General features: G+C 31.9%; 2 protein-coding genes across 6 annotated transcripts; one reads left to right on the plus strand and one right to left on the minus strand.

Annotated features, from left to right (window-relative positions):
• The first annotated feature begins 14633 nt into the window (after window positions 1-14633).
• LOC123218559 (cationic amino acid transporter 1-like) lies at window positions 14634-17374 on the plus strand. The gene is made up of 2 exons (XM_044640045.1): window positions 14634-14762; window positions 15436-17374. Exon 2 carries the CDS (start codon window positions 15501-15503, stop codon window positions 17238-17240), a length of 1740 nt encoding a protein of 579 aa, XP_044495980.1. The 5' UTR covers window positions 14634-14762; window positions 15436-15500; the 3' UTR covers window positions 17241-17374.
• A 37-nt stretch (window positions 17375-17411) lies between these two features.
• Window positions 17412-41289, minus strand: LOC123218557 (187-kDa microtubule-associated protein AIR9). 5 transcript variants are annotated; one of them, XM_044640040.1, is made up of 39 exons: window positions 40998-41289; window positions 40811-40836; window positions 39461-40305; window positions 38139-38210; window positions 37096-37161; window positions 36829-36900; window positions 36674-36739; window positions 36438-36500; window positions 36270-36335; window positions 34983-35082; window positions 34578-34679; window positions 33579-33811; window positions 33373-33487; window positions 32578-32698; window positions 32287-32462; window positions 31837-31972; window positions 31288-31388; window positions 31139-31186; window positions 30225-30409; window positions 29999-30116; window positions 28591-28718; window positions 28269-28437; window positions 27657-27775; window positions 27264-27432; window positions 26966-27050; window positions 26788-26861; window positions 26583-26702; window positions 25261-25456; window positions 25046-25167; window positions 24372-24579; window positions 23425-23507; window positions 21514-21652; window positions 20551-20729; window positions 19744-19899; window positions 19473-19604; window positions 18820-18878; window positions 18127-18159; window positions 17905-18036; window positions 17412-17829 (listed from the first exon to the last, which is right to left on the minus strand). In XM_044640040.1, exons 2-39 carry the CDS (start codon window positions 40815-40817, stop codon window positions 17653-17655), a joined length of 5172 nt encoding a protein of 1723 aa, XP_044495975.1. In that variant the 5' UTR covers window positions 40818-40836; window positions 40998-41289; the 3' UTR covers window positions 17412-17652. The 5 variants fall into 5 exon arrangements, with proteins under 5 accessions (XP_044495975.1, XP_044495978.1, XP_044495979.1 ...); XM_044640043.1 differs by having other exon boundaries at window positions 40771-40836; window positions 40998-41288; XM_044640044.1 differs by lacking the exon at window positions 40811-40836.
• Between the last annotated feature and the right edge of the window lie 30800 nt (window positions 41290-72089).

The raw sequence follows: 72089 nt of genomic DNA on the forward strand, positions 1-72089 counted from the left end.
TTTCCTAAGAATGGTCCAATAAAAACATTCAACAATATATTAACATAAATTTACCATAATCATTTACTTTAGTATACAATCTTTGGTTTTCAACTATTATTTAAAAAAAAAAAAACTTAAGATAAGGGGTATAGATCAACATTGACCTGAATTAGGATGAGTTATCTGTAATATCTCAGAAAAAAAAAGTTTTGGTTTTAAGTGTTGAAAAGACTAACTCTTCCTTGTGTTTATAAAGATGAAGTGAATGATAGTTTAGGTATTCAACTAACTTTGTGGTATAAATGTTTAATGTGTAAAAAGTGTGGTAGATTTGTATAGACATGCCCAAAATGTGGCAAAATTTTAAATATCCCTAATTTTAACCACTACTGTGCACGAAATCTGCTTATGCAGTCTAGTATCTAAACATGTAAACATTTTATTCTTTTTAAGACTTCTATATTCTTATGTAAATTGTGCAACATGATATAAAAATTAATTAAAGATTTTAACAAAAATATATGAAACCATTAATTTGGTTGGTCTCTAAACTGATTAAAACGATAGTTGATTAAGTCCTACAATATAAAATCGTTGTTAACTAAAAACAAAAATTATACAAGTAAAAATTATAAACTAAAGGGTGTAATTTTTTCATCTATTACTCAGCTCAGATGAGGTAGCTAATGGGTGTCTTGTGGCATGCTAGTAAGCCTGAAGTAAGAATGTCCAAAAGGTAATTCCAAATTATTTTTTGTACGAAATAATAAAAATATTCTCAATTTATAATATAAAAAGGGTGAATTGAAATACTTATAAACAATTGGATTTTGAGATGCTTTAAGTTAATAAACTGATGGATTGAATGTTCTAAGGGGAGAGTATTGTGCATGATTTCTCATCAATAGCTAGATGCTTCGATTACCCTTTTAAAAATGGAATGTTTGTATTTAAATTATAACATTAAAAACTTCAAAATTAATTTTATTTGAATACATAGAATAATTTGCTTTTAATTATATCTTTGATACTTCTTTCCATTCGCTAAATTGTTTTTCAACATTAAACTCATTACTTCTTATCTCTTCACAGTCAATGAATTAGTAAATTTGAGTTTTTTTACATGTATTTTTAATATTTTGTTCATATTTTTAACGTATTTTATATTTTTTAATTTAAACAGTTGTTTTAGACATTATTTTTTGTTAAAATTTTTTCTTTAACAAAGCACAAATTATTGTTAGTTTGATTCCGTTACATTTTCAATTAACTATATATCAGAACGCTATAATTATGTAAAATTCAAAACCCAATATTTTCTTGCAAAATCTCTAACAATGGTCAGTCACATTCTCCAATGGATCTCGTCAAATTCCCATCTCTCAGGTGGATACCCCTGTGATTGAGTTTCTCATCTCTCAGCATATTTATACTCAAATCAAATCCTAGACCTCAATTCCATTTTCAATGAAGCCAATGATTCAATTGATCATGTGTTACACAATGAACAGTGTTGATTTAAGCCTTTGTTAATACCATCGATGTGAATTTGGTTGATTCAAGTGGGTAAACCCCATTTACATTGCAGCAAGTGAAGGACACAATCAAGTGATTGAGCTTGGTGCGTCTCTTGTAGAAGCCCAAACTAGTTTTTTGATAAAAATGGATCAACTCTGCTTTACTTTGCAACTAAAAGTGGTGATGCTTTTTAATTTGTTTGAAGGATGTATGTGTTCGAAATTCTTGCGACTATAATTTAAATCTCGGCTATATATTGAATTACATGAGATTTAATATTTTGTATTTAAAATGTTACATTGATTTTAATTAACCCATGAAAAGTGATATTAGGATTGATATTATCATATTTTTTTAAAAGTATTATTAAAGATATGTGGTATTCAACTTATATAAATACGATATGTATTTTTGTTATATCTAAATTTTATTATCAAATTTCTACAAATATATTTTTAATCATTTATTTATTTATTTTATCATACTCATCTAATTCCTAGGAAGTTTTATTTTTAATTTTTTAATTTTCGTGTATTTACTAATTTGGGTCATGGTTGAGACTATCTTAATATTATCACACAATCACTAGATGTTAGCGTTTACAATTGTTAATTCCAAGATAAATTAACCACATTGTTATTGTATTCAGAGGCCATATTATGGGTTGGAAATTAGATAGATTTAATTGATTAGATGAAATCATATCCATGTTGAAAATTGAAATGAAAGATACGAGTGAAGCCTTTTATATCCTAAGATCTATTTTAGAGACATGAATTTAAAGATGTTATATCTAGATTATGAAGATTATCTAAATAAAGTACTCAGATGTTTTAATATGGAAAATTGTAAACAATTAATATGTCCTAAAGATGAAAATGAAATTAAAGAAATGTAAAGGATTTCTAATGCACGAACAATTGGAAGTATGATGTATCAATAACTAGAACAAAACCAAACACATGTCATACAATTGGAGTGGTTTGTACATAGCAATCAAATCCTGAAAATACTGAATGTTAAAGTTGTGAAAAGGATTATAAAATATCTTAGAAAACGATACTAAATTTATGAAATTGTGTTTTAGATTAATTGATGTAGATCTTTTTTACTGTTAAGATAAAAATTTTGTAAATAATATATATAATTTTTTGTTATTATCAAGGAGTCCTGTTTAGATTGATTGAACAGATTAACCTGAAAGATGTGACATATATAATTAAAAATACACAAGTGCTAATATAATTATTACATTAAAAATACAACTTTAGGAACCCCAAAAACCCGAGGGATTTGAAATTCCTAGTATCAAAGATCATGTTTATTAATTGAAGAAGTAATTTTTTATGGCCTTAAGCAATATCCTAAAAATTGTTATACAAAATTTGATTCTTTTATGGTATCGAGTAAAAAGATTTAATTATGGTAATTGTGTATAGTTTAAGAAGTTTTGAATGATAATGATGTAGTTGTGTATGTACTTGTTGTGTATGGATGATATATTAGTTGTTGCATCTACCATTATGCAGATAAAGAATGTGAACAACAATTGAATTTTGAGTTTGATATGAAAATTGGGAGCTACTAAAAGATTTCTTGGGATTGAGATTATTAAAGGCAAACCTAATGGAAAGTTGTATCTTTCTCGTAAGGCTTTCGCTTGAGGGTATTAAGTAAGTTTGATATGAGAAAGGTCAAACCAATTTTTGCAGCCGTTTTAGCTTGCTTTAGACTTCTAGCAACTTATATCCTAAAGCAAATAAGGATATGAATCATATTTTGTATTCTAGTGCATTTGGAAACATTCTGTACATGATTGTATGTACCAAACTGGATATTGCACAAACAGTTAGTGTTGTGAGCATGTACTTAGCTAACCAGACAAACAACACTAGGAAATTGTCAAGTGGATCTTCAAATATTTGATAGGCACCACTTGTGCAGGTTTGGAGTATGAAAGATGCAATGACAGTTTGATAAGCTTCGCAGACTTATAATATGCAAGAAATCGTTATAAAAGAAGATCTTTGATAGGATGTATTCACTTTGAAAGAGTGTGCAATTAGTTGGAAGACCACTCTTTAATGCACCATTGCTTGGTATACCATAGAGGTAGAATATTCGGTCATTGCAGAGGCCTTCAAGGTGGCAATTTGGCTCAAAAGTTTGGTTAGTGAGATCACTTTTAAGTTTATTTTTATCATTGTTCATTACAATAGTCAAACCGCAATTCACTTAATCAAAGATCAAATGCACCATGGAAGAGCCATCAAACATATTAATATGAGGTGTGTATGCTAATGGAGATTTTTTCATATAAAAGATTGGTATTACAGAAAATCTAACTGACATGCTTCCCAAGCCTTTACTAATTAAGAAGTTCAAATATTGCTTAAACTTAATTGATATTCAGTGTTGAGATGTGCCTCTCAAGAGCTCTCATGAAAAATGTGAAGAATTATGTTGAAAACTGAATCCATACGCAATTAGCATAAAATCTTGACTCAGCTTATTTTCATATTATACATTCAACATTTTGTAATATTAATTAAATCTATGTTCGAATATGTTCTTTTTTTTTTTTATGAGTTACAAAACCTTAAACCATACTTAAGACAACCTACTGTAATGTTTAATTGAAATGAAAGGTAATAGTGTGCATGATAAATGTGTATAACAATTTAGCTAAGTTTAAGTGATGATCTGAGCCTTCCAAACCTAACTGTAATACAAGAAAAGTGTATTATATGTGTGTGTGTGTGTGTGATATTTTCGTCCGAGATAGAAAGGCCAAGATGAATTTTTGAATATATAAGAGATTGATTAAAAGTTGAGTTTATATATGGGGTAGTTGTATTAACCTTGAATCTAATAATTATAGAAGTAGAAAAGTAGGCTCGACAAAATTTAACATGACCTTTTAACATGATATAAAAAAATTTGAGTTAGAATTATAATTTTTGATATAAAAAATAGTTTGAGTCAAATTCAAGTTAACTTTTCAAAAAATCAGGTCTTGTTTAGGTTAACTGATAGCTAACTCAAATTAATTTGAACTAACTCAAAAATTTTAAACAAAATATTGTATAACATTATAACAGTAAAAAAATTTCTAATATCTTTTAGTTTTTTCATTTGATAAAAAGTGTTTCAATCCACAATATCTCTATTCCCTAATTTTAATCAACAAAAAAATAGATATTGCATCTACAAACACCAAATTTGTACCACCCAAAGATATTTATTTTAATTTAATAACTCTTTTTTTTTCAAACTTGTGAAAACCATTTATCATATATTTTTATGTGTGTTATAATTATTACTGATTTGAACTTATTATGTGTGATCTGTTATATTTATATATTTGTTAGTGGTTTTAATATTAATGACAATCACATTCATCATATGAATTGAAAATTAAATTTCTTAATATTTGACAAATAATTGTTAATCTCATTGATTATTAATTACATTATTTTGAAGTTAAAGTTGTAGAGTTATTTGAGTTCTTGATTGTGATATTATGTTTTTTTTATTCCTACAATTGATCATATAAAAGAAAAATACACAATCTATTAATATTAGCTTAAAATAGAGTAATTTTGTTTTGACAAAATGTTGTCTCATGTCATTTTTGTGTGTATTATTTTGTAAAAAATCATGTTATTTCTTGACATTTAACAAGGTGTGTTATTTCGTAACAAATTATATTATTACATATGATTTTGGGTTAATTCAAATAGGGTTAGGTTAACTTGAAAATATTTCAACTTAGTTTAGGGTTGAAAAATTTGACACAATTCTATTTTAGATCAGATAAGGGTTTAGGCTCTTCAACCCAAAATCTGAATTCACATAACACATACATAATCCTATGACATGAACAATTAAGGCTATATAAAAGTGAGGGGTATAGCTATTTTTGTATAGATCATTTAAAAATAATTATTTGTAATAAGTATTAATTTAAATAGTAATGATGATGTGTTACCATATGATTGAATGTTTCTTTATTTTTCATTAAAAATTACTCGATTATATGATAATATATTATTATTAATACTCAAATTGATAGTTATTATAAGTAAACATAATTTTATTGAAAATAATATAAAGGTCCAATTATAGATGACAAGAAGGCAGAGAGAGAGAGAGGCCAAATAACCTAATCCTTGTCCCAATTGTTGTAGGGAAAACTATGGCACACTTCTCCAGATATATACTCATACTTGGAATAAGTACCCAATGAGATGTATTAACTTAAAATTTCCCCTCACAAGCAGCAGATTTTTAAAGCATGAGTATAATTAACCCACGCACAAAAAAAAAAAATTTATAATCCATTAAAACAAATCTCATCAACATATTAAATAATTCAATTCCAATATCATAATTACTCCAAGTGTCTCCGTGTCTGAAAATCAAATATATAATAATAATCCCAACATAAATAACGTAATGATAACAGCCCATAAACACGAGTGACCAAAATGCCTTTTACTTATGTAACGTCCTAAATTAACTCGTTACTTTATATATCTACCTACGTAACTATAAAAGGAACACGATGAGTGAACAGACATTTATTAAGTAAGTGACTTTTAAGCATCTTGCACACAATATTAATAATAACCAAAATTCATGTGTTCCATTCCCGAATCATGATGTGGCATTCTCTGATGTTTCCCAAACATCCTAAATATCCATCCGAATATTTAGGCACCTAGCGTCCATTCTTTAATAGTTGTGTCATCCTAAATGACCTATGTCAAACGATATATGTCAACGTTCAGGACGCTTGGTAAAAGCATGAGATATCTCAAATATTATATATAAAGTGCATCCAATATATTTGTTGATCAAGCTTGAACTACGAATACCCTATAACAAGAGGAGTAAGAACCCGAGCCATTCTTATTATCGAACAAGCATCCCATATGCTAAAACATCCAGTGTTAGTGCATGCATGAGCATCCCAAAAGCATCCTCGTGTCGGTGCATAGTAATTATATAGGTATCTAGGTTTGATTTGAACTAAGCTCGGTTCAAGCGAGCCCAAAACAAACCTTATGGTAACAAGCTCAAGTCGGAGCCCGAGCTCTGTTTGATATGAAAATTGAGCTCGAGCCCGAGCCCGAATAATCACCTGAGTAGCTTGACGGAGCTCGCGAGCCAATTAAGCTCGCCCAAGCTTCTGAAAAGTAGTTTCTATTGAAAGAATCAGCTTTAATTTTAATTTCTTTTTTATTATATATATCCATCTTGACGACTTGGTTTTATGCCAGATTTACAAGAAAAACAAAACGTAGAGACCAATGGAGAGGGACAAAGATCAAGATTGTATGGAAGGGATGCACACATCAGACTTACAAGTTATCAAAATCAAAAACTACCCGTGGCTATGGAATTCACTGTTTGAACATGATGATCATAATTTCTTTGAGGAATGTTATCAGGAGACGACATGCAGCAAAACGATTTTGTTTCTCAATTAGCTTCTTCGAATATTCCTAAACCCAACATCTCTAACATCGTCTCTCCTTCTACCACAAACACTTTCCCTATTAAACGCTCAATGCCCTCGTCGTATCGAAATAATGAAGTTGTTGGTGGTGGTAACACGATAGCAGCCTCTTCTTCCGAGAAGAGATTTCACGACGATCTTTAATTGTGGCAGCACAACGATTGATGACAATAATAATAATTCTTTCGTTTCATTGCTGAATCAACTCCCACAGAGTGTGTCATTTGAAGTCCCCAACTCTCTTCTTGGGTCTTTGGGTGATGAAAGTTTGCAGCAACAATTTCAACTTCCTAGCATGAACTAAAATTCTGATCCTGCTCAACTTCTTCTGTTGACTCATCCTCTGGTAAATATAAATTGATATAGTAGGTTATAGCTGACCTAATCTCTTCTTCTTTTTCACCGATTTGATTAATAAACCAGCCATATCTGAATGTTTTGGAAATTGGAGTTTGGTCAATGACCTTTTTGGTGAGGATAAAAGGGTTTACTAGAGAGAGGCAACGCTGTGTTTAATGAAGAATAGGTGTATCCCATAATCCTTTCTCGAGTACACTTCTAAAGTTATTTAAATTTTATTAGGGATGTCAAGCAAGCTCGTGAGCTTGGCTCGTAAGCTCGGCTTATGCGTTCGGCTCACGAGCTTAGCTTGTGATAAGGCTTGGTGAGCCTAGACAAGCCAAGCTCGCTAGTAGTTTGGCTCGTGAATGAGCTCGAACGGAATAACAATTTTTCAAGCTTGTCAAGCTCAAGCTAAAGCTTGAGCTCGTTTTCTATTAGCCGAGCTGAGTTCGAACTTGGTTGAGTTCAAACTCGATTAAGTTCAAATCCAACCCTATAGGTATCAAGGTCACATAAACTAACCCTAATGTTTTCACTATCACATCGCACATAGGTTGATCACTAAAATAAAGATATGCATTGTTTCCTACTTTCGACTTGGAATAGTTTCGCTCGAGGTCTGTGTTGTTGTCCACACAGTTGAACACCCCTAAAATACTTAATTAACTCAATATGTTTTCATTAGGGCCAAAATATTCCCATTCTCCATATTCTGCTCTCTTATGGGTAAAACTGTCATTTTATATCTATGGACGGGTGTGGCTATCCCATACATGCGTGTCTCCAGAAATTCCAAAACACATGGTTGTATCCTTGCACTATAAGCGTGTGTTAACCTAAACTAACCCATACGATTGTGTGTTCCGTATCACACGGGCGTGTGTATGTTTCTAATTCAAAATGCTTGTTCACTTAACTCACATGGGAACTATTTACACCTAAAGACACACGTACATGCTTCTATCTTACATGGGCAATGTCATCTTTTGCTGTAGATTTCATTTTCATCTAAACCTAAATTCCTCCTATCAACTAATACCCAATATAGTTCTAGAATCATGCCAGTTCTTTTGTCATTATACCCAACATGTTTCTACACACTTTTAAGAGATGATAATGCATCAACCATTCAAAATACCTCATTCAACACACAAATATGTTTCAATACAAATTAAACATTTACATAACTAAAATCCTCAAACTTAGTCACTACGGATACTTTATAATGAGCTTCTTCTGTATTATAATGAATCCCTTAAAGTGAATACAAACAGTAAATAAATGAATCAACATCACAATATATCATATCACATATAATATAAAACAATGGTTTCTTAGCATGCCATCCATCAAATCAATGAACAATAGCATATGAGAGAATTGATTCTCTTGTCACATCAACATAATCACCACATCAAAACTTCATTAGGTTTTCTACCACATTCAAAATTTTCACCAATAGCCAAAACAAAAAAAAGAATTCACTGTACTTACCTTACTTTTGATGTTCGCAAACTCTTCAAGTGGCAAAGATGGATTTTTGACAATCTTTTGATCCTTTTGGGCTCTTTTGGCTTCAAAGTCTCCTTTGATTCTCCCTCAATTTTCTTTATTTTATTAAAATATGAAGAATGAACCTTAGCCCAATGCCATTGTATCCTTTTTATTTTCCCTAAAAAATGCCTCACTCAATCATGTGCCACCATACACATGAGTGTGTAAGTGATTACCCCTTAATGATAGTTTTTCGAAATCACTGCAAAACTACTGCCTATCCAAAATTCAAATTTGTTGACTGCACATAGGCGTGTACTCCCTCATATACGGTCATGTGTTTTTTCCAAATTTAACCATTTTCATGCATCTTATGAAAAATGGCCATTCTACCCTTACCAACACACACAGAGGCATGTGAACTTCCTCACAAGAACTTGTATAGATAAAATCACCTAAACACAATTCAATAAATACAATAAGAGGCAAATAACAAAAAAAATTTTGGACATACATATGGGTTTTACAAAAACCTTTATTCGTTTCCACCACATCCCTGATATAAAAATGGAGAATTCTTATCACCTTTCTGCAGAAAAAATTTTTCTCCCTTTCCCCTCCGCTTCTCTCAAGAAAAATTATCCTCCCCTTCCCCTCCTCATTCTTGCTAGAAAAATAATAGAATAACTATTATGTGTTAGGATGCATTTGTAATAATTTAAAACTTTTAAGGGCATTTCAATATCAAAAGATTTATGTATATATAAGAAAAGAAATAAATCGAGAAGAGACAGATCGAAGATATATCTATTCATATATTTGATTTAGGGATTTTAATTATCCTATTTTCATTTTTGTCCTTGTTACTATCGAAAAATCATCTTCTCATTCAAGAAAAGATGGGCCAAAAATCCAATTAATTGGTTGAATTGCCATCTAGCTCCGGTCCAATGACTTTTAAGTAGAAAAAGTTTTAATTGAAAAAAAATTGCAGCAACAGAATTTTGAATTAATCGAAAGAAATGATTACTAAATAGAATAATCTATGCTAGCTTTTCCAAGTTTCAAAAGATTCTTGATCTTTGTAGAAAGAAAGGGTAAAAGACTAATAAAATAATTTGTTTTACTCGGTTCAGTCTAATCATATAATTTTAATATTATATCCACCATTTTTATAATAAATGGAATATTATAAAAATAATCATTCCCATTATCACTTGTGTATCATATTTTTCCAAGAGGCGGCTTCGGTGCATCCAAAATATTGGATTAGTTAAAAGTTTGTATATATTCTTCCAATAATGTCATTAATTTTTATATATCAATTTAAAGGTGAAAAACAAAATAATTGAGTCAATAAATCGTTGATCAATAAAGAGAGGAAATTTTCTAGATAAATGGACTAATTCTTTTCTTATAGTGGCTGCATAAGAGAGCATCTTTTTTCTAAAAGAACTACTTGTTACAACTAAACAAAAAATTAATTTCAATGAATTTTTTATTAAAATTAAAGGATAAGTTATAACAATAAGAAATAAAACTTACACTAAACTTGATTATAAAAAAATCATTATCAACAAATATGTTCAGAGATTGAAAGAAAGTTTATCTTTTAATGCATAACCCAATGCAATTCATTAATCTTTTTTGTAAAATGATATATGGCTAATAATCTTTCTGAAATTAATCTTCTTATGAACTTAATTGATTATAGAAAGTTAACTTATTTTTACAAGGTAGAAATCTACTTAAATGATTTTCATATACTGAGTTGGGAAGGCATTCAAATAATAGCCAAGTAGAATATACAGACATTTTTCCATGTCATTTATTTTCATTATATTATTAATAATTTGTGCTTCTAAATGTAAAGATTGTCATTCATGTATGTTGTATGGTAGTCTTTTACTCACATTGTCTCCTTGATAAGTGATCAATCAATAATTGTAATAACTCGGTGTGGTTTGACCAATAGATAAACATAGAACACCTCCTATCATTTGGCATTTAAAATCATTTACCCAAAATAGAGAAAAGAATGACTTTCTTTGTTAGTTTGAATTATGACTTTAATCATTTTGAAAGTTAACGCTTGAATTTGAATTTTGAATTTTGAATTTGTAACCAATAACATCATAACTCAAGAATTTTATGGGTATGAAAAATTACACATACATAGATATCAAATATCTTCCTACACTTAAGATTAACTTAAGATTAGTCACATGCCACTATCTTACCGAGATATCCCTTCGCTTTTTAATCTCTTTTGGGGCATTTGTTTTTTTGTAAACTTTGCATTTATGACATTGAATCATTCACCTAAAGTTATTAATATCATAATCATAGACAAACTTTTGATCAATGGATTAAATTAAACCACGTTAAAAAATTGTTATCTGTCCAACTCTTTCTCCACACTTAAAATGGCTTTTGGCTTGGGGTAATCAAATTTATCTTTTATTTTTTATATTAATTTATTTGATTTGTCAAAAACTAAAATATTATGATAATTTTTTATTAGATAGATAATATATGGGTAATTTGATTATCTCTCTAAATCTTAATTTTTAATTATAGTTTTATTTGTACTTATTAATTTTTAAGACAAAATATCTTCACTCTCAATTAAAATAATAACACGAAGAATATTTTAAAAAATATATATATATATATATATATTTGGAAACCAAATGACAATTTAAAAAATAATTTAATTAATTAATTTCATGATTGGACAACATAAAAAAAGTGCTAATATATTATTTACATGAATAATATTTTATAAAACATACAAAAAAAATACTTTAATATTAGACTTAGCTTAAACAAACACAATACTATTTATATCTAGTAATCTTTTATAAGCATTTAAGTAAAATAATATTTTAATATTCTTTTATTATTTTTAATCAAATACAATGATTATTTATACATGCCAATATTACTAAATAGACACGTCAATTGGGCCGGGCCAAATGGAGGCTTGGCCCGAAGCACGAAAAAAAGTTCGGGCACGATAAAGCTCGGTCTAGCACTATAGAGTGTCGGGCCAAGCCCATAGGCCTATCGGGCCAGACTTAGGACTTTAATATTGGGCCCATGGGCTGGCCCGGTCAACCCGGCACTGTTTATAAAATAAATTTTTTCTTTTTTTTCTAGGCGGCATAAGCAAAAGGTAGCTGTCTTGCGACAGAAGCAGATTTATGCTTCTGCCACTTGGCAGAAGGGCAGATTGGCCTCTGCATAATTTTTTTAATTAATTTATTTTTTAAATAAATCTATTTTATTTTTCTTTATTTTCACTTTTATTTATAAATCTTTTAATCTCTCAATTTCAATTATTTCATTATATTTTTAATCTCATTTCCTCTCATTAACTCTTTTTTGAAAAATATCTAAATTCGTAAATAATAATTTTTTATATTTACAATTTCATTTTAATTTTAATATTATCATTACAAAATATTATAAAATATTTAAATTCACAAATAATAATTATTTATCTTTGAAGAATTCAGATATTTAAATATAGAAGATGAGTAGATAAATGTTATATAGTAGATATATTTTATTTATGTTTTATAATTTATACCGTATGTAAATTAATTTATTTATATTATGTTATCAATTTATAATATTTTTTATCATATAACCACGGTATTCCTCCGCCACAAGTGAGGGATTATAAATAAAATATTCGGGATGTTGTTATTGGTTTTAATAATTGAAAAGAATTTATGTTAAAAAATTTTAATTAAAAATTTTTAAAAAAAATTAATTAAATGGGCTGGACCAGCCCGATTAAAGCCCAATCCGACCCGATTAAAGCCCGACCTGGTCCAATTAAGGCCCGTTATTATATGGGTCGGGCCTTGGGCCTTTATATTTCAATGGGCCGACCTGACCCGAAGGCCCATTACTGTTTGGGCCCACCCAGCCCATTAACCCAATGGGCTGAGCCGGAGCCAGCCCGACCCGGCCCATTGACATCTCTATTACTAAATATACTAATAATTTATATTTAGTAATCTTGTAGATAATTTGTCTTTGTGATAATATTTTATTTTTAGTAATAAAAAATTATTCAAACCAAACATACCTTGACTTTAATCACTGTCGTGAATATCAAAGCTCATTATTGGATCCTTAATGTCATTACCGTAACTCATCTTGGATAAGGATCTAAATTGTGTGTGTTAGTTAATAACAAAAAAATGTAGTGTAAACCTACATAATTCCTTAAAATTAAGATGCAACAATAAGAATTATCTAAGGTTTTCCATATATTTAAGCCAAGGCCTTTTTGTTCATGCTTTAAAAGGAGCAACATGTATATAATTCGGTTCAAACTGTATAATTAAATAAAACCATTTAAAAATTACAGTTTGGTTTAGTTTATAAATTAGTTTAATTTGAGTTAATAAATTTTTAAAAAATAATTTTTAGTTTGGATTATAGTTTGAATGATTTTTAGACCTAACCAAACTTTTAGAAGACATGTATATAATTATATTGGACAAAATTTTTTAATAAACAACTTATTTTTTCATATTTATTTTGTTATTTTATTACATATATGTTATATTTAAATTTCATAGTTATTTTACATATTTATATTATTAACCAAAAAACTATAATTCATTTAATTTTATTAAATAATATATATTTAAAAATGAATTATTTTAATAGATTAAATCGTAATCCAAAAAGGCCCAAACTTTATTTTTTTAATTTGGTTTGAACATTTTTCAAACCTTTTTTTTTTCTAGTTTGGTTTGAAAAACTCTCAAATTATACCAAAACAGATCATGCATATCTATGCATAGCTGGAAAATCTCTAAAGCAAAGATGGTAATTCTTCACATGAAGATAAGATTAAGACCTAGGAAATGAAATATAAAAAGATAATTCATTTACCAAATTGCCTTTACTATTTTAGGTACTTCCTGGTAAGGCTAGCTGGCAATGGCTTCACTTTTGTTAGGTATCGTGGTTATGAATAACTAGAAATAAAGAAATATTGTACGTACACACATTTGAATATATAAATGGATATAAATCAAATATATTATTATATTATTAGATATTATTTTACTATTAATTCAAAATCACTTAATTATATTATGATACATTATTTATATATTAATTTATATACTAAAAAGTACATTTATATAGTTTTATTGCTAGAAGTAAACTAAACCAATCATACTAAATGAAATAAATCTTAGGTTTACTGGTAAATCATATAATCATTATATCAATTAAATTAAGAGTTTAATCTTAGTATATCATTAGTAAAATTGGAGCCTATACTATCATAACAGACCATGAAGGCGCTGAGATCTCCTACTACAAATTCTCATAACAAACAAATTATTCTTCATTCTGCATACAATATAAATCCTAAGACTGGATATATCTAATTTAATATAATAAATTTACCATCCGAGAAGTTGACTGGTCTCTGGAAAGCATGAAAGTGAAGAAGATGTAATATTATATTTAGTAATGTTTATGTCTCCTTGACCACAAAGACTTGAACTTTACCGGTTGAATTAAAACAAAGGCTTTGCACCAATGGTTCTACAAAAAGTGTGGAAACGTATTTGGGATTCCTTTTAAAAGGCTTTAAAGTAAATAGATATGGCATATAATTTATATATTTTATAAAATATTTTGTATTTTGTTATAGGTTACACAGTATTTCTCAAAATTCGATATTAATGTTATCATTTTAAGTAATAATACAAAATACCAACAGTGTAACCCTAATTCTTTCAACTATAAAACAAAACTCAATAAAATATCAGACTATAGCATTGTATATAAATATGAGGGCTTAGCTTGGCCAAGCTGTTTCTCATTCATCCCCATTCTTCGTTGGTTATTAGTTCTGATGGTATCTATCTCTCTTTCTTTCTATTTCTCTCTTTTTGTTATCTTTATATTAATGTTCCCCAAATTGTATATATTTTACTAGTGTTTCATTCTACGATTTCGGAATATTGAAAGACAAAGCTTCGAATTTACCAGTTTCTTGTATTCAATGTTAATATAAAAAATAAAATATAGTTTTTTTTTCTTTCATAGAAAACTTATTCAACAACTATTAATTTGGTACTACATTCCCTATGTATGTATAAACGTGCAATGCATAATGAAAGTATTTCTTTTGTCGTTACTTTCTCTCCACATTTTTATTTAATTTTTTCTGAATATTTGTTTGCCATATATAAAAAAATGCATTTTCATATGTCAATTGGTATCTCTCTCTCTTTTTTTTCTATAATTGAGATAATAATGGTAATATATAGAGGGTTTAAATTTTAATTTTTGGATAAAAATTAGTAAGAGTGATTGTGGATAAAAATGATAACGATTAACTCAGGATCAAAGATCCACGTCAACAATCTTTATCCTAAATTGCCTCATAGATTTTACCAACTTAATTTGAGTCAAAGGCATATTTTATGCTATAAATTCCATCTGGATCAAATAATTTCCTCTAAGAGGATGGCATCCATACTTATTTCTTCGTAGAGTTCACTGATACTTTTCTGCAAATTCACCAGAATTTAATGCAAGTCTCGTCGTCCCTCTTATTAACAAAGAAAAAAATTCCCGATTTGAGTGGAGAATGGTGAGTGAGAATGGCCCCAAGAAGAGAGGATGTGGATGCAGCAAGCAAGATTTCTTGCCAGAGGAATCATTCCAGAGCTGGGGAAACTATCTAAAGGCCTTGTCCAGCACCAAAACAAGGCTTAAAGATCGGCTCCTAGCGCGGTCTGATGACAACCTTGAGCTACGCGAAATGCGAGGTCGCAGTCATAATGAGATGAAGAAAAGCCTCAACTGGTGGGATCTCATTTGGTTTGGCATTGGTGCTGTGATGGGTGCTGGCATTTTTGTCCTCACTGGTGAAGCTGCTAGGAATTATGCAGGTCCTGCTGTCACTGTTTCTTATCTTATATCAGGTTTATCTGCATTGCTATCTGTCTTCTGTTACACTGAGTTTTCGGTTGAGTTGCCAGTGGCCGGAGGGTCATTTGCCTATCTGAGAGTGGAGCTTGGTGACTTTATGGCTTACATTGCTGCTGGAAACATTCTGTTTGAGTATGTAGTTGCCGGTGCTAGCGTGGCCAGGTCCTGGACTTCATATTTTGCTACCTTGTGCAACCACAATCCCGACAGTTTCCGATTAAATATGTCATCTTTTGCTGCAGATTACAGTCATTTAGACCCAATTGCAGTTATTGTCTCAATTGCTGTTTGTGTTGGCGCTTGTTTAAGCATGAAAGGGGCAGCTCGATTCAACTCCATTGCCACTATTATTCATCTCATAATCTTGCTTTTCATCTTCATCACTGGTCTTACACAAGCTAATCCCGCCAATTATGGAAACTTTGCACCCAATGGTGTTCGCGGTATTCTAAAAGCTTCAGCTGCCCTCTTCTTCGCTTATGTTGGGTTCGATGGAGTTGCAACTCTGGGTGAGGAGATTAAAAACCCCGGTAGAGATATCCCAATTGGTCTAATCGGTTCCATGGTGATAACCATATTAACTTATTGCATGCTTTCTGCAACATTGTGCCTTATGCAGCCTTTCAATCAGATTGATGTTGACGCTCCCTTCACCATTGCATTTCAAGCTGCTGGCATGAACTGGGCTAAGTACATCGTTGCCTTGGGTGCATTGAAGGGTATGACCACTGTCTTGCTGGCTAACATTGTTGGCCAAGCTCGGTACTTCACTCACATCGGACGCACACATTTGGCACCACCGATTCTTGCAGTCATCAATGGGAAAACTGGGACACCAGTTAATGCCACAGTTGTCATGACCATTGCAAACTCCATAGTGGCATTTTTCACTAGCTTAGATGTATTATCAAACCTCCTTTCAATTTCGACCTTGTTCATCTTTACACTCGTCGCCATTGCACTGCTAGTAAGGAGATATTATGTTGCAGGCGAAACTTCCAAATCTGACAGATGTAAGCTCATTGGTTTCCTGGCTCTGATAATAGGAGCTTCTATTGCTTCATCAGCTCTTTGGGCACTAAACCAAAATGGGTGGATTGGCTACACAGTAACAGTGCCAATTTGGTTCTTGGCTACACTTGGCTTGCAACTTACAGTGAAGCAAGCAAGGAAACCAAAGTTGTGGGGAGTACCCTTACTTCCATGGCCGCCATCAGCTTGCATTGCTGCAAATATTTTCATCATGGGTTCCATCGATGGCCCCTCATTCATGAGATTCATTATCTGGACATGTATCTTATTGGTTTACTACCTCTTCATTGCACTTCATGCATCGTATGATGCAGCTAAAGATACTATGGAGGCAGCTGATGCATCTCTTGAATCAAACATTTGAAGGTTACCAAACAATACAGTGCAGAAAATAGGTTTCATAAGTGCTTTCCTTTCTATTTTTCCGTATATACGGGATTGTAATTTGAATTCAAACTCACTCAAGTACACAATGAAAATCATCGTTTTTGTCGACAAGTTACCGCTCTAAGAGCTCAAATCAAGAATGGTATCATTGTGAGTTAAAACAAGTTGAATATTATCATTTTATGTAATAATGTACACATTGAGAATAAACCCAAACATTCTGACTGCACAACACAAACATTTCTTACCTGGGAAAAAATAATACACAATCATGGGAAGAAAACTAGCATTTAGAAGCCAAAACTAAAATGGGAGAAAATAATCAGCATGCCTGAAAACCTGAAGCACAACATATATGTTTGGTATGTATTCACTTCTCTTAAGATAAATTATGTTTCTATTTTTAGCAGAGAATTGAGGGATGTACTATTAAACCGCTGAGCAAGGCCTCGGATAGTCAGTACAATAACATCTCGAAGATGCCTGGAGTGAACCATCAGATCCACTTCATTTTCGCTATCCACAACAATCCTGAGTCGACGTTGGTCATTTCGGAATAGCTCCACCTGTCACATCACAATCATGACTGTAAGGCCTCCCCTAGGTCGCTAAAACCATCTAGAATTTATAAAGAAACCTACATGGAATGGAGGAGCATAACTTCCACGGATTTCAGTAGTTGGAAACGAAGTCTTGGAACCTGGTTTTACAACCTTCACTCTTTTTCTATTAATTTCTAGAATTCTTCTTTCGAGACTACCCTCTCCAGGAACCTGCAAAATTACAAAGTGCCAAGTATAATATTTACTATTGTTTCAACAATAATTTGTAGATTACAAAATCTCGAGAGAATAAGCAAAGACCTTTTTAGGAGTCCAGTCCTTGTCACATAATACCTGTTTCCAAAGATCAAGCAATGAGTCTTAGAAGGGAAATAATAATCATATATGATAGAGCAATCATGCGGTAAGTTGATTTATATCTAAACTTGATAAACAGAAAACACCAAGAGGCTCCTTAATTTATGGATATTTCTATTTCATCTGCAAATTGGCATTCTGAACTTAATGGAGGAAACATGGAGTAGCACTGTCTAACACAATCTTGCAGTTCAATTTTGTTTCTTGTGACTAGTTGAATTTTCAAAGAACTTTATTACAACCTACAAATTTGCAAAAGATTAACATACAATGAATTCAGGAATTCTGTATACTTGGTGTACACTTGATTATAACAACTTTTTACAGAATTTTTTTTCTCTAGGTCACAATTCAGGATGCATTCCCTCTTTTCTAATTTGTAACAGATTATTTTTCCTTAATTTCTTCTAGAAGAACTAAATAACACAAACCCTTACTGAGAAATGCCCTTAGCCTATGGGTTAGAATAAAACATTGATGTTTTTATATCTAGTACCTGTGTGTGCTTGTCTAAAAAAATATAATTATATTATAGAGCCTGAGCCGAGTTTGGGAGTAAAGGACTACAGAAATTAATGCTGACAAATCAGAAAATTAAACCATAAAGACAACATAAAACTTGAAATAGAATCAGACCTCAAATTTCACAGCTCCAAGATCAAGCTTTTGCTTCACTTCTTTAAGTACATCAGGCTCTGCAAGAAAAGGACAAGGTCATACAGAGCATAAATCACATATCATGTTAACCATAGGGATGGCACAATGTTAGCTTTGATGGATTATAACCCCGATTGTTTAAGCTTACTCTACAGTCTGTCTCAAACTGATTCCGCCTCAACAAGCTTCCACAGGTCTCATCATTCTAGTTATCTTCTCTCAATTTAGCAATTACCTAACGTATGTGAACTGTTCCTTGATTTCCACTCATTCAGTAACTTAACAGTAAGGGAAGACTCATCCCATTTTTAGGATATTCCGTTTAACTTGGGGCTTATTATTACCTTATATGATTGAAGAAGAATTAAAAATTCAACCTAATTAAAATAATAACTTTAAGAAATAACATTATGGATAACATCTATACTCTTTACGAGGGAGTCAGGTTATATCACACAAACTTATGTCGGTTCCATCAACCACATCAGAAGACATAACTTCAGAAATTGTCCCATTACTGAAAGATAGCTGAACAATACTACTGAAGAAGCAAACAATTTCGACACTATTTCAAGGATATCATACAGATTTTGAATTGGTAATAATTCACAGGACATGGTATTTCAAATTACCAACTGCAATTGGGTCTGTGGATGCTGAGACAGGTTGCCCCTCAACTCCATCCTCTCTTACAGGAGTATAGATGGCCACCAGCCTGTACCCCACATCATCAGCATAAGCTTCATACATCCTCCCGGTCTCTCCTACAATATCAAAATTAACTTTTTGCAATCAATGATTTAAAACACTGAAAAACACCTTCAAAGTATCATATAAGACAAATGTACAAAAACAATTTGTGAAACACAACAGTCAATAAAAAAATTACAATTTAGACTATACCTTGTATGGAGATAAGATCAGGACTTCCAACCATTGCTCTGAGCCACTGAATTCTACTTTTTCCTTCCTTTCCACCACTATAAATTCCACGAACAGCATACAAGTTGGTGTGGAAACCCCTCCCCTCAATCTCCAGTTTGTCTATTCTAGGAATTCCTGAAGCCAAATATTTCTTAATCAGAGAACATTTAATGAGAAAAAAGATTGTTTTCATAGCAAAAGAAATAACAATTTTATTAAGCACATACTCATTCTAGAAAAGAACAAAGTTGAAACAACATGATGTAAAGAACTATAATTTTTCATCTACCAAATTATGATTTACAATCCACGAAGCACACTAAGAGGATTACAGGAAAAAAAAAAAAAAAAACTTAACTATACCTGAAAAAAGAAGAAAAAAAAAAAATCTTCATCTACTAAAACAGAAGACCCTTAAACTAAGGTAATTTGTCATTTACAAAAACATTAACATGAAAGGAAAAAAATACTGTGAGGGACACTAACCACTTGGCAAAAGCTCACCTTTTTGCATGGGTTTGACAATAACCACTCGACAATAACGTAAAAGAAGGATACAAGGCAATTACTTCAATTAAACACATTTTTTATATTATTCATGCAAATTCAGCTAATTTGTGCACCTCATGTAGAAACATCCATTTTAACACTGTAAGAAGAGTAACTCTTTTAAAATATAACCTAAAGCATTTCATTCCATATAACAAAGGTAAATTTGCGGTAAACCATGTCAATAATCAAAGGAAAGATATTGACCCAAGTGATTGAACTTGAAATGCAAATAACCTGGCACTACAGGAGCAGTCTCAGCATATGCTAGGTCACTTGACCTTCCAAAAACATCAGTCACAATGCATTCACATTTAAGGCAACGACCAATATCCTCCACCCGAACTTTGTAAGAACAGGAACGCTGTGTAGGTAAAGGTTCAAAAGACTTATCATCCCCTTCTGATGAACAGAACCTGCATTGTTCTTTGCACCACAAATTAGGAACAGAGGCAAAATTTTCTAAAAGACAACATTGCATTAATTGTATAAATATCAAAAAAGGTATACAAATTTACAATTTCCCCAGATTATGAGTCACAAAACAAAGATTAAAATATTTAATTAAAAAAGACCTGGGATGATAACTGGATATGGCCGCTAGTTCTCCTGCATATTGATTATATTTTTTATAGGAAACAGAAAATTTAAGTTATAGAAGAAGAGAAATACAAAAGTGGATAAAGTATCCACTAAGCCATCTGATCACCCTTAAAGACAGGAGTAAAGAACTGTTAAAATAAATAAATAAATAAAGAACTTTGGTACAAGCTGTGCAGACAGATTGGCTGTATGATCTCTACATGCAAAGATTTATCTTCAAACTAAAGCTCATAGATACCAAAAAAGTTGAGTATCACACAAGATATTGTCATTTTCCATATATTTATTTTACATATGACCGGTAAAAAGGCACAGTAACATCTGAATTGCAATTGAGGATAAATCCTACAGAAAGCAGCATTATCAAAACAAATTTTCCCACTGTGAATCTTGGATCAGAGATATCACCAAAACAGGAAAAAAGTGGCAGAGAAAAAAAGAAAAAGACTAGCTTCTAACAGCATTTATAACTTGACACTTGATGGCTCATCCATTCTAAAATTAACTCCCTTAATGAAAAAAAATATATATAAAATTTAAAGAAAATTATTGTAGCATTGAGGTGATGCTAGCAGTTCAAAGGATGCAATGTCATACCACTGATATTGGACATCTTTCTTATACTTGCCCCACACATATTGCTGAACTTCACTCTTCGGGATAACTTCAACAGCAGTGAGTACATCACCTTCCATTGCCTTTCCAGTGAGAGCAAGCATCTCCACTTTTGGAATCTCTGGAGGGCAGCCCAATATCCAATTAAATTAATACTTCAAGCTTTAATGCACACATCAAGCTATAAATACTGCATATCCAATTCAAATTAATACTTCAAGCTTTAATGCAAACTGTAAGCTATAAATACTGAATATCATCAAGCAATTAATAGAATCCAGCAAGCTAATTACAACAGAGTCTACTAGAGTAACTTTCTGTCAATCTTCTTATGTTAAATAAAGGATCTTCACTAGATTATTCCTCATAAAAGGGGGAGACAGGAGGAAAGAAAAGGGGGGAGTAGTGTAGGGATAGATGGATTTGTGATAAAAGTAACCAAGCAACCATATGTTGATGCATCTTAACTTCTTCACCAAAACTCTTTCATTCTACAGTCGGGCTGCATTTGAGCCAAACCAACCCCAAACATGGCTTGGCTCGTTTTCAGCTTGTTTTATAGAAGGCGAGGCCAAGCTTCGGCTCGGGCTTGGCAAGCTTGAGGAAATGGCCACTCATGATCGGCTCAGACATACTCAGAACAATGCATCTACAGAGTCAAAGGCGAACGTGTTTGGCTCTACTCCAAATGAACATGCTCAGCTTGGAGGTGGGAGAAATGTTAGAGTGCCAAAGGCTTTCATGGGAGCAAGCACTGAAACCGGAGTCAAAAACAGAAGCAATGGAGTTGCAACAGCGCTGAAGAGTCAAAGGCAAAAGCCAGAGGAGGCGAAGTAATAGCAAGAGAACAGGAGAAATGCAGCGAACGTCGCTACAAAGTCGAAAACAGAAGCAAGAGGCGGAGTTGTGCAGAAGAACATGCAAACAATAGCACTGAAAAGTCAAAAACAAAAGCAAAAGCAGCACAGTAGGAGAACGGGAGATATGAAGATGACAATGCATATTTTAGGGTTCCTTAGTCTAAACCCTCGTATTTTATATTTTACGCTAAAATATGCTTAAAAGGAGAGTCGTTTAACCGTTAACTCAAAGAGGGCGAGTTAAGCCTGGCTCACGAGTCAAGCGCCTCCTCTGTTTGTGTTCGGGTTCGGGTTCGGGTTCGGGTTCAGGTTCAGGCTCGTGTTTGTATTCGTATTCTCTAACATGTTCTAGTTCAGTTTTGAGTTCAGGTTAGTATCCAACAGGGTCGTTTTGGGCTTATTTCGAGCTCGAACAAACTTGTTTTGAATCCATTCCTATTCTACAATAAGTGCAAATTTCCTTGAACCTCTCTCAACATTATGTTAAGATCAGAGAAACCCCCTTTCCTTTTCAGAATATCTTCAACCTCTCTCCTTTAACCACATTCCATTAGATTTAATAGTTAACTTGATCAAAAATGCCTTGGACCTCCCCTAACATTGATAACAATCATCTGGAAACGTTCCTGCCATTAGGGAATTTACTGGAGATCTTTGACAGCAAGAAAGGTGAGAGATATTTCGATATTTCGAAAATGGAAGAGAATGTTTTCAATTTTGAAGCTAGTTGAGAGATGTCAATAAAATTCTAACCAATTATAAATATAGCCATAAATGTGAAGTCCTGTAAATTTTCAGTAGACAAACAAAAGCAAGAAATTGGTCAAAATAGCCACATGAATTATTCTTAATAAATAAGGTAACTCTAAGAATACAAGTCAGGCATGTACAATGTTACTGTATCTTCTTCATTCTCATCAAAAGTTATGTTTCTTATCAAATGAAAATCCAACCTGACAAAAGCAAATATTGTAGTAGAAACAACAAAAACCATATTTTTAATGCTTTGCTTTCTTCCAAGTGGATTACTTACCAGGGAGAATGATATCAGTGGGCTCAGACAATTTGAGTTCTCCCACAACTGAATCTGAACGAACTGGTGTGTACCTAAACATTCTAACATATTTATTAGAAAGAATACACCTTCACCAAAACTCTCATGCTAAAATTAAAACTCTGAAGAGTGGAAATTCAGAAGTCCATAACCCACAGTATGGGGAAAAAAAGTTCATTAGAAGCCTAAGAAAACTTTTCAAGTTAGCTTCCAAAGATAAGTAAGTTCAACCAATATTTAATAACTATATGGAATTGTCTGGTAGCCACTTAAGGTAGTGAACATTCATATGTTGGAAAAACAAAGTAAATGCCCCTTGAACATATTCATCAAAGTAAATGGAAAATAAATTTCACACAATTATAGTAAAAAATGAGAGAAATGTCTGAACTGAAAGGGCTATTCAAGAAATATTGTTAATGCTATCACCGACATTTTCAGTAGAACAATAGCAAGCTTGGGAACAACTGAAGAATATTAAGTACAGTTTCAAGTTACTCTAGCTTTGGGCCATGTTTGTTTGATAAGAATGGGAACCTCATACCCATGTTTGGAAGTGTATATGTGTATATTATTCCAATTGACTTGAGAACTACCTAACTCAGAATCAGAAATTCCATTTGTTATATGGTTGATGGGGCGGTATTCTTAAATTCCTATGGGAATCTGAAAGGAAATACTTTAAGTTCTGCTATATAAACAATTTTACCACATCTTTACGCATCTCTTCCAGCATCACCAATGTTGTACCGGTCACTAGCTTAATTTGTTATTATTTTTGTCATGCACTGTGTAATAGAAAGCAGAACAGGTAAAATATTGTCGCCTCTTCATGTGATAATTATAACATAAGTATAATTTCGTAAACAACCCGTCTAGCTTAGGCTATATATTGTGACAGCAAGAGTGTAAGAACGAAATATTACCCAAACAATAAACGACAATTATAATCTGAATCTGTGACTTCATAAGTTGTAGAGCTAGCTCCATTAATAAGACAAATAGTTCCTTCATTACTTTCTCTGTACCAACTAAAGAGGCTTGACCCCTCATATCCACCAAAATATTCACCTTCCCCAGCATATAAACCCGAAGATAGCTTCTTCACTCGAACACTGGAAACTATTGGAAGTGCTGCAATATTTTATTCCTTCAATGAGTTAAAGAATATTGAACAAACTAAACATTTGAAAACTCTTAGTATGATAGGGTCATTGGACAGACCACTCCTCGGAGCTCAAATAATGCAGTGCCGTAGATTTGATCAATTAAAGCAGAATGTATAATGTCAGTGAAGCTCATGAAAACACCAAATCTATAAATGTCCTAAACAGAAACCATGAAACAAGGTCTACATCAGGTAACCATACCGTAAAGGGGTATGAGTTGTAGGCAAGTCTTATTTAGTGTTTCAGCGTTGCATTATAAGGAGTAAGGCTCCTTAGATCTCCCCACCCTCACATCCAGGTGCACTTTTCTCCTTATTTTTTTAGTACATTTCTCTCATAAAATTGAACTTTTACTTCGAAATGAGTAGGTACACATGTAAGCCACATAGAACAAAAGACATTTTTAACTAGTAAAAAATAATAAACTGTACCTGGGATAACTGGAGAATCAGATATTGCAATTAACGGCTTTCCACATCTACCATCTTCACGAGTGGGCAACCAGTACAAGGCCAAATAAGCCCCAACATCTTCAAGCGATGGAGTATGTGTTCTGTCACAATCAGACATTGAAGAATTCATAGTCTACTGATGGAAACATAAAATGCTGAGACTCTGGAATGCATCAAATCACATTAAAACTTACATTGTTTTCCCGCATATAAGAACATCAGTCAAAGCTTCAGATATATCCATCAAGTCAGATTCATGAAGCTTATTCTTCAATCTGTACCATATATATTCTCCAACACCTTCCTGTCCACCAAAATACTTCTTATGAGGAACCACCTCCTTGTCCTCACAGCAATCAGGAATAACAAGGCCCAATCCTACTGGATCCGCTGTTGTGAAACACAGACATGGAATACACCACCAGGATGTAAGTTTAAGTGCTATAGAATGCAAACATAACCCATTAAAATATGAAGGACAACATACATTAATTTTGCAAGAGTATGAAAAAAAACCAAATCAATGATCTTCCATTCACATGAAGCTACTGAGGAACGTCAAAGGATTCAGCATTTAAGTTGATGTCATGTAATTGCTCAAGTGGTACCAAGGCAAAAAGAACTATGTTAGCCTGTATTCATTACTCGCAAGAAGGAAACACGAATGCAGGGCCAAAAAAATGGATAGCACAGGTAGCATTTGCACAAAAAGGAGGACAGAACCACAGGAAATTGGAGAGAAACATGGCTTGTTCTGAGTGGGTGGGCAGTTATGCAGAGGAATAAAAGCTAGGGAAGAATGAAGAATGTTAAGAAGAATTAAGTGTGGGAAGGAGAGTGTTGATCTCTCTAATGCCAAGCAATGAATTGTTCTGCATTGTTTCCTTGATCACGGTTAGACTCTGAATATTTCAGGAATCAATACAAACCTCATTGTTTTGTTAACCCTTATTCATTGTGACTGTGATATTGCCTTGGTTGAGGATTAATTAAGTGCAGGTGCCCTGTGTGGGATTCTTTGAAGATGGAGTTATGAAGTTTAGGATGAGTGAACAGTAGACAAAGGTACCTAACAGTCTACCAGATGGAATTTACCAGACCAAAATTTTACGAGTTACCCGAAAAACATGCATTAGGTTCCACAAGCATCTAATGAGAATTTTTTGGATTCAGCAACCATGAAATCTCAATTAACTACAACAAATTAAAAAGGCCGCTAATGCCTACCCTTCAAAGTTGCATTCCAATTCAATAAAATACCTAGAAATATTAATAGAGTTTGTGAATATTGAATCAACCTTTCCAATCTCCAAGCACATCTTACAGCATCTAAATGTTTTTAACTATGCAAGGGTGTCACCTTAAATTCAATTTCAACTTGGAAAGAACAAAACACTGTTGTGTTCAAACAGACTCAATCATATTATAAAAAAAAAAGGAAAAATTGCAAATCACAGTGGGTAATTTTGTCAACGGCAAGTATATGCTAATTTTCTAGTACTAAGCTACAACTCACCAGGCAGAATTGCATCAGAAACAATGGTTCTAGGACTTCCTTTGATTCCATCTTTCCGCACAGGAGAGTAAATAAGTTCAATCCTTTTCCCCACATCATCAAAAGTCAAATCCAGGAACTCTGCCAAGAGAAGGTTTTTAAAGTTTCATCATCACATTGCAAATGGATAAGCAAGCAAATAAGATCTAATAACTGGAAAACTCACCCTCAGTAGTTACTCTCTCCTTGACAACATTACTTTTTACTCTAAACCACTCATAGAAGCAATTTCCTCTTTCCCTGAACCACAAAAGATATATTAATGTCACAAGCAACAGTTAAACAAGAATGTCAAAATTTTACAACTCTCAATAAACATAAAAGTTATTCATAAAAAATCTAACCCTCCACTATAAGAAGCAACAAAGCTTAACCGTTGTCCTTCAATCATTGACCCAAGAAACTCCAATGACTGGCAAGTTGGAGGGCCTGCAATTTACACAAAAAAGAAAAAAATTGCATAAAATTACTATAAAATCTATTGTACATCACTCAGGCTTCTGAAGGTGTGTGTGTGTGTGTGTATTTCTCAATACTATCATTTCTACCAAAAAAGAAAAATACTGAAGTCTGCAGTTTCTTAATCAACGAAAAGAGAAAAAATGAAAATCCCGACAAGATAATTAGAAATTAGCTCTTTACCAGGTACAATAGGTCCGATTTGTTCAGAAAGAACAATAGGACCCCGAGCCCAGTCACTTCTGACAGGTTCACATGAAACAGAAACAAAGAAGCCGATATCCTCCACTGAGAGCATGTATGATGTGGTAGTGACACCCCTAATTTCAGATTGTGTACCATCTAAAGAAGTCTGCATTGATAACCTCTTGATTAATTTCAGATTGTGGTAACATCCAACTATTTTGACCAAAAAAAAAAACGGTTTTTTTTTTTGAATTCTGAAAAATATATTGTTTTATAACAATTCATAATGTCAAAAATAAAAAGCAATGAAATTCCAGTAATGCACTAAATGATGTCAAGTACAAATTAAAAGTCAATCCAATCATGGTCATGAGTCCATAAAAAAAGTACCCGAAACCAGCGAAAAACTGAATCACCCTCTTGACCACCCCAATATTTTTTGTCCACGCTCACTATAGTCCCTTCAACTGCCATTCCAACTATTTGTAGAGAGAGCAATCTTGGGCTCCCTAATCACCAAGCAACATTAAGCGTAAAAAGCAGATTCCAGTGATATTTCAAAAAATAGATAAATAACTAGCACAGCACACATACATGAAAAACAAACAAAATAAAAGTACTATTATGTAAACTATAATTTCAGATGGCACAGTCTAGAAATTCCAGAACCACTGGGAAAGCAAAAAAAAAAAAAAAAGCCGGTGAGTACTTAGAAATGAAATATTTTGACTGAGTTTAGAGATAACTTCACTGAAATATTATTGCACAATTATTTATTAATTGGTTATTTTCATATAATATGATAGCAATTATGTAGCTAGGAATGCAATTATTGCTTAGCTACTAACAGAACATTATAGATTTCAATTATAACATTTCACATCTTTTGAAAGTTATTGCAAGAAATTTCCTCAATGCATCCTTTTTTTAAAACAACAGGTAACTGGTTTGAATTTGTTCATCATTTGCAAACATATTCCAAGAATATAGTAAAAAAATTACCAGGACGAACACGTTCCTGCCCCATGCAAGTTCTTGGCTCTCCTACAATTCCATCATCACGCACTGGAGTGCATTGGAAGGAAATGAATTTACCAATTGCATCTTTAACTATACGATACTGAAGAAGTCCAGAAACCTCAGGTATCAAAGTACCAGTGTCTGTTTCAACCTGCAGATTCTCCAAAAAAGAAGCAAGATAATATAAGCATAAGATCATTATATACTGATGCTGAGCATTTCGAAGTGGTAGATATCTTTAAAGTGTATAAAAGGGAACCATGCAAAAGACATTAACAGGCAATGAGTAGATCAAACAGCATACCTCATGCAGGTACCAGTTGTATATACTTTTGCCTTCATGGCCACCTATGTAGCCATATGATGCTGTCAGTATTCCGCCTTCAGCATAATTACCAGTAATAGATAAGAAATTTAAGCTTGGTGGGAGAGCTGCAAGAATTAAGAAATATGAATTATTGAACTGCAGTGCCCTGAAAAGACTCACATTTACTGTGGAAAAGCAAGGATAGAGAGAGCAGCTAAAAATAGCAAGAGAAGATCCATCCATGTCCAACAATTGTCTGTTTAACAAATTCATTACTAATCTCTATGATAAACTATGAACGAAAATCGAAAGGCTTTTCTGTTTCCAGCTAACCATGCACAGAGCTGTGGAGTTAACAAAGTCAGAAAGAAAGAAATTGTTGCTTACTCATTATTTGGTTCCACATACAGAAGAAATATGTTCACATTGTTGCAACAATTAAAAAGAACAACAATTAACACAGGTGATAATTAGACATTCACATTCCAAGTATTTAACCAGAGCATAAATTAAAACTTTAAAATGCAGGCTCCCTTTTTACATTAATTTTGAACCTTTAGATTAAAAGTATTATCAACGGTTTATATCATGGATTAATGGTTTTCCAATTTAAAAAGGCAAATTTGATTATCATGAGGAGAACATAGCAAACTTTTCAATATAGTATTTAATTATAGATGCTCCACTAGTTCAATATTCTCTTTCTTCTTTCTTCTTCCTTCTCTAAAAAACTCATTCTTCTACGTAAATATAAGAGATATCTAATCGTATCAGAAGTGTTTACTACTAATATCACTTAATATTTTCGTTCCTTAAAGAAAAAGCTACATCAAGCATGCAAAATATAAGTTGATTTGGAATTAGGAAAAAAGAAATACTTGAAAAATCCTGGAAAAAACTAGTGTTGTTTGAATTCTGTAGGACCTAAACGCTAAGCTGTTACATGACATATGTTCTGTCATGAACTTGAGAAGTCATCAAGTTGTTAGAATTTCAACAGAGAAATTTAAGGCCCTAATTCTGTATTAAGCGATTAAGGTTTTTTTCTTTTGTATAATGCATAAGGCTATGGCTTCAAGGCTTCAAGGATTTCTAAGTTTTTAAGAGAAGAAAAAAGGGTCAAAGAGAAACAAAAGAAGAATGGGGATAGAAGAGAAAATCTAAAATATTATTAAATGCTATTTTGACTGAAATGGGGAACACAAACTAAACATACAAAACCCTACATTTTCAATTTATCACTTTATTATTTAAAATTCCATTAACAAGATAAATAAACAGGAACAAAGTTTTTTTACATGATTATACAAACATCAACTCATTACAACACCTCATAAATCAATTCCTTACTTCTCAATTTAATATCAACACTCCTTAAGAAGGAAAAAGACAAAGTGTCACTTACTCTCAACTGCCCCTTCTGATATAACATAAGCCGGTTCACCAGATTCACCATCAGGAGTCATAGGAGTATATTTTGCAACAATGTAATAGCCAACAGCTCCCAGAGGTATGCGGAATGCCTAAAGACATGTGAAATCTAAACTAAGGTTTTGATATAAACATACGAGAAGAAAGATAAACATTGTATATAAGAAGGATCACAGGTAGAAATTTAAAACCCTAGTTACCTTGGCAATCTTGGATGTGCTCAATGCTTCAAGACCATTCTCACCATTCAATATTGAAGAACTTGTCTTGAACCACTGCACTCTGCTTGAACCTTCAGTTCCTCCAGTGACAATACCATTTACAGTAATCTTACTATTCTCCCTTAGATCACCAACTATCTTAACATTTGTAACTTTTGGAGGGGCTGGAAATTGAGCAAAGATAAAAAGCGTAAAAAATTACAGGAAAATAATAATGTTATGCAGAATGAAAACCAACAATACCAGCGGTTCAAGCAGAAATTCATTATTCAAGAAAAGATCCAAGATATCAGGAAGAACAGAAGTAAAAGTAATGATACTGAGCCAGAATAATTTATCAGGCACTACTGAAATAAAACCAAATAATATGGGTGCACTTTTCACGAAATGACTAAACCAATGCAGTAGTATTTACATGAAAAATGCATGTTTCAAACCAAGTTTTTCTTTTGTTTTCCTTTCATTTTGACCTCAGCCAGGGCAATGACAAACTTTGCATTAAAAACCCTCTTTGAACAACCGTGAACCAAATTAGATGACTCAAGCAACTGAAAATACACCTTACCAAAAAAGTTCAAAATAATAAAAGTAAAATTTAATAAATATAGAGCATCCTAACCACTTGCAAACAACATCATGTACACATACAACTGCACTTCAATTCAATAGATCACATGTGTGCATCACAAAGAAGGAGAAAACTGCCTTGAATAAAGGAGTTGCTCACATGCACAGGAAAAACTAAGAAAATGAAGCCGAGTATCAAGTCAAGAAATGGTAAGAAAAATGCCCACTAAAGTCATACAACATTATTATTATTATTATTTTGTAAACAGCCTTTAGAGGATCATAACAAGAACAAAAGCATTATATACAAGCATTAATAAATGTACCTTGCTTCACCGTCTGTGATACTGTTGAAACAGATTCCCCTTCCTGCCCTGCAAAACAAGCACATTTTTATGTTATCAGATAATCAATAACTAAGTATATCTTGGCAAATTTTTAACATATTCCACAAATAAAATGGAGATGAACATACCCTCAAAATTAATAGGTATATAGACAAAAGCCAATTGTCTCCCAACATCTTCTTTGGCTAAAGTATACTCAGCTGTACCAGTTGATACCACTACATATTCTCTACACAAAACCAAAATAATAGTACTAATAATAATTAGAGACAATTTTGTTTAAAGAGAAATAAAAGTAGCAAACCTTTAGGGATTGATTTTTATCACAGAAAAAAACAGATTGAAGTTTTCTTAAAAGAATCCACCAAAACTATGTTATTCAGCTTCTACACAATAAGTACACTACAATTGCATTATTTTCTTATCCAATGATATTATTTTTAGTCCCTCGCAGAACGGAATATAATTCAAAACAAGTGTAACCATTCAGCAGAAAAGCAACTCAAAAAGATAGGAAGACAGATGAAAAGGAAACAAAAGTTGCAAATGATTATGATCTCCCAAAGAAAATTACTAAACCCCAACCTATTTTGAGAAAGCCACAGCAGGAGAAAAAAAAATGCCTCCTCTTATTTTATTATATTATATTGGAACATGACAAGGGAAAGTAGACTAACCCAGAGTCCTTATTCTCACGTAACCACTCAAACTTGCTAGGACCCTCTCTTCCACCAAAGTATTCCCCAACTCCTTTGATAATACATCCTTCAACAGTGTCTCCAGTGATACGGACATTACAGACTGAAGGAGGAGCTGCCACCAGTAAAGAAAGTTAAGTCTTGCTCCTTGTGACAATACTTGGTTTGAAAAAGAAAAAAGAAAGAGCAAAATTATTTTTTAAATAAAATAGAAGGGAATTGCTAAAGGAGTGAATGACATCCAAAAGATAACATTCAAATAATCAATATGTGCACACTTACAATAATATATCCCAAATTATAAACCACAAATAATAATACGTACATGAGTGCATCTAAAAATGAACTGCATAAACTTTGATAAGAAAACAAAAAGGAAAAATGAAATTTGAAGAACAAAGTTATATGAAAGCATCATGCCCCACACACCTGCCTTCACAAAATCTGTATACTTATATTGCGGTTCCCCTTTGGCACCTTCTTCAGTGACTGGTGTGTACATAAAAACCAAACTTGAATCAACATCATCTAAAGTCAACCGATACTCCTCCTCTTCTGCACCAGCAATGACAACTGGACTGCTGTTCCACCTTCTCCTTAACCAACTGAAAAATATAAACATCAGTTACACAGTTTCTATTCATTTTCATTTTCTATTAATGGGTTTGGAAGAGCACAAGCACTTGCATACACAGTCTGAAAGTAATTAAACAATCGTACCTAGAGACACCTTTTCCTGGAGTCCCACCACACCATGCAACCTCAGCTACACCTTTTATAGCATTCCCTTCTACTAGTTCCCCTTGTACTTCAAGGTTCACAACCTTTGGGATTCCACTTCCTGTGCATGAGAAAAAGTAAGGTTAAAAGACAGATGCTTCAAGCTTTGAAAAAACAATATACAATTTAATTAATGCAAATGGGCAACTTCAGGTTCACACTAGCTGAAATTATAGTATACCAAAAATCAACATTATGACTTGTTTAATAATAAACCTTTCTTGATTTTTTTAATATAAACAGTCAGAAAGAAGCTCATAATATATGATATAAGAGAATAAGTAGTGTACATCTATACAACTAAAATGGTATGGAAAAAGAAAGCAACTCAACCTGACTGAGCCTTATTCCAACCATTTGCGGGGAAACCAAATGTGTTTATACACAACAAGTCCCCATAAATATAGGTAAAATTGAAGAAAATCTTAGAACATCCAGTGATTTCTATAAAAGTTAACAAAATTTTCAATCTTCTTCAGTTTTAGCACCTTTGAGTCTTAAAAAATTAATTAACGCCTCTCATAAGAAAGTTACTCTTCCTGAGTAGCATCATAGAGCAGATTTTATTTGGTTAACTGGATAAATATAAAATAGATCAAGAGTTACTATTTGATTCTCTAGAGATCTTCCTCTTCAACTTCAAGCAAGAATACAGATTCCACAATTATTTTTCGACAGTGCATGCAACATAAAAACACTAATAATTTATTTCTCCAAAAAACATGTAACACATACCTCGTGAAATTGGAGAAGATAAGGCATATATAGGAGGATACTCAGTTTCTTCCAGTATGGGCATACACTCTACTTTCAAAAATTTGCCAATGTCTTCACGTTTTGGCCAATAAACCTGACCATTGCATGGTGTCAATAGCATGACAGAACATGGATGTATGCCTGTACAAAGTTCAGACACGATTGATATAGGAAGAATCATTTACCTCACCAGTAGCATCAGGAATAGGAACAAAATTTGAAAGTGGTCTCTCTCCCAAAAACCATTGATATTTCAAGACTAGTTGTGGATCAATGCTCAGAGTGCTATCTTGAACAAAGACAAAGTGACAGCGACAAGCATCTTCTTCTGAAGGTTTTTCAATAAAAGCCTCCTTGACCAAAAACCCAGGAGGCAAATGATCCCTCCATTGCTCAAATAGAAAGCGAAAAGTTGAGTCTGCACATGAAAAACCAATCATGTAAAATATTAAACTGGCATAGATGAAAAGTTACCACTGTCATACATAATTACCCTGGCATAAGGAGCAATGAAGACCCAAGTTACAAGCACATAAAAGAATGAAAGATCCTTTCAAAATCTAAAAGAGAAACACTCTAGATTAAATAAGAAATAGCTAAAAGACAATTACTCCAGCTAAAACATGGAATCTTATAAAACTGGAAGTCCAGAGCATATTCAACAAAGCAGGTCATGTAGCCAATACTATCTTTCATCTCTACTATTTAGATATCCACATAAATTGTAAAGTTAGCAAAAATAAATCATTTTTTGCACATATAAACCATGTTATATTTGTAAAAGACATCAAAATAAGCATTTTCTTAAAATTTTAAAGAAAATATGGATTTTTTCTCTAGTTAGAGACTAATAATGATTACTAGAGTTGCCACAAAATTCACAACACAAGTACCAAAGACAGTATTTACAGACTATTGAAAAGACTCTATAAAGTAGTTAATATAATGATTGCTCAGATTGTCAGGATAACCATTAAGTCACATGCTGAGGACACACAAACATCTCCAAAGCAAGTATGAATTTACACTTACTATCTGTCAATTTTATTGATTCAAAACCAGATTGATGAAATGACTCCTCTCAGGAACAAGACAAGGATCAACACACACCATCAATTTGAAATTATTTATCACAACTTGCAAAGGTAGGCATTAGCCAGAAGGGCATTTTCCAAAATAAATACCTGGTGCATGCTCTGGACGACAAAACTCCCAACCATCTCGAATGCACAAAGCCGTATGTGCAGGATACCGCTTTGCAATTGATAGCTCCTCTCGTGATAGATCTATCAGATTTCCCACATTATATTACAGATAAAAAAAAGTACAAATTAATACAATAACAACAAAGCAAAACATTGAAGATATGCATGATCAAGGATATCAATACAATGATTAAAATTCATTCCCATACGTAAGCTTGAAATTTTATAAGTAAAATAAAAAATGTAAGATGGGCGAAACAGAGGGTTTTATGATAAACTGTATAAACATTGATATGCAAGAAATGAGATTAATTTTTCAATCATATTACAGAAGAAAAACATAGTCCACTTACCAAACTTAAACATAACAATGTAACAATGTACCTCTATCATTGAACTTCTTCAAAGTGGGACCAACAAGCAAAATAGATGCTGCTTCTATGTGAGACATCTTAAGTATAGGATTCTCCTCCACTCGTAAATGCTGCAGCACAGCATTAAAAAGTACAACTATGTAATAATTGGATTGATGTTAAATATGCAGATAATGTAATCACTTCTAAAACCATGGACTTATAGTATTTCCTCTGCAATAGGTGAAGAACCAAAAAGAGGCATATAAATTAATCCAAAATGAAATTCAAAAACCCTAAAAAGGTGGAAAACTATATCTAAGAGCAAACAATTTATTGGTCTGTTTTTTCAAGTTCAATATATCATACATCTAGACCAGATATTTAGTAGTCTATGTACACATCACCACCATGGTACTGCCCCACAAACCATAATTCAAAACAATTTCGGTTTGCTGTCATAATTAAAAGCAAAACATTAGATTTTAGAACAAATTATTCACTTGACCCAGTAATTTGAATGATGAGATGCAATCATGTTAATATGATCACAGGCGAATTAGATCATCTAGCATTTTTTAACATATACCTTTTAAAAACTAGTGACCTGCAAAATTGACTTCTGCCATTTCTCATAAACATTGCAATTTAAACTGCTAATGGAAACATATATTCATACATGTATATTGAACTTATCATTCTAATCCAAAGCTACAAAACAAAAAAATATTACACTTTTGATATGAACCTTAAGAAAACCACAACTCATAAACTAGCTATTGAGATGGGAGAGTCTAAGGCTATATAAACCCCACACTAGTTGCCCATATTTTATAATGTTGGATCCAAATCTCATACTTTGCACTAACCCCAATGCCCACGTGAGCTAACTATACGCTAGCTCTTTGTCAGTCCCAGGTAAACACTACAATGTTGGTGTCACCATTCGTGCCACACAATTGTAACTGAAAGACGTGGTGATGATTTTGATATCAAATGATATAAACCTTAGGAGAATCACACCTCAAAAACTAGCTATTGAGATGGGAGAGCCCAAAGCTATATAAACCTCACATTAGTTGTTCATATTTTTCAATGTGGGATCAAAGTCCTATACCCCGCACTCGGGATCCTAGCAACTTTGAACCCAAACAAATTTAAATGAATTTGCACTGGAAATTATTGACATAAACATGTTGCACACATCATGTTTCCTAACACATCTTCCTGAAAATAACAATTTTCTTTTCTGAGAATTATTTAATCTTTCAATTAAACACTTATTTAATTTATAGCGATAAATAGTCACAATATTAACCTCAAGGACTGGTAGATACGGAAAACCCTTTAGAGTTGATATTTTGTTTTTGCTAGCAGCCAACACCTGAAAAAGGTAAAGAAGAAGAACAAAAGTAAAACACCTAAGTTCAATTAATTATGAAGGGGTGAAGCAGAAAGTGACATACAATTAAAACCAAGAACAAACCTGCAGCCGAGGCTGACTTGCCATGGAAAGAGACTTTAACTTATTCTGAGCAACAGAGAGAAACTAGAAAGAAGAAAGATGCACAGTGTATTAAGTAAAAAATGAATGAGTAATAATTACTATAAATGCAAGCTTAAATACCAAGACAAATCTGTCTCTTGAAGAAATAAAAAGATCAAGCCAAACATGAACTGTGATAACTGACAGCACAGCTGACAACTATATTCAAGGCATACCTCCAAGTTAGGGAGCTGTGGAAGGCTTCCAAGTGATGTAATTTGATTTCCAGCAAGATAAAGTTGCTGAAACAAAAATAAACATTCAGTAACTTTTTCAAGGATCAATTTAACATTCTCTTAGAGATGTTAAAATGAAAAATGAATACACAAACCTGTAGGGCTTTGCAATTCTCAAGAGGTTCAAATCCTGGCCCTTTAAAGTCATTGAAACTCAAATCAAGGACCTGAAAAGAAAAAATGTAATCAGACAGTTAAAAGGCATTTATTGACAACTCTGCTAGCACAAAGAAGATGTCAACTGTTTATCTTCAGCAATAAAAAGTAATTTCAGTTAATAGAATGTTTAACTTCTTTTTTGCAAAGAAAAGTTTACAAGAAAAGGCCTACAAAGATGATAAAAACATAGAGGAACAACAAACCTTGACCCGCTTCAGTATCTCAATGCCTTCCAATGTTGATAAGAGATTATCTCTGAGATAAACAAACTGGCAGAAGAGTAGTATTAGGGAAAGGAACTATGGCAACAGTTATCAAGATATAATTTAAGGTAAACATGACAATAAAGACAATCTGGACATGCTGAATCATCAGGTTTCTGTAGCATTGCTATTAAAGTAAAAGGCAATAGATATGTTTTCACATATGTTGATCTTTGCCAGGACCAACCATCCTCTTAGAGAATCCATTACCTTAACATCTCCAGCAAACTTTAATGAAAATATATGCTCAGAATGAATAAACTGAAGTGAAACACCAAAATGAATCCATAAGGCAAGAAAATAAGATAGCTGAAATTAACTAGATTAACTTTTCTCATTAAGGCTCCACTTTCATTCTCTTTTTTCTTCATAAAAAGTTCACCAGTTCTCTTTAGCAAGAAAACTAAAAATTGATATAGCTCTTGCAGGATAAGAATTTTCTTAATTGAAATTTACAGATAACTATTAAAGACACCAGTTGCTTTTACACATTCTTTCCCAAATCTTTATACTATTTAACCCAGTTTTACAAAAAAAAAAAAAAAATAAGAAATTTATCAAATTAAACCAGTGGATCCTTATCCATGACAAAAGCTAATTTAACAAAGCAACTCTTATTTAATACTGACTGGAGTGATCAAACCATTACCCACCACTAAGACATATCAAGTTTAGCAACTCAAATTTAATATCCCGTTTGAGTGGTCAAACAATTACCCACCACTAAGACATACCAACCGTTGAAAAACTAAGTAACCTAGGGTAGCAGCTAAGCATATAAATCCCTATTGCCTTCAACTATAGGTGTAGCATCAACTGCACCCTACAAAATTAAAAGAACTGATAAAAACCTAAAGGATAAAATTCTTCCACAAGATGTTACAGCAACAATGATAGTAGGGCATCTAACAAATGAATCGAAAAAAACAGCTTTCATAATTTAACATATTAAGCATTAGTGGACCCAGAATTTGATGTTTAACCTCTAGATTTGGTTGCAAGTTCAACCCGCTCGCAGAAAGACTGCGAACTCTATGGCCTCTAAGATCCAATCTCTGACATGATAAGAAACAGTAATAGTTAGAACAGCAAGCACAGCAAAGGAAAATATAATATTACATGAAATTTACTTTCAAAACAATAAGCAAACATATATATATATAAAAGAGGTAAATATAAAACCTACTATCATAAATTAACACTGGAGAGGGAAACAGTGTAGCCATAAATTCCAAGAACACCCTACCATCATTCGTTACCAGTTTATAACAAAGAAAACAAAATAAAATGAAGGTGCTCGTACAATATTGAAACAGAAATCACACTTACAATGACAACAGTACATTCCAATCAACATATTGTTAAAATTTCAATTTAATATGGGAAAAAAAAATTCTAGATACCATGGCCATCGCCAGCTCTTATGCTCCTTGATATTAAAAAAAAAAAAAAAACTCAGGCAATTATCTAATATTTTGATACCACAGCCATCCTTCATTCTTATGCTCCTTGAGATTTATGCAAAAACTTATGCAGGCTCTCATCTACATCTGTTTTCAACAACTTCAAACATTTTTGCATGATGCCCTACTGATCCACTCTAAAGCAATCTGATGACAAGACAATATATTGTCTCATGATTATTAAAGTTACATCATAGTTAAACACAAACAACGTGCACATAAAGAACATCAATTTGAACTCTCTCGTCTTCAGGAAATGAGAGACAGTAGTAGGGCTGCTTCAATTGCAAGGCAATACAAAAAAACCTTCCAAGTAACAGCACCCTTTCAGGAAAAGCTTTTGTAAAGCTAAGGAAAGCAGGGAACATTCAGTTATTCTTGCAAACTTGTATTTTTCTGTATTAAATTAAAAGCCCCATTACAAGGAGTTCCCTAAGATCACTTAAGACTTAATGAATGTTGAATTTAGGAGACTTTGGGTAGAAAGACCCACCAAAAAACAACAAGAAATAGCACATGCAATAAACGATAAGATTTTTAATCTCCAACATTTAACAAAGTTCTATTAGCATATCTGGTTCATTTGTGCAGATGTTTGAAGGCAATGGTTTGGTTTTTCATCAATGTTGAAAATTTCATACAAAAGCCATTTAGAATCAAAAACATTATGAGGTTAACCAAATTATCTGAAAAATAGATATTAACTTATACAAGTATGTTTCACAAGCAGTTACCGAAAACTTTATTACTTAATTTCAAGAAGAGCTAAATCCAAATTGATCTCCAGATGCTACTGTATTGCACTATATAAAATTTTAAGGGATTGCTAACTTAGCTCTTACCACATCATCTCCAGCTTTGATCTCCACCTGTGGAAGAACAATGAACCGAGAATCTCTGCTTTCTGGTGTTCCAGCTCTTCTCCGTCTAGATAAATTTGAACTCCTATCCAAAGATGATGACAAGGACCCAGTTCTCAATCCACTAGAAACTGAAGGCGAATGAGCTGATGGAGAAGAGACCCTTGAAATTGTCTTCCTACTCACACTGCTGCTGCTACTGTCCACTGACACAGAAGAAACCCTTCTTGAAGAAGAGGAAACTGACAATGCTGGCCTAACTGAAGCCTTCTTGACAGTGTCTTGCTTAGCATCAGACTCTGTTGATTTGCTCACTGGTGAAACTGGAACTGACTTCCTAGCCTCAAAAATACTAGCTCGCCTACTTGTGGGCTTTGTAACAACTGAAGGCAATGAACTTCTTCTAAGTTCAGGGAGAGACCGCCGAACAGATTCCGGAGGTAAAGAAGTGGTCTTTTTCCCGACAGTTGAACCGACACTTGCTGGCTTTGCTGTAGAGGTCAATGACTTCTGAGGCAAGCCACCAGTGCTGTTTCGCCTAACCACCGGAACTGCATTCGAAGTTTTCAAACAAGCACTTACAGTTGGTTTGGTCAGCCCGGGACTTGGCTCAGATCCACTTTTGAGGTCTGCTTTCTTTCTACTACTAGCACTAGTCAGTGCTGAGACTCTTGATGTGACTGAAACACTAGGCTTCCCAACTTTTTTAACCCTTTTCACACTCTCAACTGAACTTACAGATGACTGCTTTTCTTCACTTGGGGGCTTTCTCAAAGGATCTTTGCCTGATTGCACTAATGGATCCTCCATTTTGAGACCAGAATGCACTACCCAACCACAAAGTAAAAATAATTAACAAACAGAATTACAACTTTGTTCACACATTGCAAGTTATTATTCAATGAAGACACCAAAAATCAAGAAAAGAACCTACAAAAATGAAACTCGGAAACCAGACTTCCAACTATAAAAATAAAAATAAAAATTTTCACTTTTTTTTTCAATTTTTCAAGCAACGAAAACAGAAGGAAACGCTTCAAATTTAGTTGCCGACGGCAACAAAGAAAAATAAAACAAAATTGCATAATTACATTGGTATAATTTTCACGAGTATACACGCTTCGGTTTAAGTTCAGGTGTCGTTTTCGCCCCCAACAAATAAAATAATAAAGCGATAAACCACAATACAAAATTTTCGCTTTTCCCAACCACTCAGCAATGCAGCTTAAACTACACTAACTACCAAACAAACACACACAAAAAATTAAAAAAATAGAAAAATAGTTTCTCACAACTATAAGAGCAAGATTCAGCAAGCGGCAAAAACAGCACCAGGCATTCTTGCACCGAACTCCGATCTAGCACAAAATGCAGGTTCTTCAGCTAAAATAAAAGCGCATGTCTTCGATCCGAAGAACAAAGAAACCAAAACAGTGAAAAGAAAACAAACAATGCAAGCCGAAATAGAAAGAAGGCGGAAAGAACTTGAAAGGAAGAGGTGTGAAACAGTTAGATCTACCTCGCCGTATATAAGTATTGAAGAAGTGAATTAACTGAAAGTGAAAGTGAAAAACGGCAACAGTTTTCTATAGGGTTTTGGCTTTTTGGCAACACAAAAAGCAAATACAAAATAGAAACTTAGTGAGAAGAAGTGAGCGAGTGAAAGAGAAAGAGAGAGAGAGAGAGAGGAGGAAGAAAAGGTTGAAAAAGTAGAGCTGTAGAGGTTGTTTGGTTCTAAATGAAAAAGTGCTTTGGATGGACGAATGGTGAAACTGAAGAGATTTTGGATTAAAGTAAATTGAATATTATTATTGTAGTGCGCAAAATTTTGAAATGGCAGAAACTTAAAAGATTGGAGCGTATAGCTATTTGATTTGATTTGATGTTTATTCATTTTTATGTTTAAATATCTTTGTGAGTTAACTCGGCACTACTCGTCCGATAAACTTGGCCATGTTGTAAGGGTTGAAAGAACAACCTACCATCATGAAAAGGGTTAGAACAACGGACATGATGTAAACCGATGCATGGTTGGAATTGAACCAGACGGAGTCGGTTTTGAAAATCCCGATTTGTTAATTCAGTTCAACTCAAATTTATTTAATTTAAATTCAATTTAAGCTTGAGTCACATAAATTAGTGCATTTTTTAAATAAATTAAACCCAATTGAATCAATTTTTATTTCAATCAAATTTAAGTTGTTCTTAGTTTTATCTAATAAATTTAAATTAAATTCAAATCAAACTATTTTTTATTTAAACTAAACTCAAATTAAAAAATATTTGAGTTCGGTTGGATTTATAACCACCCCTATTTGTGTTGCAGTTGATATATAATATCCAAAGTTGTAGTCAAACTAAATTAAGCTAAGCGAAATAGGTGGAACTCTTCAGATTTATTAAGTTTTAAATTTGAGCTCAAAATATAAAAAGTTATGCTTAGACATGGGCGACTAGTCCAGACCCTCGTTGTAGTGGATCGTGTTAAGCTCATATACTATTTGAATCATGTCACAGGCTAAGATCCCCAACATGGCCCACGATAGTAATAGGTTATTAAAAAATAAAAAAATTTAAAGAGAAATTAATCTTCTGTGGGTAAAAGACGGCTTTTGCACCCACAAAAACTTTTGGTCAGACCAATGATTATTGGCAAAATCTCTTTTTTTAATGTTTTTATATTTTTCCATATAAACTCTCTCTCCACAGTTCCAAGCCAAATCCAAAACATAAATCTCCCTACATTTCCTTTATTTAATCTATCTCTACATTTTCTTCATTCAATTTATATTTCAAATTCTCTCAAATCTTAATCAAATTTTATTTTGTCTAACAACATAATTTTCATTTGTTTAACAATTTTGTATTTTTTTCAATTATTTTGTTCCCTTATAATACTTTGATAATGAAAAAAATTTATATATTTTAAACGAAAAATGTATTTAAATAATTGAGATGAATTCATTTTTGTAAGCTCAAATGAGAAAAAATAGGTTCATATAAACACTGTATAAGAGATCTTGTAGAAACAAGTAAGAATGAAATCAAACATCTAATGATCATACATTATTACAAAGATGTTCTAGTTTAAAAAATTCAAATAAAGTGACAAATTAAGCAAAAGTCAAAAGTGACATTTCAAATCGTTCAATGCGACACATCCGATTTTTGTTTTATCTGCTACTTTATTTGGATTTATCAAACCAAAGTATTTTTGTAATAAAGTATGAGAAGGAGATGTCTGATTTTACTTTTACTTATTCTTATAAGATCTCTTTTACAGTATTTATATTGCATTCATTCCTTCTCATTTGAATTTACAAAAGTAAATTCGTTTTAATCATTTGAAAACCTGTATTTTAAGTTTTTTTATTATCAAATTATTTTAAAGGAAAAAATAATTAACAAAATTGTAAAAATAAAATATAAATTAAGTTTTTTTTTTGGGCTAATTAAGTATGTATAAGAGCAAAAATGACCCAAAAAGGGTAAAAACAATTTAAGCCCGGTAGTCTACACCAAAACACCAACAAAACAACTGAAAAAAAAAAAAAAACACAAAGCTGCCCCTAAGACATTCCCTAGATCACAGGCTAGACAATTAAGAAAACACAATATTAAGATCATGTTAGCCTCTTCCTCTTTAAATCTATTGATTTGTTTAAATCAATAAATAATGAGAGCAAGAACTAGGCAAGACAATAAAAAAAAAGAGCATATGTTCGGTTTCTATAAGTTACACCAAAGCTATACAAAAAAATACACATTAGCAAAACACCTAGCCAAGGCTTTCAATAATCGAAGCCTAAGAGAACAACCAAACTTAGATTATACTTCCAGTCGTGTCAAGAGCAACTTTCTAGTCATGCTCCTCACTTTGCTAGTCGTGCTAATTACTTTCATCCAACCGTGCTTTTCACTTTGTTGGTCATGCTAATTACTTTTATTCCAGTCATGTTTCTCACTTTGTCGGTCGTGTTAAAGACATTCATTCCAACCATGTTTTCCAACCTTCCAATCATGCACCATCAACTTGCCAACCGTGCTAATCGAAATCCAACTATGCTCATTTAACTTGCCCGCCATGTTTTTCCATGGTCCAGTTGTGCCAAACACATACCTTCCAGTCGTGCTTCTCAACCTTCCAATCATGCCTAGCAAAAACAATTTAGTTGTGCCAAGAACTTTCTAGTTATGCTAATCAAAGTCAATCAACTTGCCAATTGCGTAAATCAGTGTCCAGCTGACAAATAGAAATTAAGTTGTTAAACCTTAATCAAAAGGTGGAATAATAGATAAAACAAAAGTGAGAAATGACATTGTCGGATAGGTACACGAGCGAGTTTCTCAATGCTTATGTTGGTAATGCGTATGAGTGACAGTTGTCCCAAATCAAGCATTGAGTAAGCTAAGCAAATGTAGTTAGAGAAAGAAGTCTCTACGCGATATCACTAATAAAATGAAGAGTTTACTTTAATTAGAATATGAATATAAGTAATAAAAATATACAAATGATTTTACATTATTTGAAAATAGATACAAAATGTAATTTGGAGGGTTGGCCAACCATTTATCAACTACTGTTCTTGGTTGTATTAATTTGAAAGTAATTATAAATTAGTAAAATTTATAAAAAAAATTAATCTAATATTAAAAAATCGAGCCAACTCGGCATAAGCTTGTAGGCTAGCCTAGTAAGGGCCTAATATGACACGACCCCTATATGGTGGGTTATGTCACAAGCTCTCATAGGCTTGTGACTTGACCTGTTACAACATGGGCCTTAGCCCAATATGGCTTACAAGCATAATGGGTCGCGTTAGAGCTATCCGACCCAACCTGACATGTCTCACTGCCACCTTTAGTTATATGCATAAAATTACACTTAAATCTAAATTTTACATATTTATAAATGATTTATTATATTCAAAGTGTGAAAATAAGATTTTAGGAGTATATTCAAAGTTATGGAGCTATATTCTTCAAGAAGGCTTAGTGCATTATTAGAAGTGATGTTGTGGTAGTTATCAAGAGCTTATTTGAGATTAGAAAGTTATTAAAAGAAGTGAATTGCACTATCATTGCTTTAGTCCCCCCAAGTGCCCAAACTTGTCTACATGTAATGAGTTTCCACCTATATCTTGTTGCAATATGATTTATAAGTGCATAACCAAAATTATGGCTAATAAAATCAAAAGTGTGCTCCCAAGAATTATTGATCACGCTCAAGCAACCTTGGTGGGTAGTAGAAGGATTATGGATAATATTCTTATGTGTCAAAAGCTCCTCTAAAATTATCACAGGTGGTTGGAGAAAGGAAATAACTACACAATAAAGATTGATCTGATGAAAGCTTATGATTCAGTGAAATGGACCTTCATTCTTGAAGTTCTAAGGGTGATGGGGTTTTTGAACATTATGATTAAATGGATTGAAGCTTGTATCTTCTCTCCTAAATTTTCAGTGTGTTTGAATGGTGAATTGGTTGGTTTCTTTGGTAGCTACAACGAACTTAAACAAAGGGATATGTTATCCTTAGATCTCTTTGTGATGGTGATGGAGGCTCTTTCCGGTTTACTTAATAAGACAACCATGAACCCAAATTTCAAACACCATAAAGGATGTAATGTTTTAAATATAACCCATTTGTGTTTTGCAAATGATCTTATGCTTTTTTGTCGTGTGGAGGTGATGCAAACCCAAAGAGCATAATGAGACCTACAAGCAAAACAAGAAATTCAAACCCTAAGAAAGCTAAATCAGATTTATATAAGTGAAAAACTTGATCCAATGTTTATTAAGAAACACGAACCAAAGGAATAAGTTGATGCCACATTCTAAAATAGAATAGAAGGAGAGTGATAAGTCATATTTGAACACCACAAGAAAATATTCTTGATAAGTTCATGAGTTCTCAAAAGAACTCACGGAAAAGATCTCACAATTACATTATGTCAATATATATCCTTTGTCCCAAGGCTTACATGTTTATTTATAGCTCTAGTCTAAATAAGTGAATAACAAACCTAATCTCTAGGATAATAACAATCCTAATGTTTAGGATAATAACAATCTTAATCTAAATAAAATAATAATAATCTTAATGTAATTATAATTCTTAAAGAAAATAAAACTAAGACTCTTAAAATAAATAAAACTCATAAATAAGTTAAAAACTAGAAATACTCGGAAATTGAACTTTAATTGAATTTTTTTGCTTTCTTTACATGAATTTTCACCTAATCAAACTTCCACTTCATATTTTGACAAGTAAAAAACGTCATCAAGCTTCCACTTCATACAATGAGACTCATAAGCAAAACAAGGAATTCAAACCCCAAAAAGGCTAAATCATATTTATATAAGTGAAAACTTTGACCCAGTGTTTATTAAAAAACACAAACGAAAGGTATAAGTTGATGTCACACTCTAAAATAGAAAAAAAGGAAAATGATAAGTCAAATTTGAATGTCACAAGAAAATATTCTTGAAAGTTCATGAGTTCTCAAAAGAACTAAAAGAAAAGATCTCACAATTTCATTATGCTAATGTGTATCCTTTATCCTAGGGCTTACATGTTTATTTATAGCCTTTGTCTAAACAAAATAATAACAAACCTAATCTCTAAGGTAATAACAATCCTAATGCTTAGAATAATAATAATCTCAATCTAAATAAGATAATAATAACATTAATGTAATTATAATTCCTAAAAAAAATAAAACTAAAACTCTTAAAAACAAATAAAACTTATGAACAATTAGAAAACTAGAAAAACTAGGAAGTTGAACTTCAATTGAATTCTTTTGTTTTCTTCACATGAATTTTCACCTAATCAAGCTTCCACTTCATATTTGACAAGTAAAAAACATTATCAAACTTTTTCCATATCATCTCCCATGTGTTTGATGGTCTCCACATCATTTGCCATGTCATCTTGGAGTGCCACATCATCTTTAAGTGTCACATCATGCTTATTACCTTTAGCTTGTGTCTTCAACATTTTCAATGTTATCCAACCTACCACACTCTTGTCATAATCCTTCATTATTGGACCACATCAAGAGGAATCTTTAATCCTTCTTCTTCATGTATATGGTAGTTGGTTGGGTTTAAGGGTCAACGAAAAGAAATCAAACATATTTTTTTCGAGTATAGAAGACTTATGGAATGTATTGGTTTTACCATCAGTTCACTTTCAATCAAATATCTCAAAACTCCATTGATCACTACATGAAATCAAACATCTTTTTTTCAGGTATAGAAGGTTTATGGAATGTATTGGTTTACCATTGGCTCACTTTTCTTCCACTTTCATTATTTCTTTAGGCTTATGGATTTCTTCTCCAAACGTGGGTTTGACTTGTGAAGAAACCTCTTCTCTCTTTGGTTGCATATGTCTAAGAAGAATTGGAACCGTCCTTTGTAAATTAAGAGCAATTTGTGTAGGTTGTGATGGGGATAGGTTGGCTAGCATCTTATCAAATAGTGTAGTAAGTCTCTCAAGGACTTTAACTACTATTGCAAGTTGTTGGTCTATTCTGGTGAAACGATCTCGTGTTTCTCCTTGCCCAACCATCTCAAGATCAAGCTCTAATACCACCTGACACAAAGTAAACATTAATGGGGTTGTGATATCATTCACAAGGACATTTACGATTGATATCATTCAATGAATGCAAAGGGATAACAAGAATTTAATGAAAATTACAAAACAATTTTTAAAAAACTCAAACTAAATTTTTTTAATAATCTGATGGCTATGATGAGGCATTTGTGGAATATAGTCTACAAAGAAAAAAGATTCAATTTGGGTTCAATTGAATCATTTTGGAAGGTAAACACTCCCAAAAATTGCTTTTGGACTTGGAGAAGTATCCTCAAGCTTAGGGAGAAGGCTAAACCTCACATTGATTACATTGTGGGTGATGGTAAAAATATCAACCTTTGGTATGACAAATGACACCCTCTTGGTGAATGATTGAATGGCCTAAGTGAGGGGAGTTGAATTAGACAATTTAAAATTCTTTATGCAAGTTAAAAAATGTTGACTATTTTTAATGCAATTTATGATAATGTTAAAAAATATTTCAAATAGTCAACAATCTAATAACATACAACATAAGATATAAGTTTGAGGGATGAGAAAATCAAACATGCAATGTATAATAGTTTGACATAACCTAGCCTACGTCCACTTCTTCAAGCTATCTTCCTTGAAGTATTTCACTAATTATTGGTTCCTTAACCAAGCTTTTTTTTTGCAATACAAATAGGTTCCAATGTATTATTAACCTTTATAAATATTAAAACTTAATTTCTCTCACTAAAAATTTTCTCTAATCTCAATAAGAGTGAAACTCATACTCTTACAATACAAATCTGTATGAATTTGAAATATAATCTCTCTCAAATAGTGTATATAAAAATTTAAGTTTAGTATAACCTAATACAAATGAAATCAGGAAAGTGTATAAATAAGAATTTTGATTAGAGAAGAACATTTGCAAGTAAATAACTTAAAAATGATTTGCTTTTAAATATATGAAAGTTCTTAGTGGCAAAAGTCATTCTCAAGTGGATTTGATTTAGTTTATATACGGGAAAATGAAGAAAATTATCATTGTGCACAAAACTACCTATTTTAATTTTCCAAAAAACATAAAATTTGGTTGATCGGATGTAATTTAATCAATCAGATGTGATATGACACTTTTATGGTGTCCATGTAACACTAGTAATTAGAAAATTTATAATGCAATTTAGTCGATTGGAAGGAATTTAGTTAATTGGATTTCTAAAAGCCAAAATACATGGCTTCTGGATAATTCAGAAGCTGCCATTGAAAAATTCAATTGGTCAAATTTGATCAACCAAATTTTATTACATTTTACCCCCTAAATTTTGAAGATTTTTTCCCCCCAAAAACTTTGAAATATGATAATTTAACCCATTTTGGAAAACTCTTTCAAAACCAACTTTGAGATATGAAATTTTAGTTCATAAAACTTCATAATTTCAAATGAGTTATTGAAATTTGTTAACAAATTTGACTTAATTCAATAAGTTTGAAAAATAATATTTTAACTCAAAATTTTGAAACTTATGAAAAATATCAATTTAATTTATTTTTGGAAAACTTGTTGAAACCGTAAATTGAGATATGATACTTTAGTTCATAAAACTTCATAATTTCAAATGGGTCATTGAAATTTGATAAAAGTAGTTTAACTCATTAGGTTTGAGAAATGACACTTTAACCCCAAAATGTGAAATATATGAAAACAAGTTTTTGAGAAAACTTTCACATGTAAATATATATTCTAATTTTATATATATATATATATATAAACCCACAAAAAATTATACAAAAATAACCCTTTTTCACTTTTTGGGTTCCTTTTTTTTAGTTGAAAGGGTTGAGATTTCTCAATCACTTAGAGCCCAGACACATGCCATGTATTAATATTCATGACAGCTTTGACCCATTAATTACTTCATCAACGGCCTGAATCATGATTATACCATCCTCATATCATATTATTCTCTTTTTATTCCCTAAGTTTTAACATTTTATTATTGTTAATTACAATCAGAACCATCTGCCTCCACATAATCTTTTCGATGCTTTGACATAAAAGTTTCCAAAGCTCCAATGCTTTCAAGCTGACAGGGTGGAAAAATAATTAAACAAATAGATTGCACACAAATATGGAACCATTTATTTCTTGGAGAAAGTAAAAGAATTGCAATTCTTCCAGTAAAATCAAATGGCAGCAAGTTGACAGTGGTGAACTTACAGTCTTCAGAGCAGCCTTTGTAAAAGATGATCTTTGTCGAGGTTTATGAATTATGAAGGATGCCATTATGGTTGCTAATTTGGACTATCAAAAGCAATCACACAATGGAAAAGGAATTAAGATTCAAGAATGTAACATATGATTGCAGCATGAAGAATAATAAGTTTCAATAGACAAGAAAATGAAATAAAATGGGTACGCAGTTTTATGGAAATCAAATACAATTGCAAGTGCAAATACACTAGTGCAAATGTAAATACGAAGAGCTAGTGCATACATGTGAGAATATATGCATTTATTTCACTTTATATATAAATAGTTATATAAGTTTTTTTATATAAATATGATATAAAAATATTTTTATACAACTATTATAAAAATATTTATATAAACATATTTTCATATAAAAACATGAAGTGTGAGAATGCTTGTGTGCACATTTCATGACATAATGATTGGCTATGAAAGATGCATGAACTTATGAAACAGGCAAACAACAAGAATTATTATATCCAACTAAAAGCTATACAAGTTCGTGTATAGAGATTATTTCGTAGTGCTATGAATGTTCCTGTTCAAGTTGCATTACTGGCTAGGAGATGGACTACCTTTAGCAAACCGTTAGTTAGAGGTTTTTATGCCAACTTAGCTTTAGAAGACTTTTATAGGATGATCTGACCAAGTTACATGGTTAGCCTTAAGGATCCAAACCTTAAGAGGATAATGGTACTATGAATTCATACCTTTGAATTAAAAGATTTATTTCAATCTAGTAATAGAATTACAATCCAATATAGAATGATTTATAAATTAGTTAATTATATCAATCATATATCAATGCAGTCCTAAGCAAATACAAAAGTGCATAGCCCGAGACCTAACTCAATTATTCCAATATATCTTATTATGGTCAATCCAAGGGAATTGACATGGCCAAGGAATTGGGTTTTAACGTTTACACTGCAACCAAGCATGATGGAAATAGAAATAAACCTTGGAATTAGAATTAAGGAAATTGGTGACCAGGTCGACATAACTCTTCCAACTCCAAGGAATTTATATTCCACAAGAAATTTAATTTCTGAAAGAAGGATAAGAGAAGAAGTAAAACCAAATGCACCAGGAATTAATATATTAGATAAAGATAAATCAGACAACTCGGATGTAGGAAATCACATTCGAGGAACTTTTCAATTAAGAGGATAGTTGGTTGCAAATCCATACAAATTCTAGAAGAAAATACTTCATCCACACGAATGATAATTAATCATAAGATTCATTGTCATGCACTGGCACAAGGAACTATAAATACTTATATCAAAACAAAACTGAAATTCCTAGAATATAAACCTTATACTTTAGATATTCTAATAGATATAGGAGCGACTAAATGTATAGCTGGGAAGTCTTGTTTTCCACCTAACTTATGGAAATAAATGGACCAGCCTATCATAAATACAATCGCAAATGGAGGACAGAGTATGATTACAAAATATTTCCAAAACGTAACCATACTTTTAAACAAGTAAAAGTTCACTCTAAGAGAAGTGTTGTTGCTAGACTACCTGGAGGTTGAGTTTATTCTTGGAAACTCATTTTTGAGAGGTAAACTAGAAGTGAGATTGTTTGTCCAAGATAATGATTATATTATTCTTGGAGGACACATTATTTCTATCTTATCAAGCCTAAGGTTTCTAAAATCAGTAATGGTTTTAGATCAAAGAAATTAATGCCTGAAATAGACCATATTATCTTCTCTATATAGCCTAAAGAGAAATGGTGGACAAAAGAAGTTGAGCTAAAAAGAGATAGGAAATTGACTTGTAATGGAATACTTCAAAAGTTTCCTATTCATTATAAAAATTGGATCTCATCGGCTAGATTGCAAGAGGAAGACACCTTTGCAATGTGCCTTGAGAGCACGAAAAATAATAAGAAGGTAAAAACATTTTGAAGTATTGGAAAGTCGAAGTAACTCTTTAAATCTTGAAGAGATCAAAAAATTTAAAGAGGAACTTTCTCTTTATTTTGATGAAATGTCATTAAAACTTTAGTAAAGGAATAGTATATTTGTTGAAATTAAATTAAAAAAATACCTTAAATAGAGTTAAAACAGACTCCCTCAGATATTTTTGATATATATAAGAGGAATTTAGAAAACAAATACTAGAACTACTAGCTAAAGGACTAATACAGGAAAGTAATAGCTCACACTCTTCACTAGTCTTTATGGTGAATAATAAAGTTAAGTAGATAAAAAGAAAGGTTATGATGGTTATTAACTATAGGATACTTAACAATAAAACTATAGATGATACCTACAAAATACCTAACAAATATACTTTACTAAATAAAGTAAGGTTTGGAAAAATCTTTTCTCAATTCAATCTTAAGTCATGGTTCTAGCAGATCAAGATGTCTGAGGAAAGTAAACCTTTCACAGTATTTACGTGTCCAAAGGGATTATACGAATGGTTGGTCGTACCTTTCCGACTAAAGTAAGCACCATCCATATTTCAAAGGAAAGTAGACAGGGTTTTCTTTAACTTGTCTGACTTCTATATTGTTTATGTAGATGATGTATTAGTTTTTATCTAGAACAAATAACCAAAAGGTCATATTAATCATCTAGAGCAAATAACCAAAAGATTCCCTAAAAACAGAATGATTTTATCTGAACGAAAGATAGAAAGGTTTCAGACTAAGGTGAAATTCTTAGGAATAGAATTTGGAGAAAGAGGAATCCAACTCCAAGACCATATTTTAAAGGAGTAGTTAGAATTTCCCAATGTGCTAAAATCTAGACATATGTTACAACAATTTCTTAGACTAGCAAATACAATGAGGGAATACATCCCAAATTTGGCTAGGATTACTTACAGATTAGCAAAGAAAGTAAGCTTAAAAGTTTCATAGGAATGGATTAATGGGGATACTAACTACGTTATCCGGATAAAAGACTTGACCAATAACTTACAATTTTTAACTCTCCTAGAAGACTCAAACTCCATGATAATAGAGAGTGATGCTTTTTGATTATTATTGAGGAGGAGTTCTAGAGGTCAAGAGAACTAATGGTACTAAATGAATAGTTCGATATGCCTCAGGAAAATTCTCTGCACTAAAAATAAATTATCTTACTCACAAAAAAGAAGTTTTAGCAGCCAAAAAATATATTGACAGATTTCAATTATTTGTAATCAGTCAAAAATTTACTTTAAGGATAAATTCGAAGTATTTAACTTCTTTATGAAACTGTCTTTAAAAAATGATAAAACTAAATTAATTAGATGACAAATCCAGTGTACTAAGTATAACATAAAGATTGAATGTATATCTAATCAGTTTGATTTTATCACAAATTTTTTATGCAGACTTTTACTGGAAGATGGATCAAAATGAGACAGGAAAACGCTTCTCTTGCTCTAAATGCATATCGACATCTCATTTAAGAAGAAATTGTCCAAGTAGGAAACAGAGACAACAAATTTGGATACTATTATTCAACAAGTAATAATTGCTTTACAAGGAAATATTGTATCTAAACAAGATAATCTAGTTGTTAATAAGCAAGAAAAACTTGTAACACCCTAAGGATTAATACGTTCTAAGTCAGAACATTCAATGGAAATGAATACTTTTGATGAGAGAAATCCTAAATAGCAAAAGGCAAACACAACCAACGTGGTGGAAAAGCAAAAGCTAGTAGTGTAACACTAACAAAGAAACTTTTATGTAGGAACAATTGCCAAAAGGAACTTTGATACAAGAACAACTTCCAAGAGGAACTTTGAAATTGAATAAAATAGTTACAATAACATTATGAAAAATGTAGGAAAACGTATAGCTGTTGCTAAAGAATCCAATAAAAGAGAGAACTCTAATAAACATGGAGGAAAGTTAAAAATGGCTGAAACTATCAAAAAACATAATGAAACTGTTATGAAATAAGATAAAACTGTAGCAAGATATGAAAGGGAAAAGAAGACACTACAAGAAGTAATAAATACTGTAGATAGGTTCAAAATCCCTAATCACCTTAAGTTGACAGAAACTAGTAAGGCATTATAAGATGACTTAGATACTCAATGCCGAGTAGCCATTGTGACAGGCCTAAGGCTAGAAGAGCTCAGTCAATTGATGCAAAAGCTAACTATTAGACTTATATGGTTAGAAATTGATAAGGTGTCTTATGAAGAAGAAAAACTCTGTGGGAGATCCGCTCTTTGGTCCCAACTATTTCTAAAGACTAGACTAGCAAAGGAAATAACAAGATTTGCTATGCCTTGTCTCGAACTAGTTACTTTAGAAACACTTATAGCCCAACTAAAGGAAAAAGATGTTAATGATCTTCTAGCAAAACTATCTGTATTTTCAGATGAAGCTATAGAATTATATGTTCCAGAAACTCTTTAAAAGAGGAAAATTCTGATAACTCTTAAGAAAAAGGATGGATTAATGTAATAGAAATCGATGTGCAAGAAGCAATAGTGGACCCTGAAATACATGATGCGGTGAAATAGTTATTATGTGTTTTAGGTAGAAAGATTCACATGTTCACATGTATTATTACTTCTTCTATTCAAGAAGATGATAATATACAACTTGTACAAATATGAGAATTTATTATAGGAGAACCATGGTATCAAATAATGGTTTGAGATTATGTCTTTATAGGATGGTTTACACTATAGTAAATAAAAGAGAAACTTGATAAGGAGGATAAGTATTGGACTAGGGTATATATAAGAAAACTATAAGAAGTCCAAGCCAAACTTGATGAACTTTTGAAGAGAAAAACTGCAATTCATATAAATAAAGGAATTATAGTAACATTGCCAAACAAGTATGCAAAAGTTCAGGACACTCTATTTAAGGCAAATCAAGCCTAGTTACGAGAAATGGTAGATGAATTTAAAATCCAAAATATTTCTCAACAGACTTTGATAGATACTACAAAAGATACTCTTTGATTAATTTTAGCTCAGACAGCTAAAGCCCAAATCAAAGTAGAAGCCTAAATTGAGGATAAAGACCAAAATGCTTTTAGAGACTTCATAGACCTAATAAAAAAGCCTATATGAAGTTAGGCCTACGAAGGTGGGAAATTTAATTAGCGCAAAATAAATGATCAACACATGAAATGCGACATGTATCCAAAACACAGAAGATAAATGGAAAGATTGAATGTTGTCGACACTTCAAGATCAATAATAAAAAAGCTATCAACACACATCCACTAGGATCTAACTTTATAAAAATAACATTTAATTTGTATGACATGTGGGAGACTTGACCCTAGTGTTTGTTAGAAAAAAATTATAAAGTAGTTGTCATTTAGTGTCTATTGTAAAAGCCAATTGTATAATTATTGATTCCTTTATTATTATAAAGAGGCATTCTTTCAAACTTGTGTTCTTTCAAATAATTTGAAAATTTAATCAAGGTTTTCTTAAATCTCTTCCAATTATATTATGATCATGCATTTAATAATATAATTGCTTAAATTTCATTGAGATACATGCATGGTATAATGAAAATGATAATTAAATTTTGATGAAAATTAACTTTTGTTGATTCTTATATTGTGGTGATAAGAAGTGGTATTAGAGTCAAGTTGTGCTAAACCATAATTAATCAAAATTGAATGATTTAACAATATTATAATCAGATAGAAAATAAAGTTGTTTGAGATGTTATTGGTGGACATTAGAGCACTTTATTGATTTTTTTAATTATAATATTATGAACAATGAACTAAATGGAAGCAAGTGCTTAAACAAATTTTGTTTTTATTTAGATCATGAAATTGAAAAATAAACCTGTTATAGGTTTATTTAATACTATCATAGATAAACTTGAGGAGTTAAATATCAAGGTAGACAATTAAGACAGGAAACTAAATTACACAATTTAATGAGTATTTTCAATGAGTCAAGAGCTAACTGCGATAAAAGAATTAGTCTTTAAGGTAAGGTTTGATTTACAAAGGATAATAGCTCTAGATTGTGTTCCTACAATTTTACTAAATAGGTAAACACAGAATGCTAGCTGATAAATTTAGCTTTGCGGATACTATCATAAGGATAGGAAATTATCCTATGTCAATAATTCTTAGTGATATAGAGCAATTATACCCTATTAAAGAATACATTGAACAGAAGATCAGACAGTGTATTCTTGATCTCTGTAATGAAACCCATATATTTGATAAGACTATTTGGAGTGGTTAGAAGTAAGAAGATTACTCGATGCAGTTCACAAAGCCTTGCAACAAGGCACTACAAGGATACTCCAATTTATACCTACTCGAATTACAACCATTGCAACTTATGAACTAGAGTTTTAGAATAAATTGTTGGACAAAGTAGAGGTTGTTATAGGGTATTGGTATAATGAATCTCAGAATCTAAAAGAACCTATAATATCACCTGCCTTACTTCTTGACTAAGAAAAAGCATAACAGACGTGGAAACACTCAAGTAGTTCACTGCTAGCCTACAAAACAAGTATCATAGTCTACCACCAAGATATGCAAACTTTGTAGCTCAAGAATCCTAAGGAGATTGGGAAAAAGGCCAAAGGACTTATTCCCACCCAAAGTATGCTTTTTTCCTAAGTTTTCCTCTTTCAACTTTGAAAATCTCATTTATCCACCCATGAGCGATTAAATATATTAGTTTTAAAGATAAAATTGTTATTTATTTTTAATATTAGAAAAAAACTTAAATTTGATTTCATTTTCTCCCTAAACCTTAAAAACTAACCATTTCCCCCATAACCAAAGTTTTCAAAAACAACATTTTCCCCCTAGGGCGTCCAATTTTTTAGATTCAATTTTGTCAGCAACAAAGGGACTTCTCTGACAATTTTCGAGCAATGTCTTTTCCTCTCTGATGCATCCTCCTTTCGATTGTCCTCGTTTCAACATTTTGTGACGTTGTCATTGTCAGAGAACAAAGACGAGGTTTTGTCAATAAAGAGTCTTCGTCTCTAGATGAAAATGACTCGTCTTTGTTCTCTGACAATAATGACATCACAAAGCATCGAAAGGAGGACAATCGAAAAGAGGAAACATTAGAGAGGATAGGACATTGTCTAGAGATCACTAGAAAAGTCTATTCATCACTGAAAAATTGGAAACCTTAGGGGGAAAATATGATTTTTAAAAACTTAGGTTGGGAAAAAATTGCTAGTTTTTACGGTTTAGGGGAAAATGATATAACTAATAGACTCAGTTAATTGTAACTGTCTATAAGTGGGTAAATAGGATTTTCAAAGTTAATGAGGGAAAACTTGGGAAAACAACATAATTTGGGTGGGAATAAGTCCTTTAGCCTTGAAAAAAAGCCGCAAACGTATAATTAAAAACAATAAAAAAGGAACTGATGTGATCTATTGAAGACCAAGAATATGTGATCCAAAATTGAAGGGCTTTGACAAAAGTGTAGTAGGTTAGATAACATTGAAAACATTGAAGACACAAGTTAAAAGTAAGAAGCATAATGTGGTAGTCAAGGATGACATGACCAATGATATGAAAAACATCAAACACATGGAAAATGATTTGACACATACTTGGTGACATTTTTACTTGTCAAAATATGAAGAGAAAGCTTAATTAGGTGAAAATTTATGTGAAGAAAGCATGAGAATTCAATTAGAGTTCAGCTTCCCAGTATTTCTAGTTTTCTAGTTGTTTAGGAGTTTTATTTATTTTAAAAATCTTAGTTTTATTTTCTTTAGGAGTTATAATAGCACTAGAATTATTATGTAAATTAAGATTATTATTCAAATTAGTTTTATTATTATTCTATTTAGGCTATAACTACAAATAAATATATAAGACTTAAGGCAAAGGATACACATTTTGCATAATGAAATTGTGAGATCTTTTCTCTTGATTATTTTGAGAACTCATGAAATTATTAAGAATATTTTCTTTAGGCATTTAAATATGACTTATCACTCTCTTTCTTTTTTATTCTAAAGTGTGGCGTCAACTTATACCTTTGGTTCATATAAATTATAGACATCGGGTCATTGTTTTTATACTTTTAGTTCATGATTATTCATAATCATTAGGTTAGAGTTTTTATACTTTTGGTCTGTGTGAATTATAGGCAGTAGGTTAAGGTTTTTTTTTTCAATTTGAAATCTGATTTAGCTTTTTTGGATTCCTAGCTTCCTTGCTTACATATAGGGTTTCATAGTTCATCCGTGAGGTTCACATTAGGAATACTTTGTTTCAAAAGAATAAGGTAAATGGAAGGTAGAAGAAGGACTTTTGGAAGCTAAAAAAATTAGCAAATATTGCAAAGAGGAACTTAAGAAGCAAAGGAAAACTTCTAAGAATTGGAAGACTAAAGACTCTCTAGGACCAAAAAAGGAAGATCTAAAGAATCTAATCACCAATCTTAAGGAAACCGAGATTAAAGATGATCCCTTGGAAAGAATAAAAAACCCTTTAAACTCATTTGAAGGGTTTCTACAAGAAATCGCAATGCTTGAGTATGCATCTACGACTTATCCTATAAAGATAAAGTTTGAATTTATGCCTAAATCAACACCTAGATTGGTGGAAATACCATTTTGCGGAAGTTTCCTAAATATTGATTGTGTTAGTAACATGGTCGATGCTATTGAAAATTGGGAAATTGTCTACAAGGAACTGTAGGAAACTTCTAGATAAGTTTAGAAGTTAGTACTTGAATCTCAGATATGGTAAGGAACTCGAAAAGTCGTGAAGGAATATTTGCCCTCTTTAAGGATATGTTCTCAAGGGAATTTATTCGGATAACAATATTTAGTAGAAACCTTACAGAGGTCGTTACTTTAGAAGCTTTAACAAAGTTTTGTCTTCATGACAAGTGCTAATTCAAAATTTTCATCTGTGAATATAGACAATATTTTTATCAATTACCTAGAGGCACATAAAAGGTAATGAAAAATACCTTCTTTGTAAAGTTACCCAACGGGTGGGATAAAACAGCAAACAAAACCTTTAAGCTACTCCTAGAAAAGAACCAAATAGTTAATTCCTGAGGAAGAATTAAAGCTGTAAGATAGCTCGTGAGAACAAAATGTCTAACAAAGAGGCTAAAAAGCTTAGCTTTGATGACACTTGTTGCTATAACTTTGAAGGAGTCCTAAGACAATATAGTTGTATTAAAAATAAACTGGATAAATTTCAAAATAGGAAAACTCATAGGAAGAGAACTAAGTTCTTTAGAATGGATAGGTTCAAACCTAAAAACTTTCAGACTATGAAAAGAAAACTAGTTTATAAGAAATCCAAACTTCCTGACCGTGGAAGATTTATAAGAAAGACAAGAAAAACTTTGTTAGTAGTGAAGGAACAAGAAGCCAATAAATATTGTGCTACTTGTCCCTTAGGGAAAAATGCCAAAGATTGTCACTGTTGTTAGATATGTGGGGGTATAAATTATTATGCTAATAAATGTCCAACAAGGCTTAGAAGAAAGTTTATGTTAAGCTACTCAATGTAGATACAATCATTAGATCTTCTGAATATGAGTTTGTGTTTGGATATGAGGTAAACTCAGATGACAAATCAGTTTATGAACTGATTTCGGAATACTCTAAAGAATCAGAAGATAACTCATCATCTAACAAAGAATATTCATTAGGAGAATATGAGGAATCAACTCTTTATCGACTAAATATTATTATGAATAGAATAAAGAATTTAAATGAGTCTTCTAATTTATTCAATGACGATGAAAAACTTATATCACTAGATAATAAGGCATTTCCTAGCTCGAATATAAGTTCTTCTATAAGCTATGAGTATACATCAACATACGTTAATGAATGGGTAGTTCCAAAACTATCTCCCCAAGATGTTTTTGGAAAATCTTCACGATGGATATTTTAGGCTCGAGGACTAGAGGACGTCCATGAAAAACCTATAAGAGTTGCCCTAGCTCAATCAAACAAGGGATAAAAAAATCATTCTATCAAATAATAATTGGCTATAGAAGGTGCGTGAACTTGTGAAACAAGTTCATGTACAGGGATTATTTCATGGTGGTATGAATGTTCATGTTCAACTAGCATTACTGGAAAAGAGATGGACTACCTTTAGTAAAGCATTAGTTTGAGTTTTACATACTAACTTAGCTTTTTGAGACTCTTATGGAATGACCCGACTAGGTTATATGGTCTGCTTTAAGGATTCAAACCTTAAAAGGATAATGATATTACGAATTCAGACCCATTATATTATAATTAATGAAATATTCTTATTCGAATGACAATATAAAGCTTTCAAAATGATCATATAATATATTTTGTGAAAAATATTGATCATATCTATTACTTACAACATAAAATGATAGATAAATGATTCACTTATTACATAGGCCTAAAAAAAAAAATTTAGATTATAAATAATGCCAATCATACACAAATTTAATAATCAAATAATTAAACTCAAAAGCAAATTTCATGAAATTTTAGATTATAAATAGATAAAGAACTTTATATATAAACTTAGTGTTTTGCCATACGAGTTTTCTTTAGAAAATGAAAGAAGTGATTAACTAGTTGAGCATCATACAAAGATTTATTCAATTTTTGGTAAGATAGTATGGTAATCGAATCCCCGTATTATTTTTTCTATCGTGTATCACATATTGCATTATATTATATAATACATCTTTTTAAAGTAAATAAGGATAAATTATAATTATTATGTCATCATCTTGAAAAATTTACAAGCACTATTTGAATTTCTAAAATTTCTTAAATGCACCTTTACCACATCATTATTTCTCCAAAAAAGTGTAACGATCCATATTGGCAATATGTAACATATTATATAATAAACTCACCATATTGTATAATTTTTAATATACTATAAAATATGTATTGTTTTTTACTTTTATTGTATCGTATCGTACCATATGACATATAATGTATTGTATGATACTAATAACCATGCAAGATAGCACCATGGGATAATATTATCAATGTACTTTATTTAAACATTTAGATTCAATATAATAGAATTTGGATTTGTCTTTTTTTCAATTATGTTACAACATAAATATGTCTTTTCCCTCATTTTATAGACAAAAGATTATATATAGATAAGGAAATTCTATCGAAAATTCTTTTTAATAATGAATTTTTGATAAATAAGATAAATCATTTTTTTAAAAAACCTTAATTGCTAATATAATTCTAAAATGGGTGAATAAAATTATTTAAAACTTAATGCAAATAAAAACTTTCACACAAACAAATAATCAAAAACCTACAACACAAATGTTAAGCACAATGTTAAAAAAGGGAGAAAGAAATGTCTAAGATTTATAATGGTTTAAAGTTTTCTCTTCCAAACATCATGTGTCCACCTCTTCAAACAACTGGCTTGAGGTTTCACGCATAAATAATCTTTTCTTTATAATAGTTCTCTAGGATTTTGCCAAAATACACTAGTTGATTCGAGATTGCATACAATACAATAGTTTATTCAAGATTTCATCCAAATAAAATTTGATGTAAAAAATATTGAGTAACAATGCCTCACAAAGGCTGATACAAAGATTAAGCACAAATGTTTCTCTTAAATGTATGAGGGTTGAGCTTTGGAGATAACTTTTAAAGCTAAAAAAGTATGTAGCTTTCACATGTATGATCTCTAACCTTTTTCAACTTAAGGATGCTTCAATTTTTAGGCTTGGTTGGCTGAAAAGGTTGATATGATCATTGGATAGAGATTCGTATTAATTAACATTCAAAAGAGATGTTTTCCTCTTTAAAATCATATGTAAATGGGCATGTATGTTTGGTGAACGGTCATCCTTGACAAGGAAATCTCCTTTTTAGCAAAGAAAACTTTGGTCAGACCCCCAACAATTGATTTTTTTTGCTTGTGCCATATGCCTAAACTAGAGTCTTTTTTCAATGAATAGTCATTCATAGCTTGATTAAGTGTAAAGTTGTTAATATGTATTCAAAATGAGCACGTCATTCTAATACATAGGTGTTCATTTATGTTTAACTATAGGCTACGTTGGGTCAGATTAATTTTGATTGAGAATGATGCATGATAATTGATAGGTGCTAAATATTTAATATTTTTTATTTTGCTATATTTAGTTTTGTGGTATATTTTGTGATTAAATGAGTTGATTAATTTATTTTGTGAATTAAGAGTGAATTGGTGGCATCAGATTAAAAATGGAACATACAATGCAGCCTTCAAACTTTTGCAAATTCGACCTCTGGAGGTTTAATGGAAGTTTTGATGTCTTTAGAGTTTCTAAATGAGAAAGAGGCCTTCCTAGCATTTGAAGTAGATCTCCTTTTCCAACTAGGTGTGTAAAGTCAAAGAAAGAGGAACAAGAGAAGAAAATTTTAGAGACATTCTGTAAGGTAAAGGTAAATATATCTTTATTAGATGCAATTAAGCAAGTGCCAAGGTACGCAAAGTTTCTTAAAAAGTTATGCATTACAAAGCATAAGCTAAGAGGTGATGATAAAATAGGTATGAGGAAGAACATATCAACAATTCTTCAAAGAAAGCTCCCTTCTAAGTGTAAAGATCTAGGCATGTTTACCATTTTGTGTAGGATAGGTACTAGCAAATTTGAAAGAGCCATGTTAGATTTAGAAGCTTCTATTAATATGATGGCACTATCTATATATGCTTCTTTAAATTTAGTACCTTTGAAAAAGACTGGTATTATTATGTAATTGACTGACCGTACTAATGCTTACCCTGAATGGGTAATTAAGGATGTGTTAGTGCAAGTGAGTGGTTTAGTTTTTCCTATAGATTTTTATGTTGTGGATATGGGTGAGGATGCTTTTCCTAACCCTATGCTTATTTTATTGGGGAGGCCATTTTTTAAGACAACTAAGGTAGTTATTGATTATCACAAGGGTACCTTGACAATGGAATTTAATGGTAGAAAGATTCAATTTAATATTTATGAGGCTATGAGGTACCATAGTAAAGATCATTCTATGTTTGCAATTAATATTGTTGATTCTTTAGCGCATAAAGTTTTTGGGTTGACAAGCAAAGATGATTTAGAAATTTCAATTGCCAAATATCTTGACTTAGACAAAAAGGAAGAAATTAAGTTGAATGAGTATTTGAAGGAGACAGTGGTTGCATTGCATTCTTTACAGTGATTTCAAATAAGTGCATAGTTTCCTCTATTCAGTTACTTGTTACTCACAAGAAACTTTTACCTTATGTCATGCAAGCCCCTGTATTAGAATTGAAACCATTACCTACCCATTTGAAGTATGCATATTTGGGAGATAATGAGACACTGCCAGTGATTATTTCTAACAAACTGACTAAGGTGTAGAAGGAGAAATTGTTTCAAATGCTTATAGAGTACATATTAACAATTGGTTAGACAATTACAGATATTAAAAGAATAAGCCCTGCTCTGTGTATGCATTGCATTTTGTTGGAAGAAGGTGCCAAACTAACTAGAGAGGCTTAACACAAGTTGGATTCACCAATGCGAAGGTAGTAAAAAAAAAAAAGAGATTTTGAAGCTATTTAATGTAAGTATCATATACCCAATTTCAGATAGAGAGTGGGTGAGTCTAGTGCAAGTGGTTCCAAAGAAATCTAGTATAATAGTAGTTTAGAATGATGATAATGAGTTGGTGCCTTCACATGTTCAAACATGAGGGAGAGTGTGCATTGATTACAAGAAATTAAACTCTACAACTCACAAGGACCATTTTTCCTTTTCTTTTATTGATCAATGTTAGAAAGATTAGCTAGCCACCTTTTTTATTGTTTCCTTGATGACATTTAAGGTTAAAACCAGGTACCAATAGCACTAGAAGATCAGGAAAAGACAACCTTCATGTGTCCATTTAGTACGTATGCTTACCATCAAATGCCATTTGGATTGTGGAATGCCCCAATGACCTTTCACTAGTGTATGGTTAGTATATTTTCTGAATATGTAGAGAATATCATAAAAGTATTTATGGATGATTTTAGTGTCTATGGTAATTCTTTTGATAAATGTTTAGATAACCTCACAATGATTTTGAAGAGATCTGTAGAAACTAAACTTGTGCTAAATTGGGAAAAATGTCACTTTATGGTAGAATAAGATATAATTGTAGGGCATTAGAAATGACAATTTCAGCCCGGTTTTAGAGCTCTAACCCTCCTCGACTGCCTTATAGAATTGGGAAAGGGGACAGGGATGACGATAAAAAAATTTTCGTAATTAGGAACGGGTCAGGGAAAAGGATACATGTGTCCCCTCCTTGCCTTGCTCCTATCCCTATCCCTTTATATTAATAAATGTACTTAAAATACTAATATATTTTTATAATTTTAGATTATTTATGTTTTTTAAATTTATTTAGGGTTTTGTAGTGCATATTAAAATGGTCAATATATTATATTTGTGACATATGAAATAGTGGGTTGGTTTTAATTTTATTTAATTTTGTTATTTAATATATTTATATTGTGTTTAGAAGGTATGAAGAGGAGGTTTTTCCTTTTGGGTACGACAAGGGGATTTTTCCCTATGGATTTTTTTTCACGGGAAGGGAACGGAGAATTATGTTTATCCCCGTAATAGAGATGGGGACAAGGACAGAGATAGAACCTCTCTCCGTTGCCATCCTTATAGGGCATATTGTTTCAATTAAAGGAATTAAAGTAGATAAGTCTAAGATAGGTGTTGTTTCTGCTTTACCTTACCCTATAAATGTGTGGGAGATTCGATCGTTTCTTGGAAATGAAGGTTTCTATCGTAAATTTATAAAGGATTGTTGAATATTTCATTGCCCTTGTGTAAGTTGTTGCAAAAAAGTACCATTCCATTTTGATAAAGAATGTAAGGAAGCGTTTGATAAGCTAAAAAAGCTTTTAATTACAATACTAGTGATTGAACCATCAAATTGGGAATTGCCATTTGAGATTATATGTGATGCAAGCAATTATATAGTAAGAGCTATTTTGGGACAAAGAGTTGGCAAGGCTGCTCATGCCATATACTACACTTCAAGGACTTTAAATGCTACCTAAATCCATTAGTCTACAATCGAAAAAGATCTTTTATCTATTGTTTTTGCTTTAGAAAAGTTTTGATCTTATTTGTTTGGCACTGAAATGATAATTTATTTTGATCATGTAGCTCTTAAGCACATGCTTATGAAGAAAGAGGCCAAACCAAGGCTCATTAGGTGGATTATATTATTGTAGGAATTTCATATAAAGATTAAAGACAAGAAAAAAGCAAAGAATTAAATGGCAGATCATTTGAGTAGAATAGTGCTTGAGGAAGATGCGATACCATTGGTAGAGACATTTCCAAATAAGCAGTTATTTTCTGTTAACAAGGCATTACCATTGTATGCACACACTATTAATTACTTAGTTGGTAGAGTGTTGTCTCATTATTTTTCTAAAGCTCAGAAGGAAAAACTTAAGCATGATGCTAAGTATTATATGTGGGATGATTCATACTTATGAAGATTTTGTGTTGACCAAGTGATAAGAAAGTGTGTACTTGAAACTGAATTTTTATCTATTTTAACCTTTTGTCATTCTTATGCTTGTGGAGGTCATTTTAGTCCAAAAGGAATAGCTCGCAAGGTTTTGGAATGTGGATTTTATTGGCTAACAACATTTAAGGATGCTTATGTGTTTTGTAAGACTTGTTAGAATAACCAACGAATAGGTAATATAACCCAGAGAAATCAAATACCACAAACTCCTATTCTAGTTGTAGAGATTTTTGATATTTGGGGCATTGATTTTATATGGCCATTTCGTTCATATTTTGTTAATGCTTACATACTTTTGGTCGTTGATTATGTTTCTAAGTATGTGGAAGCTAAAGCTACCAAGACTGACAGTTCTAAAGTTATTGTAGATTTTGTGAAGTCTAATATTTTTGTCAAGTTTAGAGTTCCAAGGGCCATTATTAGTGATAGAGGCACATATTCTTGTAATAGGATGATGAAGACAATGTTTAAGAGATACAATATTGTTCATAGGGTTTCCATATCTTATCACTTGCAAAGTATTGGCCAAGCTGAAATATCTAATTGAGAGGTCAAGTTTATTTTAGAGAAAATAGTTAAACCAAATAGAAAGGATTGAAGTTTAAGATTGGACGATGCATTGTGGGCCTATAGGATAACTTACAAGACACCAATTAGTATGTCACCTTACAAGGTAGTATTTAGAAAGCCATGTCATCTTCTAGTAGAGTTAGAGCACAAAGCTTTTGGGGCAATCATGTAATGTAAATTGAATTTGGATAAGGCTACAAAGCAAAGGAAAATACAGATGAAAAAGTTGGAGGAATTGCAAAACGAGGCATATGAAAGTTCTAGGATATACAAGAGGAAGACAAAGGCTTTTCATGATAAAATGATCTCTAGGAAGAATTTTGTTGCTGGAAAAAAAGTTCTCCTATATCATTCAAGGCGTAAGTTATTTTTAGGTAAGTTGCGTTCTCATTGGGTTAGTCCATTTGTTGTTACTAATGTTTTTCATCATGGTGCAGTAGAGATCTAAAGTTTAAAAACAAGAAAGGTATTTAAGGTCGATGATCATAAACTTAAACCTTTTTATGAAGGTTTTCACGTGCAGAATGTTGAGATAGTGGACTTGGAGGACCCAATCTATTCAAATTTAGAATCATGTTATCATGCCAACGACAATAAATAGTAGCGCTACTTAGGAGGCAACCCAGATGAGTAATTAGTTTATAACCTTTTCTTTTATCTTTTATCTTTTATCTTTTATTTTGTTCATGTATCAACTAATAACGTTTCCTTGCATTTAGGCCATACATTAGGAACAATATATGTTTTAAGTGTGGGGGAATTCAGAGATTTAGTTAGTGTTTGTCTTTTATGTATGTTTTGATTTGTTGTTTTTCTTAAGATGTTTCTCTTGAATATCTAATGATGCATAAGTTTTCAACTTGACTTTTATAATAAGCATAATTCCTAGCTAAAAATGTTAGCAATTGTTTTGTAAATTAGAGTTTAGCACATTTGAATCCCTGTAACTGATTGAAATAATATGACTTGAGAAGTTGTGTGAACGTAGTATTAAAGTTTTTGTTAAGCTAGTCCTAAACTCGGGTTTAAGTAAATAAGGTGAAAAAAAATTTATATACACACATATTGAAGAAGAGGAGTACTTCGCTATTTTGGCCTACTAAGTAATTGGGTGCCTTTATGACTAATGTTGGTATTCGTATGAAGTGTAGTTGTGAACATGAGTATAAGTCCCAAGAATGTTACTAGGTTGGAGTAATCGGGCATCTTCATCATAAATGTTGATAATCGCATGAAAAAACTAATAACGGGTTAGAAACTTTTGAAAAAAAAGAAATAAATAAAAATAGTAAATCCCTAGTTTGCTACCCAATTTGTAGTAGTAAAGAGAAATAGTCGAGGAGTGAGTTATACATGAATTGGGTGTGATTTATTGATTGGTTCACATTAATTGATTTGGAATAATTATGGATAAAGGTAAAGAGAGATGTGTGTGTTCAACTTTAGCTTATTTTATAAATATTGTAGTTTTAGTTAGGTTAAGTATGTCGTAGTAAGTCACTTATCCATCATAATGGTGTTCTTGGTATGGTTTGAGTATTGTCTGTTAGTGTTGAGTTGTTTTGCCTAAGGAAGTGTAAAAGCTAAGTATAAGGGAACTTGATAGGTGTTAAATATTAAATATTTTTTGTTCCTCTATATTTAGTTTTGTGCTATATTTTGTGATTAAATGAGCTAATTAATTTATTTTGTGAATTAGGAATGGATTGGAGGCATTAGATTGAAAGGGGAACATAATATGCAGTTTTCAGACTTTGGTATATTTGACCTCTAGAGGTTCAATAGAGGTTTTGATGTCATTAGAGTTTCAGAATGAGATAGAAGCCCCTTGGCATTTGAAGTAGATCTCCTGAGCATTCTGAATTGTGTTTATACATTCAAATCCAAGTTCATTTAGGTTGTCAAACTTTGGATCAGAGTTAGAAAATCTAATCCCATCACTTTTTGGGCATGTTTAAGTAATCAAGCCATAACTTGAGTTGTAAAAGTTTGATTGGGATGATTCAAAATGCATTGAAAAACCCACATCTAGGGCTACTATTTTCATGAAGAGCCTAAACTCAAATTTTTATTAGATCTAAAATTTGCTTATAAATTCCAATAGAAAATCTATTACCCTAAAAAAGAAGAGATTTGAATGTCTACAAACTAGGAAGTTGAGTTATGCAAAAGGGAGGGGTTTTTTTAGGCTTTCGTATTCTTAAAAAAGGAGAAGAGAGAAAAAATTAGGTTTTTTTTTTCTTAGGGTTAGCATGTTTGGCTAAGTTTTTCTCTTTAGCTTAAGGGGATTTCAAACCCAAAACATAAGTTGATAGTGTAGTCAATTCAGCAACATTATTTCTCCAATCTTCTTAAGAAATTAATTCATGTTATTCTATTGTAATGATATTTGATATTTGGTTTGTTTGATTTGAATGAGACTTGTTGAATCAATTATATCAACATTGATTGCTAGAATTCGGAAACGTGTTACGTAATTGGTTTTTTTTCTAATCATTAGGTGGCAAACAGTGATACAAGATTGTGGACAAGCTTTCTTTTTATTGTTATGAATAATATGATTTAGGTTAAATATCTGAACTTGCGAGATTGTTGCTTAAATCAATCTAATTCCCTAGTTGTTATTGCTGCCATTTTATTAAAGATCTTGTTTTAGTTTATCCAATGGTTAGATTCTAATGAGAGTTTGCTCATTAGAAAAGGAATTAAGGGGAATTTTAGGTAATAAAGCTTGTTATTGCCTATGATTGATAATTTCTGAGAAAGGTGAAATAATATTGCTATTGATTTAATCCATGAGTTGTAAAGGTAAGAATAAACCAAGAGCTGAATTTTAATATATTGATTTCATTGTAATTTAATTTTTGTGTCAAGAGTCTTATGAGATCAATCTGGAATTCAAGCCCTTATATTTTAAGACTCTATTTTTAGTCAATTTAGAAGTTAACAATAGGATTAAAATTGGTTATACTTCTCTATGGGATTGACCTTTATTTGTCCTAACTACTATTTTCTAAGAAGTTAAAATAAAGTAATTAATTTTTGGTGTATTTGGCAACCATCAAAAACTTTTTCCTCATAATTGGCTTGTAATTAAAAATACACAAGCATACAAAACCATGAACGAGGATACGCACGATCCTATTCATCTTAAACATGAGGACATTTTGTTTTATGAATAGACGTCCCTCAAGCATGCGTGGTTGTTCATTGAGTCTGTTACTACATTTTCAAGGTTTATCCTTTTGGTAATGTTTTAAGACGTTCCTTGGTTATATAACACCATAGGTATGCTCAAGGGTATTTTTATCAATTTGTTATTTATTATTGTGTTAAAGTGTTTAAAATTGACTAACTAATGTTTGAGGGCCAAAACAAACGTTTGCCATAATAGTGGTTGCTCATTCATGTGTTGAGAAGGATAAATCTATCATTTTGTGTTGGTTGCATGAAATTGCTAAATGTGAAAGGATGAAGAAACATTCATGATAGGATATATGCCCGTTCATCAGTTTGCCAAATTTGAAATTGGATAAAGGCTAGTTTTGCAATGATTTTGAGATTTGCATTTAAGTAAGAAACAACTGGAATGATTATTATAGATGCGAATGATCGTTTGTGATGTTATTTTTGGAAAAATAAAAGGATTTTCTTGGTCATTTGGCTGCATATTGTAATTTCATAACACAAAAGTATCAATGAAAGGAAGATTTTGGAGTACTAAGACACTGAAAACCCAAAACCATGCAAAGAACTTGCTTTCATCAAGAGATAGGTAAGTAAATGATTCCTCCTTTTAGTATGAGTTAGTGATTTGTAGAGCAAGCTTTTGGGTATGGTTTCATATTGTGAATTGATGAAACTATTTGTACATGATACAAGCATATTTGGCTTGTTATAAACAGTGTGTATTTAGATGATTTATAATTGTATATGGTGATAATGATTAAGTATGTTATGAAACATTAGTCTTTAGTTTTTAATTTTTCATATATATGTTGGATTGATGGTTAGTTAGTATTAGAAACATGTCGGCAAATTTTTAGTTGTAATACCTAGCCTTAGATTGTTGCGGTTAGCCAAAAATTGTAGCAAAATAAGTCAATCGAAATTTTGTAAACGATAATGAACGGTTGTCCTTACGTGTAAGGATTGTTTGTTCATCCACTAAGTTGAGACATTTTCTTTATTTGCTCTAAAGACGTGCATTAAGTAGTGAAGACCATGAATGACTATGTGGTATGGGACAAACATCCATTCATAGTGATTTAGGATGAACAATTAACATCAAAACGAAAGAACATATATAGTGAAGAGGAGTAATCTCGTTCATCAACAATTTGTTAAGGACTTAAGTGAATGACTATTTAGGCTTTAAGGGTGACATTCATTTATGAGCATGTGAATTAAACGTGGAATTAGGGAAACAAAAGCTCGTTCATGCATTTAGGAAACCTTATGTTGTATCCTTTAAAGAGGATGAGTATAACAAACCCTAACAAAAGTGAAGTGGTTTAGATAGTTAATTTGGATGTGTTTGACTATGTAGATGACAACACTAACCCTGGCTAGAATAAATTTAAGTAAAAAATTGGAAATGATATGTATTCATTTAACCTAGTCTTGGCCACGGTTCATGAATCGACGGTTTCGGTTCGAAACCGTCGGTTTACGGTTCGAAAAATTAAGGACCCTGAACCGAAACCGTAATAGGACGGTTCGTTCACCGTTCGGAACCGACGGTTTCGGTTCATGACATTGGTTCGAAACCGACATTGAACCGTTAATTCTAATACATGATCTTGATTTAATTTTTAAATTATTAATTATAATAATTGAAAATTAAAAAAAAGATTTGGACTTAATTTTTCAATTAAGCTTCTTATGTATCTTCTTGGGGTTTAGAAGTATTAAAGCCTACGTAGTTCTCTTACCTTTGAATTATGTGAATATTGACATTTGATTTTCATTCACATTTGATATATGTGAATATCGACCAAATCTCCTATTACCGGAAGAATTTTTATTACTTGCCATTTTTTAATAATAAATAAAATTAATTATATAAATAAATTATATGATTAATTATGAAAGATAATAAAAAATAATAAATAAAATTAATTATAGAAATAAATTCTATAATTAATTATGAATAGTATAATAAAAATAGAAATTGGAATTAATAAAAAAATTAAGAAAAAATTTAATTAAATTTAAGAGAATTTGATTGAATTGAAAGAGTATTAAGAGTTAAAAGAATGATAATGAGAGTTTGAAGGATTGAGTGAGAGAGTGGAGAGATTGAAATTTGGTATATATATGGGAAAAATTTTTTTTGAAAAAAATTAAAAATAGGGGGGTGAAATGTGATTTTAAAAATTGCAGGGAACAAAAGTTAAAAATTGCAGGGGACTTGGGCCCCTGCAATTTTCTTTTCAAAGCCAACGGTGATAAATTTAAAAAAAATAAAAAAAAATCAAAACTTTTCGGTTTAGCATAGTAAACCACCGGTTTACATGTCGGTTCATAAACCGGGTGTGAACCGACAGTTTCACGGTTCAAAATTAAGTAAACCAAAACCGAATCGCTAAATTTCTATTTCAGTTCCGATTCAGTCCGGTTCCGGTTCCGGTTCCGTTCTAGTTTTATCCTGGCCGGTTTTGGTCCGGTTCACAGGCCAAACCGGCTCGTGGCCAAGTCTAATTTAACCAACAAATTGTAGGCAGTGTGATAGTGAAACATTAGACTATTCTTTGTGATACTAATACTCATTAGATTTATCATGTACTTGACATTGGACGTTTTAGCATTTGAGATGCTCGTACACGTGCACAGTGTTAGACACCTTAGCATTTGAGATGCTTATGTGATATGGGAAGGCCTAAGGTCTAACTTATGTGATTGGCATATTCTTAACCCAAAGTTTAACTAGAAAGTGGGTTGAGTGTACTTTATAATATACATATGAGAAGCTTTTACTAGGTGTCTAGGACATCGATATAAATCATTTGGTATTAGTTATCCAAAATGACACCATTAATAGAGTTATGACATAGGGTGCCAAAATAATTTAAACATGTATTTTGGATTTTTAGAAAACATTTGGGAATACCATATTGAGATTTAGTAATGGAACACATATGATTATGGTTTGTGCTATGTGTAAGGCGCTGAAAAGTCGCTTACTTACTAAGTGTTTTCACTTACCGTGTTCCTTGTTATGTTTTGCAAGTAGATATGTGGAGTAGTAGGTTGCAAAGAAGTCAGCTCGAGATGCTGAAAGAGGTAAAGGGCATTTTAGTCATTTTGGCATGTGAACTTTTATTATTTAATTATTAAGTTAAGACTCATGTTTATGCAATATTAGATTGTATTTAGGATTTTTGAACACTTAGTCATGTATGGATGTTTACTTGTTTTACTTGTATTGAGGATGTTTGAATTTATGTGTTCACGCCTTTTTGCACATTACATGTGGATTAAGTTGTTTATCATGCTATTAAATTCCACTTAGTGCTAGTCAGGGTTTTAAATTAACTTGTCTTTTTTTGTCCATGCTCCAAGTAGAGGTATGTATATAGAGAGGATGTTATATTTTATGATATCAAAACATGATTTTATAACCCAAAAAGGTGTACAAGTCTAAGTGTTTGAAAGTGTATAAGTGTGTTTAAGTAACCCTCCTATAACATTGATCATTCCCA

Source organism: Mangifera indica, chromosome 6 (genome assembly GCF_011075055.1).
Source record: "Mangifera indica cultivar Alphonso chromosome 6, CATAS_Mindica_2.1, whole genome shotgun sequence".
NCBI classification, from domain to species: Eukaryota; Viridiplantae; Streptophyta; class Magnoliopsida; order Sapindales; family Anacardiaceae; genus Mangifera; species Mangifera indica.

What these genes read in the sequence shown, in the direction of transcription:
- LOC123218559 (XM_044640045.1), top strand. Translation starts at nt 15,501, where the DNA reads ATGGTGAGTGAGAATGGCCCCAAGAAGAGAGGATGTGGATGCAGCAAG.
- LOC123218557 (XM_044640040.1), bottom strand. An exon ending in AGAATTGCAAAGCCCTACAG is followed by an intron (nt 36,740 to 36,828) that starts GTTTGTGTATTC and finishes TTTTTGTTTCAG; the next exon opens with CAACTTTATCTTGCTGGAAA. An exon ending in ATCTTCTCCAATTTCACGAG is followed by an intron (nt 32,699 to 33,372) that starts GTATGTGTTACA and finishes TCTCATGCACAG; the next exon opens with GAAGTGGAATCCCAAAGGTT.